Source organism: Hoplias malabaricus, chromosome 13 (assembly GCF_029633855.1).
Source record: "Hoplias malabaricus isolate fHopMal1 chromosome 13, fHopMal1.hap1, whole genome shotgun sequence".
NCBI classification, from domain to species: Eukaryota; Metazoa; Chordata; class Actinopteri; order Characiformes; family Erythrinidae; genus Hoplias; species Hoplias malabaricus.
The window spans coordinates 34,497,554-34,551,744 of NC_089812.1; the positions used below are offsets into that span (position 1 = coordinate 34,497,554).

The 54,191-nt window shown below is 41.3% G+C and overlaps 1 protein-coding gene and 1 long non-coding RNA gene across 3 annotated transcripts; one reads left to right on the plus strand and one right to left on the minus strand.

Annotated features, from left to right (window-relative positions):
- The first annotated feature begins 1,603 nt into the window (after positions 1 to 1,603).
- tbc1d16 (TBC1 domain family, member 16) lies at positions 1,604 to 34,733 on the plus strand. Of its 2 annotated transcripts, none has more exons than XM_066642156.1 (12): positions 1,604 to 1,867; positions 7,748 to 7,951; positions 10,446 to 10,857; positions 20,171 to 20,362; positions 20,523 to 20,676; positions 21,784 to 21,948; positions 22,738 to 22,886; positions 28,953 to 29,087; positions 29,215 to 29,401; positions 29,764 to 29,943; positions 31,465 to 31,611; positions 33,419 to 34,733. In XM_066642156.1, exons 2-12 carry the CDS (start codon positions 7,777 to 7,779, stop codon positions 33,677 to 33,679), a joined length of 2,157 nt encoding a protein of 718 aa, XP_066498253.1. In that variant the 5' UTR covers positions 1,604 to 1,867; positions 7,748 to 7,776; the 3' UTR covers positions 33,680 to 34,733. The 2 variants fall into 2 exon arrangements, with proteins under 2 accessions (XP_066498253.1, XP_066498254.1); XM_066642157.1 differs by having other exon boundaries at positions 20,523 to 20,670.
- LOC136664764 (uncharacterized) lies at positions 6,624 to 12,519 on the minus strand. The gene is made up of 3 exons (XR_010795174.1): positions 12,408 to 12,519; positions 10,504 to 10,840; positions 6,624 to 8,021 (listed from the first exon to the last, which is right to left on the minus strand). It is a non-coding gene; the product is annotated as an uncharacterized lncRNA (long non-coding RNA).
- Positions 34,734 to 54,191: the final 19,458 nt, after the last annotated feature.

A 54,191-nucleotide genomic window follows, 5' to 3' on the forward strand; every position in this document is an offset into this window, starting at 1 on the left:
CTGAACTGGATAAGGGTTACAGATAATGAATGAATGAAATGTGAAATCATGCTTTTCTGGTCATTGTACAACAGTATAATGAAATTTGACCTCTGTATTTAACTTACAATATTTGTTAGGTTTCAGATGCTCATATTTTTAATACACTTGTAAAGCTCTGGCACTGCTGTGAGTAGTCCTCAAGCTGTGACAAAATCAATTTAAGTCCATTCATTAGTATAGTACGTATAGTTTGATAGTACGTGGTTGTGGACCCAGGCCCTGTAATTAATTTCCACTTTATTCTTGGAGGAATGCAGATAACTGAATTTAAAGCAGCCAGAATGTGGATGTGCTGTTACACTGCATTTGAACCTGTAACCCACACTTTGAACAGCTGCCATCAGGCAGATGGTGTAGGAAGCCAAGAGCTACTAGGAATATTTATAGAAAATCATTTTTACCAAATGCTTTGGAGATGATGAATTCTTGAGGATACCCCCCCCCCTACTCTTTTATATATCTGTGTGGATGTTATGTCATTTGTGTTGCTATGCCATGAGTGATTGAAGATGAACTTCCACACTGTGGATAATAAATGTATTCTATTCTAACCGAAGGCATGGAGACCTCGTCTTGGTCATTTTAGAAATACACCACTTGTGTTTAAAAAAAAGAGCAATCAAAATTCTCTCTTGATATCTTGATCTTGATACTTTCACATGGTTAATTCTCACAGTGTATTTTCATCGGAATGCCTTTAACACGTTATATGTGACACTCTCTCTATAAAAAATATTCGTACAAAAATTTTAAAACTTCCCTTGTAGTCAGTTTGAAACTAGAGTAGGTATTTTTGCAAACTTAACCCACTATCTTTAGTGCTCCTTTCAATGCCATTCCCCTAAACACCTGAATCCACATTGCCTGACTATGAAAAGAGCATTAGAGATTAGGCCAACGTATTGTTTTTCTTTTTTCTTTTCTTTGTTTAGCCGTGTAAGGTGTTGTAGGTGCGTAACTTTCTCTTCCATTCTTGTGCAACAAGCTTGGTTGCTTTCAGCAATGTGTGTCTAGTCATATGTAGGACTGTGCAAATTAGTAAACGTGCAGATTGCAGAGTGCTAGCATGTGGGCTAGTTGCAGTGTAGGTGGGTGAAGGGGCTGGTTGTCCAGTTAGTCCAAATTATAATTACTGAAGGTTTTTTTTAGAGTCCTGTGGCTAGCACAGGCCATTATTTTTTATTTTATTATCAGAGCATTTAAAGATTGCTATTGGGATGTAGAGTGTTTCAAAAATAATGATTGAATTATTCTTTAATTCCCATTAATCACAGTGAAATTAATTTCACACCAAACCACTTTCAAGTGAGTTTAAATTTTAACGGTTTAATTCTGCAGCCCTTTTAAACAGTCCTCTTTATACCACTTCATTGAGTGTTGAGACTCTGTTCACGTGGTCTTCGCTCTATGACGCATCCAGTCCGCTCGACCAATCGCATCCAACTAGAAGCCGTGACCTCAGGGACGTCACGGCCAATTAAATGCGAGAGAATAAAATAAGGATTTAATTAAACCTAGTGAATAGTGTTTATTTTTATGTTTTATGTGACGTTCAGGTTTATACTTTACTGTGAATTCAATAGAGTCGGGTTTTTAAAGCAGGGGCTTGACAGGGAAAAGGCGGATATTTTGGGGGTTGGGTTTCAGGATGGTAACGTTAGAGCAGCCACAGCGTGTCCTGTAAAGGCAAAGGGATAAACACACACACAGACACACAAGGAGAGGGACACTTAAAGCGGACTGTTTCCCCAGTGTAGTTTTTATGAAGAGACCCGCCGTTGAGATGGACGAGTGGAAAGCCGTGTAATTTCCTCAGGGACAGAAGGTAAGAATGAACCGTGGCTCTGGGGCTGAAACTCAAACGGCTCCATGCTCCCTACATAGTGCACTACGTAAGTTATGAAATTCTGGCTTCTTCATCCAAACATGGTACCGTTCGCCCAGTACGGGACCGTCTACAGCTGGCTTCATCCCGCATAGCTTTATTGTAGCACTCTTTGCGTGCAGGTGTCAGTATCTTAAGTGCACTACCTAGGGAGAATGAACCCTTCTTTAAACGCAGCCCGTGTTTTTCTGCTCTTCTGCTCCTGTTAAAGGCGTGTGGGCAGCAGCATCCAACAAATGATGTGACCGCTAGAAATGGTAGACGGCTCGTTATGAATCAACCAGGGCTACGGAAATACCCCCTGTGAAGTTGTTGTCCCTCTGGAGGATGTTGGAGGGGTTTGTGTTAAGACGAGATTCAGAGAGAGGGTGAAATGAGTGTGTTTAAAACTACAATTGAGGTGAAAGTCAGTGGAGCAAAGCTCAGTGTCAGAAAGACAGCTTGAGATGGAGACAGGCCCAAACACATACGACCTCCATCCCTCCACTCAGCTCCACTGCAGTCCTGACTGTGGGAATAAAAAAAAGCCACCCAGCTGTGGGTCACTACTGTTCACTTATTAGTGTTCACACTTCATTTTCTTTGTCTTTTACCAACATAACCTTCACTTAGTAAACTCTGTCAGGTTCTGTAGGACTTAAACTGATCTTGAAGTTTGAATAATCCCTGGTGATACATTTACAGAGTGAAATAGTAAAAAAATATTAATAAGAAAGTATCAAAAATTAAGTTATTGTCTACTTTTGACTTAACATTTCATAATTATGATTCGGCATCACATGCCCAGTAAACAAGGAACGTCAATGGACGTTCAGAATGGGTCTAAAAGTAGTCTGTCCGTCATAGACATATGTTAAACGTCAATGGACGTCCAAAATCCATCTTAATAAGTTAGTTAAGTGGTGACCAATCGATAACGTCAGTGGACGTCCAAAACGCGTTTTATACAAGTAATTTATTTCGAGACCAATTAATAACGTCAACGGACGTCCAAAATACGTCTAATAGTCGTCTTTTCAATGTCTGTGTTTGGACGTCTTTTCAACTTTCATTTTCAACCTTAAGAGAACGTTGATTAGACGGCAGTCATTACGTTATTTCAACGTTGAATCAACGGCTAATTGTTTACTGGGATGTCCTACGTTTTCTTCTTATTTCACTTTGTATTATACAATAATTCGCTTATTAGTTGCATTCTGACCTCATTTAAATGAGTTTTTCAAATTGTATTTTTTTTACCAATAAGTAATAATCATCAAACAAGCAGGACATTATAATAAACACTTTGAAAAGGATGTGTGCTTGTTTTCACTTAAACTGCAAAAGATACATTTTGACCCTAGTGCTTTAAGATCTTCCAAATGACTCCTCATTCAGAAGCCACTGTGTTTCTGAGGCAATGCTATGTCAGTCTGAGCAAGTCCCATGAGAGCTTAGTCTGGCAGTGTTGGTGTCGTCCCAGAGGTGCTGACACATTGCAAGCAAAAGGCCACATGCTTAACCCTGAGCCCCTTCTTTAAGTTCTGCATTGACTACATAGTATCAGTGTCCTCATGCATCCTAGCATGTCTACAATAGCTTTGCAAGTTGTTGACTAGTGTTTTTTTCAACTTCACCTGTCATGTAGATGACTGATATTCAGTCTATAAACCAGTAATAAAGACTGCCTAGCAGACCGGTGTTTTTCAGACTTGTAGATCAGTTACATGATGCTTTGACCCGTGAATTTCGGTTTTGACTACATCATTTTCAGATTTGCATTTGTGATATAGCTAGGCGTGACAGGAACAGTGTTTTTCTGGCCTGTAATTGAGACATGAGACATGTAAAAGAGACATGTTATATCAGTGCAGTTCAAACTTGTAAACCAGTCATTTAGACCAGCATGTACATAGTTTTCAAATTTAATTTCTTATATAAGGGCGGCACGGTGGCGCAGCAGGTAGTGTCGCATTCACACAGCTCCAGGGGCTTGGAGGTTGTGGGTTTGATTCACGCACCAGATGACTGTCTGTGAGGAGTGCGGTGTGTTCTCCCTGTGTCTGCGTGGGTTTCCTCCGGGTGACTGTCTGTGAGGAGTGTGGTGTGTTCTCCCTGTGTCTGCGTGGGTTTCCTCCGGGTGACTGTCTGTGAGGAGTGTGGTGTGTTCTCTCTGTGTCTGCGTGGGTTTCCTCTGGGTAACTGTCTGTGAGGAGTGTGGTGTGTTCTCTCTGTGTCTGCGTGGGTTTCCTCCGGGTTGCTGTCTGTGAGGAGTGTGGTGTGTTCTCTCTGTGTCTGCGTGGGTTTCCTCCGGGTGACTGTCTGTGAGAAGTGTGGTGTGTTCTCCCTGTGTCTGTGTGGGTTTCCTCCGGGTGACTGTCTGTGAGGAGTGTGGTGTGTTCTCCCCGTGTCCGAGTGGGTTTCCTCCGGGTGCTCCGATTTCCTCCCACAGTCCAAAAACACCCATTGGTAGGTGGATTGGTGACTCAAAAGTGTCCTTAGGTGTGAGTGTGTGTGTTGCCCTGTGAAGGACTGGCGCCCCCTCCAGGGTGTATTCCCGCCATGCGGCCAATGATTCCAGGTAGGCTCCAGACCCACCGCGACCCTGAACTGGATAAGGGTTACAGACAATGAATGAATGAATTTCTTATCTATACCGCTGTGCACTAATACCTGTAATCCTGATATAGACTGGCATAATGCTTTAAGACTGTGTTAAACTGTCATGGAGACCATTATATTATATTATGTTTGAAAACAGTAAGGCACACAGTGTCATGGCCCTGTCATTTTATTTATTTATTTTTATTTATTTTATAAAACCCTTAGTATTGTATTTTCCAAGCAGTTTTTTTTAAATCCCAGTGTTAGTGTTGTTTTCTCTTGGAAATTATTGTATGTATATGTTCTCAAAGTTAACTTGACAGACTTGTCATTTGCGGTAGGATTTGTTTAATGGCTTCAATAGAGTTTATTTATTTTTTTGCTCTAAAGGCCTGAGGGCATTTTGACCTAAATCTGCGCTCACCCTCAGAAGTTACTTTGACAAAGTCTCATTAAGATTTCCTCAGCATTAGCTGAGTTTTGCAGCTTGGCGACTCTGAAACTGACGTTTTCTCCAGGTGATCAGGTCTTTACTTCTTGCTAACACTGTTGTGTACGTGTTTTTTCCAAAATACAATGCGCATTTGCAGTGAGCTGCAGCACTGTTGCAACTCCCACACTGAACACACAGTTGATTGCATGAAGATACATTTCTTTCATAAGAGCAAAAGTCAGTGGGGCGTTGTCAATCATCACCGCAGCAGATGCTCACGCCTCTAACTGAAGGCATGCTTCATACAATCCCCTTTCTGAAATGTGAATTTGTGCAAAATGCCAATTATAAACAGAAATGAGTGATGTTCAAATCATTAAACTCTATATTTCCGATCACAGATTGGGAAGTCACCCATGCCCATGGATAGGCTTCTTAACTGTGCCCAGATAATAAGCCAAATGTTATGTCCATTATTTAGCCCAAGTTAATTTGTAATTTAAATGAGCTTGCGCCCAGAGAAGGCAGTGTTCCTGTTTATTTATATATGTATATATAGTGTCTTCTTTGCCTGGTAAAGAAATGCAGTGTAAATGCAGTGACAAACTCTGTCCAGAGACAATGTCTTATGAGTCCACGTGTTGATTCCCACTACAGAATCATGTCTGTATTTAATGCACTGCCATCTGAGGGCATGGAGATCATAGGTATCCATTAATGGTTTTCAGACTTGTCCCTTGCATACAGAGATATCCCAGGAGTCTCAGAATCTTTCAATGATGTGTTCTGTAGATGATGAAAGCCCCAATTTCTTTGCAATTTTACATTGGGAGTTAAATAACTGGCTGATCTTTCCCTCAATATATTTGTTAAGCATCATTTAAATTCACCAGTAATTTTTTTGTCCTGTACCAACTTTTTAAAAACTATTATGATTGCATTGTATCCAGAATGGGGCGGCACGGTGGCGCAGCAGGTAGGTGTCGCAGTCACACAGCTCCAGGGACCTGGAGGTTGTGGGTTCGATTCCCGCTCCGGGTGACTGTCTGTGAGGAGTGTGGTGTGTTCTCTGTGTCTGCGTGGGTTTCCTCCGGGTGACTGTCTGTGAGGAGTGTGGTGTGTTCTCCCTGTGTCTGCGTGGGTTTCCTCTGGGTGACTGTCTGTGAGGAGTGTGGTGTGTTCTCCCTGTGTCTGCATGGGTTTCCTCCAGGTGCTCCGGTTTCCTCCCACAGTCCAATAATACACGTTGGTGGTGGATTGGTGACTCAAACGTGTTCGTAGGTGTGAGTGAATGTGTGTGTCTGTGTTGCCCTGTGAAATACTGGCGCCCCCTCCAGGGTGTACCTTGCACCCATTGATTCCAGGTAGGCTCTGGACCCACCACGACCCTGAACTGGATAAGGGTTACAGATAATGAATGAATGAATTAATGTATCCAGAATGACTTGAACTATGGTCAGTGTAATATAGAGTTTAAACGACTTGCCCAAAATTGATTGTAGAGCATCAGTCAGTTATCAGCATGAGATAATTATTATTCATTTAAACAGTTTACCCATTACTACATTGATTAATAAAAATAAAAAGAAGTAAATACAGTATGAGAGCCTTCATTAAATATTACTGAATGAAAGGTTATGTATTGACTCTAGGCTGTTGACTCAGTTCTGTTTAGAGTACAGTTAAACTGTTCTCAGATCAGGACAAAGGGCACTTTGCTCAGATGAGGTTATCTCACTTGAGGAAACAGAAGGCCAGAGTTAATCAAGAAAGGTCAACAAAACAGAGGAAAAGGAGACAGCCACCCGTCGTAAGAGTTCAAAAAACATTTGATTAGAGCATGATTAGGTAGAAAATGGGTCAGAGCAAGCACAGAGACTTTTAATGCAGCAGCTACAGTTGTGATAAAGAGAAGTTGGTCACATGTGCCATTGCATAAATGTTTCAACCCACTAAAATCGAAGTTGTGGGCAGCTGAGACCTGCGTGACGAATGTTTTCCAGACCTTGTGATGCGTTTCAGATTCGATCAGTTTGTGTTGGGTTAAATGTGCGCCGTGCACTAACAGTGGTCGTATGAAATCACCAACAGTTGTGGTTTTCCCACGTAGCAGTGCGAGTGCATGTATGTGTGCACATGAATGTGTGCTCTCCGATGTGTTTGTGGAAGGTGTGACGGTGTATGAGTCAGAGATAACCCTGCTGTTCGGCCTGGAGGTAGACGTGGCACAGAGCTGACGCTCTCATACTGCTTTCTGACCTGTTTTCTGATTAAAGACCTTGCTGGTTACATTTGAATTTATTTTAGATTCTCAGAGATCTAAATATTATGTTTTGAGCAGAAATTCTGTTGAATCAAAAAGAGGAAGCATAAACGGATAACTGCTGATGGTACATTAAATGTATCTAACACCAAATGAGCGTCTCTGACCATGCAATTAAACTGGTCCAGGTCCATTAATGCAGTTTAATATTTCTACACATTACTACAGGTTTTTCATATTCAGAAAAGATGCCTGTTACTGTCCACCATGGGCTTTTCAACTGTGTCTGGGTGTGTGACATTAACCTGATTACACATCCATGTGAGCAATTAAATTAAAGACACATACTGTCAATACGTCTAGACTCACAGTAATATCACTGTACCTTTCCCACAGTGTTCCACTTACATTGGTTTCTGTGTAAGAGACCAGAGAACCAAGACTTTGACCCGAACTACAAATGAGTTCCTTTCATTTCCTCTCTGTAAACCTGCCATCTTTGTTTCAGTGTTTTTGAATCCAAGGTTTCTCTTTTTCTCAGAGGATGGGAGCAGTACCCAGGTGTTGGAGATGTCATTCGGTCGACTCCTGCGACGCGCTTCCTCTAAAGCCTCTGACCTCTTGACCTTTAATGCGGGGTCGGCCGGGTCTCGGTCTGTGCTGGACGGGGAGATCATCTTCTCCAAGAATAATGTTTGCGTGCACCCAGCTGAGCCACTGCCAGGCATGCCCGAACACCACCCAGGTACCGCTACACCTGCACACGACCATTCCGTCATACTCTTCCACCATATTCACAAGTATTCGATCTGAAACTGTATGATTCAATATGACTCAATTTATTATGTCCCTATTCAATATGAAACCATTCAACACAGTGTCATCCAATATAACATGACTGAGTACAAAATTATTTGAAATGGAACAGTATATTTATGCATTAGGAGAACACACCACACTCCTCACAGACAGTCACCCGGAGGAAACCCACGCAGACACAGAGAGCACACACCACACTCCTCACAGACAGTCACCCAGAGGAAACCCACGCAGACACAGGGAGAACACACCACACTCCTCACAGACAGTCACCCGGACGAAACCCACGCAGACACAGAGCGAACACACCACACTCCTCACAGACAGTCACCCGGAGGAAACCCACGCAGACACAGAGCGAACACGCCACACTCCTCACAGACAGTCACCCGGAGGAAACCCACGCAGACACAAAGAGAACACGCCACACTCCTCACAGACAGTCACCCGGAGGAAACCCACGCAGACACAGGGAGAACACGCCACACTCCTCACAGACAGTCACCCGGAGGAAACCCATGCAGACACAGAGAGCACACACCACACTCCTCACAGACAGTCACCCGGAGGAAACCCACGCAGACACAGGGAGAACACACCACACTCCTCACAGACAGTCACCCGGAGGAAACCCACGCAGACACAGAGCGAACACGCCACACTCCTCACAGACAGTCACCCGGAGGAAACCCACGCAGACACAGGGAGAACACACCACACTCCTCACAGACAGTCACCCAGAGGAAACCCACGCAGACACAGAGAGCACACACCACACTCCTCACAGACAGTCACCCGGAGGAAACCCACGCAGACACAGAGAGCACACACCACACTCCTCACAGACAGTCACCCGGAGGAAACCCACGCAGACACAGGGAGAACACACCACACTCCTCACAGACAGTCACCCGGAGGAAACCCACGCAGACACAGAGCGAACACACCACACTCCTCACAGACAGTCACCCGGAGGAAACCCACGCAGACACAGAGCGAACACGCCACACTCCTCACAGACAGTCACCCGGAGGAAACCCACGCAGACACAAAGAGAACACGCCACACTCCTCACAGACAGTCACCCGGAGGAAACCCACGCAGACACAGGGAGAACACGCCACACTCCTCACAGACAGTCACCCGGAGGAAACCCATGCAGACACAGAGAGCACACACCACACTCCTCACAGACAGTCACCCGGAGGAAACCCACGCAGACACAGGGAGAACACACCACATTCCTCACAGACAGTCACCCGGAGGAAACCCACGCAGACACAGAGCGAACACGCCACACTCCTCACAGACAGTCACCCGGAGGAAACCCACGCAGACACAGGGAGAACACGCCACACTCCTCACAGACAGTCACCCGGAGGAAACCCATGCAGACACAGAGAGCACACACCACACTCCTCACAGACAGTCACCCGGAGGAAACCCACGCAGACACAGGGAGAACACACCACACTCCTCACAGACAGTCACCCGGAGGAAACCCACGCAGACACAGAGCGAACACGCCACACTCCTCACAGACAGTCACCCGGAGGAAACCCACGCAGACACAGGGAGAACACGCCACACTCCTCACAGACAGTCACCCGGAGGAAACCCACGCAGACACAAAGAGAACACGCCACACTCCTCACAGACAGTCACCCGGAGGAAACCCACGCAGACACAAAGAGAACACGCCACACTCCTCACAGACAGTCACCCGGAGGAAACCCACGCAGACACAGGGAGAACACACCACACTCCTTACAGACAGTCACCCGGAGGAAACCCACGCAGACACAGGGAGAACACACCACACTCCTCACAGACAGTCACCCGGAGGATCATTTTACCAAGAAACAAACTGGAAAACTACCCGAAACTGAAAGAAAGAATGAGTACAGGCCTCAGTTAGTAGGTAGTATTTAATAAAGGGAACGGAACTCCTGATGATGTCATGACTGATGTCATTCTTTATGTCCCCATCAGGTCATTTTTGATGATGAAAGAAATGTTTTGAAATCTAACTCTCATCAAATATCCAGCTCCTTTAAATATAGCTTTGTTTGTTTTACTCTGTGGGTCATTTTAAAGTGCGCAGATTCAAAGTTTGGCACGCTGTAATTTGTGTGTGTTACTGTAACTGTAAATTTACAAATGGAACACTGCGTAGGTGTGACTACAATACGAGTAAATAATGAACTGCAGATAAGTCTGTTTGTGACTAACACGTTCATGCCTTAGGGCCACGATCAAATGAAACTATTTTAGACATTAACCTAACCTCATACTGGGTTTTTGGCAATATATCCCCAAAATATTATGTTTAAAAATAGCCTGGTATTTATTATTAGAAGTGAATCATCTCATGAAGCTGGAGCTGTCTAGTCACTCACTAACTGATTTGTTATTTTCAGGTTACCTGTGTGTGCACCTGGAGAAGGATGAGACTCTGGGCTCTACCCTCATTCTCACCTGGGTGCCTAACTCTCGCATCCAGCGGCAGGACGAGGAGGCTCTGCGCTACATCACTCCAGAGAGTTCTCCGGTGCGCCGCAACCCGCGGCGCCGGACCCGGCCCCCTCAGCCTCGACCCCCACCTGCCCCGGAAGAAGAGGAAGACGAGGATGCGGGGGTGGAGTCGAACCTGCAGCAGCTGCAGTTGGAAGACGGCGACGAGGGCTCGTGCGAACTGTCTGCAGACGAAGTGAGCCGTGACAGCACGCTGGGCTCTGACTCGGACACGTTCTCCTCACCGTTCTGTCTGTCCCCTGTCAGCGAGGCCCTGGGAGAGAGCAGCAGCTCCGTCTTCCTGGACAATGAGAGCAGGTGAGAGAGGGGTCTAGTCAAGTCTTTATTGTTATTCCTCAGCATCTCTTGTAAAGAATGGAATGAAATGTTGTTCGACAGACGTAGGCACGACCTGTGTCTGTGGAACGGGCCCTGAAAGTTGTCGTTCTTCAGCCACTGGTTGTGTTACTGCAGCGAAGCATGGCAAATTTGAACACATGCTAAAAGTTTTCTCAGATCTGGACCTGACTACAATGGCACGTGACCTTGAGTGGTGGTTGTGAACCTTTCACCTGTCATGTTTTTATGGGTTAAACGTATCTCAAGACTTAGTTTGGTGATAAATAGCAATCACACACTTTTTCTCCCACCACTACCATAACTTCCTCTCGTTGCTCAGGGTCCAAATTATACAATGACAATTGCAAGGGGGTGGGGGGGTCAACTTATTTGTCATAACAGGAAAGCAGCACAGCGCAGGAGCACGCTTCAGTAACTGAAGTCTTACAGTCCTTACAGAGTCTTGCTTGTTTACTGTAATGTCTGCAGTGCATTAATGATGAATCCATTACACCAGCTACTGTGTGACATACCACACAACAACCTTTGTATTCAGGGGTCACCAGCAATATATTACAGAGCTAAATCACACCATGCCATTGGTTACTACAGTACAACATTTAGGCCTGTACCTGACTAATATTAAAGGTAAAGCCCACCCAATGATCAAAATCTGTCAGCAGTTCTCTTGCCCTCAACGTGAAGTTCATATTACACAGAATCTCTTCCACTGAATTCTGAATAAATGGGAATAATGTCACGGAAAGTCACTGTAGCTTAGGCTTTTGTAGTATCTCATTCATTCATGCGGGGACCACTACAGAATCAACAATGTGAAACATTAAAGGGAGAGCTGTGGAATGTCTTTATATAAAAACTTGGCTATTGTTAGGCTCCTTTTAGTAATGAAAGTTTAACGAAACATTCATTCATTCATTCATTATCTCTTATCCAGTGGGTCCAGAGCCTACCTGGAATCATTGGGCGCAAGGCAGGAACACACCCTGGAGGGGGCGCCAGTCCTTCACAGGGCAACACACGCACACATTCACTCACACACTCACACCTACGGACACTTTTGAGTCACCAATCCACCTACCAACGTGTGTTTTTGGAGCGTGGGAGGAAACCGGAGCACCCGGAGGAAACCCACGCAGACACAGGGAGAACACACCACACTCCTCACAGACAGACACCCGGAGGAAACCCACGCAGACACAGGGAGAACACACCACACTCCTCACAGACAGTCACCCGGAGGAAACCCACGCAGACAAAGGGAGAACACACCACACTCCTCACAGACAGTCACCCGGAGGAAACCCACGCAGTTTAATGAAACAAGTAAAAAAAATATATATACAGTATATGGTTTAACCAATTGGCCTCACTCGTGTTCTTCAAGTTTATACATCAGTATATTGATTCACTGCAGTAATATTTGTGTTTACTGTAGAACGACTCACAGCAGCAACTATTACCTACTTACCACAGCCATCACATTATTAAGTTTGTAAAACAATACTCACAAAGGTAACAGACTCTGTAACTTTGAGCAACTACAGACACGTAAAACTACAATCCACAAATGTTGACTGTAGGCTCCAAGGATCAGGAACAGAACCGGTTCAAGAACCGGAGTTCATTTGGTGGAAAAGCGCTACGGCTGACAACAACAAATCAGTGTTCTGATTGGTTAAACAAACCTTGCGATCTGATTGGTCCAGCTAAAGCTTTCCTATTGGTCCATCAATTGCCCGTCAAAACAGGGTCTTAAATCCACAACTGCAAAAAGAGATTCGCACACGCAGCAGAGAAGGCGAATGTGTGGATTTTTTCCACCTCATTCAAAAACTCACACTGTCACATTTGGAACCTTAAAAAGGTCTGCTCTTACACATTTTAAGCCGTTTGTGAAGGTACTGATTCACACATTCACATTTGGGTTTTTTTAGTTATTTTTATTGTTGTTGTTTTAAATTTGTGAATTCCAATACATTTGTGGATTTTAGTTACTTGTCTGTAGTCGCTCAAAGTTACAAAGTCCATTACATTTGTGAGTACTGTTTTACAAACTCAGAATCTTTTTGACCCTATTTTGACTCCATAACAGTCCACATTATAAAAATAAACCTGGCTTCTTCTTTTAATGTTCTGCTCTACTTTTAATGACGACTAAGTTATGTTCAAAGCGCCCAAAACCACATCTTCAGACTGAAACGTGTCCCCACTGCAGCATTTAAGGTGGAACATTAAACTTGAACAATCTAACATCTTCCTGTGAGTTATTTACTGAAGGCAATGCTAATAACACTGAAGCTAGATCGCTACTTACACGTAATGCCTTCTCTGGCTTATGCAGGTGCTTTCCCTCTATGAGAATGCTTTAAACATGTATTCATTTACGTCCCTCCCAAAAAAACCCACAAGGAAATACTATAATTTTTAAATTGTGATTAATCACAGAATGCTGTTGTGATTATTGAGATTACATTATTTAATTGATTGACACCACTACTGAAAAGTGTATTTGAGTGTCATTGCCCTAGGAGAAACATAACGAATCAAAATTTGAATGATTTTAAACTTTCTTTTAAGGGCCTGGTAAAACACTGGGAGTTGTGTGGCACTGTCTTTTTCACACTGAGCTTCACAAAGGACCTTTAAGGTCTATGTGTTGGTCTAAGGTTGGATGGTCTTCAAGTATTACATATTAATTCCCAGTAAAAGCCCATAACACACACAATTTGGGCCTAAAATGAGAGCCCTGACCGCAGAGCTCCTGCACCAGTGGTTTCAGGCTGCGTATTGAAGCGGTGTAGTGGAGCAGGTCAGGTCAGTAGTGCATGCTCTAAGTGTAGTGGCACACAGCTTATCCATAATTCATAAAGGGCTTATGGTGCTCAGCAGGCTACTATGTCGTATATAACCTCTCATTCCTGCCGAACACATAATGTACTGATCTCCTGGTTTAGGCTTGGTAGACATTTGATCGCTGTCATGTATGATTCAATCCTTTCTAGAATGTATATATCACATACAGACGGGTACACAATCAAGGAAGAATGTGGATATGCTACCAGACAGGTATATAATATTTAAACTAAATTAAAAAAAGGCTTGGTAGTGTCACAGTCACACAGCTTCAGGGACCTGGAGGTTGTGGGTTCGATTCCCGCTCCGGGTGACTGTCTGTGAGGAGTGTGGTGTGTTCTCCCTGTGTCTGCGTGGGTTTCCTCCGGGTGACTGTCTGTGAGGAGTGTGGTGTGTTCTCTCCGTGTCTGCGTGGGTTTCCTCCGGGTGACTGTCTGTGAGGAGTGTGGTGTGTTCTCCCTGTGTCTGCGTGGGTTTCCTCCGGGTGACTGTCTGTGAGGAGTGTGGTGTGTTCTCCCTGTCTCCGGGTGACTGTCTGTGAGGAGTGTGGTGTGTTCTCTCTGTGTCCGCGTGGGTTTCCTCCGGGTGCTCCGGTTTCCTCCCACAGTCCAAAAACACACATTGGTAGGATGATTGGCGACTCAAAAGTGACCATAGGTGTGAGTGTGTGTGTGTGTGTTGCCCTATGAAGGACTGGCGACCCCTCCAGGGTGTATTCCTGCCTTGCGCCCAATGATTCCAGGTAGGCTCTGGACCCACCGCGAATTGGATAAGTGGTTACAGATAATGAATGAATGAATGAATAAAAAAGGCTTACAAAAGGACCAAATTTCATAGTGTTTCAGTAGAAAAAAATGAACTAAATTAACCTCTGCGTATAAACTTGTGGGAAACACATCAGTGTGTGGGACTGAAAAGTGTGGTTTAATAACCTTTACTTTCATGTCTTTGTGGCGTATGTAAAGCAGAACAGAAGAGAAACTCGTCCTTTGGTTTTATGCAGGACGTATCAGCAAGAAAATGTACTCTCACAAGTACAAAGACAAGGAGCTCACAGTAGGTTTTCAGGGTGTAAATCCTTTATTAAAAAACAAACGCTTGTTTGAGTTTTCCGTGACACAACAGCATACACTGATCTACAAACGTGTGGGAATGGGATATGGTTTGATGAATTATTCAATCAGCAGTTTCTCTACAAGTCTGACACCATCAGAGTGGTACAGAAACCTGTGCTTAAAGATTGAGAAATACATAGGAGTATGCTATTATATGAGAGTATATATGGTCTGTAGATATCAGTGGATGAATCTGTACTTTTGGATGTCATAGTGCAAGCATATCATGAGTGTGTCTTTCTAATAATGTGCTGTTGTTACATTTGTGTATCTTCCTTTTCTTTTTTTTTTAACACTCTGGGAGTGTTTGACCTGAACTGACCTGAGTGTTAATAAATAACTCTTGTGCCCTCTGTCTTCAGAGAGGGTGTGTTCACCCAGTTGTTTCCGTTTGTCGGGTGGAACCATTATTTACATCTAATGTTATCTAATGCTGTGGTTTCTTGGGGTGATTCCATGGCCTTAATCTTCCACTTGAAACAAGCTTTTAAACAGTGACTTAGCAAAGCATTATTATATACATTTAAAACAAAATTCAGGGTGAACACTAAACATACTAAAATATGTATCATTTTCGTGTTTGGTCCCAACCAAAGGCACCAAAAGCCCCTTTATTGAAAATCTCACATAGTTCAAGAGTTGTGGATTCAATCCTTGCCTCAGGCCACTGCCTGAGAGGAATTTGGTGTGTTTTCTCGGTGTGGTTTTCCCCCAGGTGCCTCGGTTTCTTCCCACAGTCTTAAAACTCTTGTGTGGGTTCATTGGCTGTGGGTGTGAATGTGTGAGAGGGTGTGTGATGCCCAGTAATGGACTAGCACACTGGTGTGTGATTCTGGCTTGGCTCCAGACCCACAGCGGCCCTGAACAGACTGAAGCAGTTACAGAAATTTAGCAAGATCTTAAATATATATTTTTCCCTCTTTATACTAATCCTGAGCTGCTATTCTAGATCTTCAAGACTTTATTTATCACTCCTAAAAATCTGACATAAACCAGTTTATCCTAACAGACAAATATTTGGTGACAGTTGAGATGTTTTTTTAGGTTTTGAGGCTAATGTTGCTAACATGCAATGGACGCTTAAGCCCCGCTAATTGACGTTCATAATCATCACATATCAACCCTATGTTAGTTATTTAAACACACTGGTTTGTTTATGCGATGTCTGTCGCTGTATGACACCGTGTTTTGTAGAAAGACTAACGGCAAAATAGTGGGAAATGTGTTTATTTCACAGATGACTGTTGTAATGGAAGTATGTGACCACATGAGGGAGACACAGAGGACAAGATATCACTAGCCTTCCTGAGGGTATCAGCTCACCACGTTAGCTGAAGGATTTCTGTGTTCTGTATTGGATTCTTGTTCTTTTTCCAAGTGATACTAGGCAAAAAAAATGAGAACTGGACATAAAGCAGAGCATTATTCTCTTCCTGCTTCCTGCTTGGTCCCTTTCTTATAATTAAATTACATAATAAACCATACGATACAATTCTAATTGTATTACTGATGTAGGCTAATTCCCTCAGAAATCTTTAGTAATGTTTACCTGAGCAGGGAATTCAACGCCTGTCTAACATGTAAAAAGCTGCACCAACCACCTCTTGGATAAAGGGATTGTATTCCTTTTCTCAGAAATGTCAGCTAAGAGAAAAAGAGGGCGAGGGAGTCACTGTGAGAGTGGGTTATGTTTGCTGAAGCTCTGATGCTGTAATCCCAGGTAAAATAAAGCAGGGCAGGGCATGTGCTCTTGGCTTTTTCCCCCCTTGTGTGTGTATTCTATGTATTCTCAGTTTTCCTTTCTGTGTCACTGTGTGCCCTTTTGCTCTTTGCTATTAGAATTTTCTTAGGTGTTCTCTCTCATACTTTCTTGCCATTTTTCTTTGATTCTTGCTTCCTTCAGACTTTGTTTCTTTTTTTACCCTACCTACTCTCTCTCGTCCTCTTATTCTCTCTTTAGCTAAATGTCTTTCTTCTTCTTTCACTATCCATTTTCTTTCCATTATGCTCTTTCTCGTTTTCTTCCTCTCTTGTCTCTCTGTTTCTCACTTTGTGCTTCTCTCTCTCTCTCTCTCTCTGAATGATTTATATTGTTTTGTGTGGCTCTGTCTCATCGTGTGAGGATTTGAGAGAGAGAGAGAGAGAGAGAGAGAGAGAGACTGATTGATTGTAGAGGTGAAAAAGGCCATGTTTCTATGAAGGAAGTGTCTGTTCTCTAATTAAACCTGTTGTGAGTTTTTGAGTTCGGTATTGACCAGCTGTTCTGTATAAGAAATGTGACTGTGCTGTAAACCTCTAGAGTCTGTAGGTATTTAGAGCTGTGTACCATAGAAGAAACGGAAACAGTCCCAGAGAGAATTCATCTCAGCAGGCAGGACAAACACTCTTCTCCCCCTGCTGTATGTGTGTGTGTGTTTATGAGAGAGAGTGTGTTAAAACTATAGTTATAGGTTGCAATGACCAAAGTCGAAATACAAGCATTTTATTTCCTCTCCAAACCCTACACATGCTCTCTTGAGTTTGTATTTCCTGAAACCACAGTGTATTTCTCTGTTATGAATGTAAACAAAAAAAACTGGTTTAGGCAGAAACCTTAACTCGGAAACATAATAAATCAACATCTCAGACACCAGGCGGCATGATATTAACTGTTCTTGCAAAAAGTGTAGCTTGGAGAGTCATTAAACTCCTCAGACGTCTGCACCTGTCACCACCACAAAGAATAATGATGTACTTTCCTCTGATATCTGCATTGTTTTTTAAATCTTAATCTTTTCTTAATGCAGAAATTCTAAGACTATGGGTCCTTCACAATTTAATATCACAGACCACCACAGCTGACAGGTCGTTTTGACCGACTGGTGGGTGTTCTAGGGTGGGGGGGGCTGGTGGAGGGTGGTGCCTCACACACATGATTAACCCTTAAATATATATAATTTATTTTTCTTTGTGAAGGAATGCTGTCTCTAAACAGTCAAGTAAATGGTTGACTTAATAGAATTATTCAGTTCATTTATTGTCTGCAATTAACAAGGACGTGTCATTTTAGCATCTCTGCTAATGATGAAACAGCATTTTACTGTATGTAGGTACATCTTAGACTGACACTGACGTTTTAGACTTGGTAGTGATGTCGACCCCTGCCTGATGTTTGTTTGGAGCACAGGTGGAGCACCCCCCCCCCCCCCTCAGGCCTGGTGTGGCACATGCACTGTTTTTTTTTTTTCTCTCTCTCTCCTCTAAGCTAAGAGAACAATTCTTCTTAAGAGGAAATCTTCCCCACCACCCTTCCATGCTCTGTGGTTAACAGATGTGACGTTCTTTCTTAACTTGGAGAAGGTAAAATTAGTTAAAGAGGTGTCGCAGACATGTTTGATTTGGTCTGAGATCCATTTGTCACTGCTTTAAACAGTTGTCCAATTTAAGTGAATAAAAGCAGAATAGTAAAAATACTATTTCCTCTTAATGGATGTATGCATATGATTTACATATGATTTATTTTAATGTTATCATCCAGTATTATTGTTACTCCTATTATTATATATATTATATTAATAATATTTATTTATTCATTTATTTAATGGTTTACGTATTCGTTCATATGTTGGAGACCGTGGGGTGGGGAATGTTGGCATTTAAAGTTTGGGGAACGTATATTATTTTGATAATAAAAATGATAAGTTAAAAAAATATATATATATTATGACATTATTTACAAATGTTGTACAGAGGCTACAGTAAAAATACACACGTTTATTTTGCTATTAGCTCCTTTGAGTTCATGGATTGGAGTCCAGATGTAAACACAAGGCCATATCGAGATTTGTGAGCATTTTAAATGCAAGAATTCATCTTTAAATAAATTTATTTAATTAAAATAAAATTAAAGTATTGAAGCGTTAAGGCTAATGTTCCCCACAATAAACCGCTGCAGTGGTACATTTCGTTAGTAACGAATGGTCCACAGCCCTTTGATCACAGGGAGTTCCCCTAAAAAAAAAAGAGGTTTACGTTTGAGTAAATCATTATATTCATAACAACCTTTTATCTCCAAAACTGTACCTTCTCAGGTGAAAGAAGTGGATTTATAACCGTTCTAAAAAATCGATTCTTTTTGTACTGTGTCCTGAGTACAGCACTGTTTCATACAGAGGATACAGCAGTGTTTTAGTGGAGGGAGGATAAAGAGGAAAAAAAAATACATGTGCAAAATGATGTAATCAAAACTCAAAAGAAGTTTCATAGAAGTATTAAAAAAAACATGTTTAATTTTTTTTAAATTAATGTGAAATAATGAAACCCAATGTAAACAGCTAAATATTTATTGCCACCCTCACATCTCCAAATAAGGAGCTGTACTTTTCAGTGAGGACCTGTTTTATTTTGATATGAAATATTCTTGGTATTTCCTCCAAAGGTTCTTCTCGGATGTGTCTGAAATTTAGTAGCGAACATGGCCCACTGATACACACCATGGAGCACACACTGGGTTCTTTTTCTCACCATCCATCTCATTGATTATTACACACACATAAAATGTTTGCTACTTTCTGGGGGTGAGGATGACCACAGCTTTGATCATTTATGGCAATGACAACTGCACCTTTTTTTTAAAACACAGGTCTGTGTTGTTAGGACAGTTAGGTGAGCCGATAGGAAAGTACAGCGGTGTCACGTTTCTCCCTCCAGAGCGCCATATGGTTCTGAGTGCAAGCTTGTTTTGGTTTGCGCTGTGAATGTCCTCTCAAATACCACATAACCATTAAACACAGGCACGCTGGTTTGGTTCTGTGACAAGGACGTGTCTAGAGGTGCACTGGGCCTGTTAGCTACGCTCAGTTAGAGAGAGCGAGAGAGGGGCGGCTCAGATTACGGCTCTGAGAAAAACAAGGAGAGAGAGAGAGGTGGGGAGGCGAGAGAGATGTAGATGACAGGGGAAACTGGCTGGCAGGGTGGCTGATTTGTGTCTCCGCTTTGCTCTTGCCAGCACAGTAACTTCCCCACATTCTTCTCATTCTCTGTCCTCTCCAATCACCCTGTGTCCACACACACACAGGCTCGCTCACTCACTCAGAAACTCTAAGACCCCCCCCCCCCCCCCTCTCTCTCGACTGACACTGTGAACCCAGCTGTGGAATACATTAATCTCTGCCAATTTCTCCTGTATTGAGATATGAACAGACTGAGAACAGTGACAGTTCAGTTATTTTTGGATATTACCGTTGCCTCCAGTTTTGCCTTTCACACCTAATTTACTAATTATGACTGATTGCTTAGAAGATGCATATTTGGCTCTTTTCCAGGGAGTTGTGTGAGGAGTCCATGACCCACTCTGCAAGCTCCGCCTCCAGCTTGGACAGCCACGCCCCCTCCGAAAGTAGCCAATCCCAGTGCAGCCGGTGGGAGGAACAGCAGAAGGTCCTGGCCCTGGAGCAGCTGTGTGGAGTGTTTAGAGTGGACCTCGGTCACATGAGGTCACTACGTCTGTTCTTCAGGTACGATTGTCCAGTAAGGCTTCAAGATCGAGTTTCATATCTCCTGTATATTGCTCTTATCACTGTCTGAACACAACCTTGTGTCCCTAAATGTGTCCCTTTACAGTAGAAGTTAAATTAATCAAGGTTTTTGATTATTCGTTAATTCCTCTGTGGTCAGTGATGAGGCGTGCACCTGTGGTCAGCTGGTGATCGCCAGCAGAGAGAGCCAGTATAAGATCCTGCACTTCCACCATGCCGGCCTGGACAAGCTCGCCGAAGTCTTTCAGCAGTGGAAGTGCTGCAGAGAGACGCAGCTCAAAGACCAGGTGAAGGTGCAAAGAGTTTAATTCAATGCTAATTTCATACATGGGTATTTTATGTTGAAGTATATCCAGCTTTTTGAGATTTTTTTAAAAGTAAGTTATGTGAAGGTGATGCCAAACTACAGGGTGGGTCATTTATATGGATACACCTTAATAAAATGGGAATGATATGGTGATATTAACTTCCTGTTTGTGGCACATTAGTATATGGGAGGGGGGAAACTTTTCAAGATGGGTGGTGACCGTGACGGCCATTTTGAAGTCGGCCATTTTGGATCCAACTTTTGTCTTTACAATGGGAAGAGGGTCATGTGACACATCAAACTTATTGGGAATTTCACAAGAAAAACAATGGTGTGCTTGGTTTTAACGTAACTTTATTCTTTCATGAGTTATTTAAAAGTTTCTGACCCCACTTATAAAATGTGTTCAAAGTGCTGCCCATTGTGTTGGATTGTCAATGCAACCCTCTTCTCCCACTCTTGACACACTGATAGCAACACCGCAGGAGAAAAGAATATAGATATAGCATTGCATTCATTAGCATTGGCAAGAAAAACTGTCTATAAAATAAGAGGACAAGAATGTAACACTGAAATAAAATGATTGAGGAAATGTGATGTCCTTATGGCCCCAGAGAACTGCAAATGTTCAGTTTCTGCACTCAGTTCGATTCTACACACATAGTTGGTATAATCTTCATTTACAAAGATGAATTGAAGTGGGTCAATACCCATAACCCAGTGCCATGCATCAGCTAAAGAGAGACAATGCCCTTTGGCTGATATATGTGCATTGTATTATGAAGCAGTAAAACTGCATTCTCTGGATTGAGAGAATTCCATTTAATACATTTAGAGTGATTCAAAGTCATTCAAAATTAGTATGTGACTTCCCTAATGCACTTTTGACATAGAGAAAAACATAGAGTGATAATCTGGCATTGTATTGTATTTTATCTTTTGTAGTATACAACAAATTCACATTCATGTCTGATCTCCCACACAATTGCCATATTAGATTTCTATTAGTGCTGTTTATTAGACTGTATATCTTCTATCTGGTGAATGAGAGCGATGGGCTGAATCCTCACTGAGATATTTCTTTGTGGTTTAGGTGGCAGATGAGAAGTCGTGTATGCAGTTCTCTATCCGCAGACCAACGCTGCCCTCCACCGAGACCCACCCTGAGGAACGGCTGTACCGCAGACTGGACGTCAGCTCTTGGCTCCGACATCTTAACCACAACGGCCAAGTGGAGGAGGAGTACAAACTCAGGAAGGTCAGACATTCTCAGGGAGGACACGGAATAGAGCAATATTTCATAATGAGAATGCCCTCTACTTTTAATACTTGATACTCTAAATGTGCAAAAGCTTGTAGTAGTTACTCCTCATGATTTGTTAGCTTTGCTACTGTGAGGAGCACCTGTGCTTACGGTAATGCTCTAACATCCAACGAATAAGACATTTAGGAGCAGCAGGTGCAAGTAAATCCCTCTGTTTATCCCCCATGATTTTGACTGATCTTTTAAAAGTAATATATTACGTAAATATATTTTTTAAACATTAGAAATATATAATTGTATTGTTTGCTCACATTTTATTGGGTTATTAACCTTTCATTATTAACTCAAGCTATGCCCCACAATAAAAAGAAGTATGTGTTACTAAATCTGATGTACCCTACAGGAAATTTATTTTCAGTTAGCCATGCCCTTAGAAAAGGTCTTTGCAGTTTCCTGTTTATCATGTGACTTACTGGTTTTCCTCTTCCTTTGGCGCGGTAAATGAGTCTCAGTTAAGATTTAATAGGGTTCAGTTGTCACTTATTCTGGGACATATCTTTATAAATGTACATTATATATGTTTTTATTAATATGTAAACATCATTATTTAATTGTAATAATATTGGCTGTATGTATGAAAGCATGGGTTTCCTCCAGTCACAGTGTAAATGATTTAATCTACTAAAGAAAATCAGACTGTAATCCTCAGCGCCTCAGACGTCTGTTGTATCTGCAGCATACGAGTTCCAGAACCATCCTTCAGAACACTCTTTGTTCTCTCAGGCGATCTTTTTCGGAGGCATTGACCCGTCAATACGGGGCGAGGTGTGGCCTTTCCTGCTGCACTACTACAGCTACGACTCCACCTCAGAGGAGCGAGAGGCCTGGAGGCTGCAGAAACGCACCGAGTACCAGGAGATCCAGCAGAGGAGGTGAGACACTGTAGCACTGACTAAGGATAAGCTGTTAAAGGGGGCTTCCCATTCCCAGCCCGTGTGTTATTTTACACAGTGCAAGTGCTTTGTTCTTTCCCTCTTTGGCCACAACTGATTAAATTGGTGAAGAAAGGTCTCCTACGTAGGTAGAGACTGAAAAAACCCAAAAATGTGCAAAGCGTGAGTCATCACTGGGGTGGTCCCCTTATGGGAGGGGGAGGTACCCTCAAATCAAATTTTATTGGTTTAGCACTTTTTAAAAATGATATTGTCAGAAGGCAGCTTTACAGAATTCCAGTAAACAGAACAAACAAAACAACAGCCTGCAAATCAAAAAGCCCCAAAAGAGCAAGTCAGTAGTGACAGTGGCAGGGGGAAAAACTCCCTCAAGGCCGGAGGAAGAAATCTTGGGAGGAACCAAGGCTCACAAGGGAGACCCGTCCTGTTCTAATCGAACTATTATTTTAGCTCAGATTTTAGTGCATGAACGAACACAGGTGTAACCTGTCAGAGTCTAGGGCCTGTATGTACAGATACATATTCTGCACTTCTGTCCTCATTCCGTGTACAACAATTCATTAAGCAACACTCGATTCTACCAGTCCTCAACAAACAAGCACCAAGCAGCTCAGGTCTCTGTCTGTAACGGAGGCACACAGGCTGAATTTAAAAGAACAGATGCTGGTTTACCCAGGGTGACCAGACGTCCTCTTTCACCCGGACATGTCCTCTTTTTTTTAGACTTAAAAAATGTCCGGGCGGAATTTCACAAACGTCCGGCATTTTGTTTTTCTAGCGCTTACATAGAACTTCTAGAAGTTTCGTTCACAAACTAGTCCCGCCCTCCCCTACTCCGATTGGTTCGCTTGAGAGAGAAGGGGGCGTGGTGAAGTAGCCTAAAATCTTCTGATTGGACGGTCTGAGTGTAGCGCTACCGTTATTGGTCGATAACCTTCTCTGTAAACATTTAATTGGTCAGTCTGTACGTCAGTAGTCCTTGTTTACGTCAGGCAAAGCTCATGTACCCACCCTCATCTCGAGCAGCTGTGCCAAAACGTAAATGTAAGTTCTCAGATGAATTAAAAAAGAAATTCCTATGTTTTGTGTAGCAAATAAAGGACCTAAAAGCACACATAGGTTCAGCTAAGAATACAACGGCAGCGAGGGACGAGAGCTCATCTCACTCAATGTAATTACACCATATTCTATTACAGTTGTGGATTTGTAAGTTGCACTCATTTGATTGTTTGTTGTTTGTCTATTAAACAAAGGTTTAAAAAACTCTACAAATGCCTGTAGAGTGTGAATGTAGAGAGACCATGCACAGCTCTGTTTACAGGCTTAACAGCGCCCTCTATAGGACGTATAATTCCAAACACTTCCTGCAAACACAACCGCAGATTGTTTTGTTCTGAACCAAATATGGCCTGCGCTATAAAGCTGCCAGTCACATCTTACCAAGACCAACTAAAGCTTCAGTGTGTATCCTGTTAGAAACCTAAACTGGGACATCACCAAGTTTAAAACCTCTACATTAGCTTAGTGTCTTTAACTTTGAAACCGAATGTAAAACCCTTATTAGATTTATTTATTGTTTTCATTTTATTACATAATTTTAAAGGAAGTTACATAATTCCATAATTAGTCACGTACTACATTACATAAGTCATTACACGTATACATAATTACTGCGTGGTTTAAATGCCTCAACTGGTTCTGCTTATGACTTCTTTCCCTTTTTTTTCAGTGACAAAACCTTGAGGTGACTCACACACATCAGCACATTTACATACAGTCTTACAGAAATGTGCTGAAGTAATTTAAGTTGGAATAAAAATGTGAAAAACAAGACCTGAGCAACTTTGAGTTCTTAGTCTGTTACAGATGAAGTTAAGAGCCTTTCCCAAGAACTCTTATTGCTATAGAAAGGGCTGTTTCTATAAAAAAAATCCCCTCGTTGTCTGTGTAGAAAGCAGTAGCTTTTTTTTCCACAGCACTACACAACACCATTACAACTTTACCTAACGTAAGGTGATAGAGCGGGTAATTTTGTAACAATTTCAAAATCCAGAAAGTCAGTTCTTGTGAATCCCTGGTAGTTTTCTGGTGAATTACTCCTGTGAGCTGCCTGCTTCTATTATTAGTGCATGAAGTGCTGCTGGTGGAACACACAGCCCTTGTCGGCCTTGCAGCCATTTGACAGCGCTTTGATCAGTCATTACTGTGTGTGTGTGTGTGTGTGTGTGTGTTAAGGAGGCGCATTAAAGAATCACAGTCCGCCTTAACACCCACCGCGAACCTCAGTGGACCCTCCAGCACAGACAGTGAGAAGCAAGCCACTACCAATCAATAAACATGTGTGCGGATACGAGCACGGTGTGAATTAATGCGTCCCTGAGGAAATGAGCGTGTCATAACTGATTAGGGCATTGTCTGCCCATCGATGGGACAGCATTACAAACGCAGAACGTGTGTTGGCTTTGATCGTTTCTAGAGCTCATTTGTTTTTTTACTCTGTTTATTAGATTTTAGCCATATCCTATGTATTATAAACTATTTTTTAAAACTCACGTTTGCTCCAGCTGTAGTCGTGTAGTTAACAGTGAAAACCTCAGTTTATTCACGAATTGGCTGTGACCTCTGTGTCGCCATGCTCTTATTGATCAGTCTGTAATGCTATCAAACTGAATCAATGCTGAACCACTGTAACTGCATTCTTCCAGCTGATTAGAAATGCATCTAAAACAATGGTAGAACATCTAACAGAACGTTGAGTTTCCTGGAATTAAGACTGGGTTAAGAATAAATCGAGATGTCAGTTCCGTACTTGATTCCTAACAGGATTTGTAACACACTAATTATGGTCAGGACGACCACAGAAGTGGTTATGATTTGGCACCACTGACGCGGTGGTGGTGTCTTATTGTGGGCTGTGCTGGTGCGAGTGGATCAGACACGGCAGTGCTGTTGGAGTTTGATGGTGTAAAGGCTGACGTACACAATCTGTGCAGCGACAGATGAGCAACACTCTCAGACTTAACATCTACGAGGTGAACTAGTTAAGTAGGTGTGGCTTAGAGAATGGACAGAGTGTTTTAAAACTGTTAAGTTATGGTCTATTTTAAAGCAGGCTTGGTTTAGTGCTCTGTTTCCATGTATGGACTGTAGGGTTAACAATACTCTTTGTGCATTCAGTTATTAACCTAATTCAAATACATTTTCTGTACAAACCCATTAATTCAGCGTTCTCTTTTGTGTTCTAGGTGAAGCCTAATCAGGGGGCTTGGAAAACTCTAGGTGCTTAACCAGAGCAGTAGATAAATTTAATTGGTTACTTTGTTTGACAGTTAAAACTATTATTCGCATTTATATATTGGTTTTATTTCTTTTGCATTTTTTTTTTTGGACACAGAAAATTTCATATAACTCCAACACACATTAATAATAATGTAAATGTTTAATTTATTACCACTGTGAACAGTTGTCTGTACTTGATCTCAATGATAACACAAATATGTCTTGGATCCAGCGCTCATTAGCTATAAAACACCAGGCCACAGCACGGCTGCTTCTTTGTATAGATGATGCACATTAATATCATTTCAATTAATTACTTTTATTAGACCTTATGTGTAATTTGTGTTATTGTTACTGTGTCTTCAGTGCTTATAAATAATCGTGTGAAAATGTCTGTACAAAGAGAGTAGAGTATATTGGGTTAAATGTCTAATACGGACTGGAACAGGGCTTTAATGTGTCACACGGCGCCAAACAAAATCACTGAAATTACTGCACTGTTTTTTTAAGAATTGTATTAAACCTTCGTAGAATTCTCTGTTCAATCTCAGACAGTGAAAACACAGTGATACTTATTGATTATAAATCATTTTTATAAGTCTATTATTCCCATATCGCACACAAACACCCATTATTTACAAAGCTCTTACGTCAGTATTGACATATAATGCTAATTAGGTATTTTTCTTTCACCATTTAAGCTTTTATTTAGCATTTTTTTAGGTTTGGCGTCAGAAACCTGATTTAAAACCCTAATGAACCCTTTCTTTAAGTTAAAATCCTGCATCTGATTCTGAGACTGAGACTGAGTCAGAAGAGGAACATGGCGTGAGCTTTGGGTGAATGTAAATTTGGGAGAGCTCTATTCCTGGAATTTAGCTTATGTCAGCAATCCCTGTTCTATTCATTTCTCCTCTGGGACAGTTTGTCCTGTCACGCCTTTTAATTCGGATCAATAAAGGTTTCCGCGACAATGCGGTTGTGTCTTGATCGTGAAAATCACTGACGCTGTTGGAGCTGTTGGCGAGCTCAGGTTCGGTGGCGTGTGGGTTAAAATACTCTACAGTAACACTGACGTGTGTCATTTTGATCAGTGTTTTTCAGTCATGCAACCAAATCCTCAGAGGGGAAAGCAGAAAAGAGCGAGAGAGGGAGGGAGAGAGGGAGGGAGGGAGAGAGGGCGGGGGCACTGCCGGGGGAATAGTTTGCACAAACACAGGCTCTGAAACAGTTGTGTGAAGTTGCGTCAGGTCTGGTGTTGCTTCTTGCAAAACAAACAGTGTTAATTAAATCCCACCTGCTCGGTTTAAGAGCGTCTAAGGCCTTTAACACAAACGCGTCCTGAACCTAAAACCATAACTCTGAGATTGCTTTTTGTCCCTGTGTGACTTTAATAAATTACTGAATCACAGTGAACCAAACAGATTTAGACTGATCCCTTGTGTCACAAAGAACTTGATGGAAGATAATGTACCACTCGCCGAGAGCAGCGTTACACACAGTATTTTAACAACAGGCATCACACCCAACCATGACTTAGGCTTTTTCTTTAAAAAATACATTTATTTGTGTTTTTATAGACTACAATATTTTAGAATTGTTTTGCATTTTGAATCTTTCTGTCAAAAATATGAGTACGATTTCTAAATAGTAATAAAATTTTTTTGGCCACTTTAAGTTTACTGCATCTTTTCAACAAAGAAGCTGTTCTTCACATTTTTTGTGAAAATTTCATGATGAACGGACCAATAGAAATGCCTCAGAATCACTTGGAAATAAATCTTTTTATGTAGACTTCCATTGAAAGTTGTAAAATTACTATTTTGGTAATACATCATTCATTATCTGTAACCCTTATCCAGTTCAGGGTCGCGGTGGGTCCAGAGCCTACCTGGAACACACCCTGGAGAGGGCGCCAGTCCTTCACAGGGCAACACAGACACACACACACATTCACTCACACACTCACACCTACGGACACTTTTGAGTCGCCAATCCACCTACCAACGTGTGTTTTTGGACTGTGGGAGGAAACCGGAGCACCCGGAGGAAACCCACACAGACACAGAAAGAACACACCACACTCCTCACAGACAGTCACCCAGAGGAAACCCACGCAGACACAGAGAGAACACACCACACTCCTCACAGACAGTCACCCGGAGGAAACCCACGCAGACACAGAGAGAACACACCACACTCCTCACAGACAGTCACCCGGAGCGGGAATCGAACCCACAACCTCCAGGCCCCTGGAGCTGTGTGACTGCAACACTAACCTGCTGCACCACCGTGCCACCCCGTGCTAGTACATTCTCTTAAACCTTTATTTTAAAATAAAATTAAAAAGGTATACAGTGATGCACTTGAAAAGCTGCCAAAGCTGAAACACTCCTTATAACTTCAGTGTGAATGAGCAGAGCTACATCACAAAGAACAGTGTTAAAACAGGTTTTCCATCTTTGTTTCCATATGAGGCTTTTATTTTTTTAACAAAATGGAACAATGTTTACGCACCACAGCAAACATTTTTAAAGAGATACATATTTTTTTAATTTACACGAGCTCTTTATCAGAGTAACTATTTTAAACCTCTTTAATATTCATAGACTGAGATTCCCACAGCACTGGCCTAGATTTAATGAGTTTAAAGAGATCAGCTTCTCTTTTAATGTTACATTCCTCTGTTCAGATATTCGGTATGTGTTGTAGTAGAGTAAATATTTTTAGGCATTAATTATAAGTCTCACCCCCCCCCCCCCTCAGGTTGTCTATGAGTCCCGAAGAGCACAGTGAGTTCTGGAGGAAGGTGCAGTTTACAGTAGATAAGGACGTGGTGAGGACCGACCGGAGCAACATGTTCTTCAGAGGAGAGAACAACCCCAATGTGGAGATCATGAGGTCTTTTCTCTTTTCCTTCTGCCACCTTCCATTACATCACAGAACGTTTTTGCCTTATCTCTCCAGCACGTAATAACCTTTGAATGGTAGTGTAGATGATGTGAAAGATTTCTCTCTTTCCCTCCAGGCGAATCTTGTTGAATTATGCAGTGTTTAATCCAGAGATGGGCTACTGTCAGGGTATGTCTGACCTGGTGGCTCCTCTGCTGACAGAGGTCCAGGATGAAAGCGACACGTTCTGGTGCTTTGTGGGCTTGATGGAGAACACAATCTTCATCAGCTCCCCCAGAGACGAGGACATGGAGAGACAGCTGGTGAGACCTACAGCTCTCACTCAGTAACTCGCTGAAACTTTTATGAGGGATTATTTTAGATAGATCTGTGTAGAGACATTTAGAACTCAGTACTGTTTTAAGCTTCATGGCAAAACCTAAAGAAGCCAATCGTGGACAGTTGGCTTTGGGATGAGGAGGAGATCAGATTTAACCATGGACCATTCTTTGAACCCAGTGGCTTTAGTGGATTAGACCTTTAACTGGTATTCTCATGACTCAGAACTGGGATTTTTGCAGTGTTTTGGTTGTAAAACTTCTTAAAACTTATGTAAAACTAGAGAATGGAACCCAAGGATTTGAGGCTATGTCATAAAATGTACAACCTCTCTCTCTCTCTCTAGATGTATCTGAGGGAGCTCTTGAGGCTGATGTTGCCAAAGTTCCACCAACATTTGATGCGTTTGGGGGAGGACGGTCTGCAGCTGCTGTTCTGTCACCGCTGGGTTCTGCTCTGTTTTAAGCGAGAATTCCCTGACACTGAGGCTCTGCGAATGTGGGAGGCCTGCTGGGCTCACTACCAGGTACAGAGCTGAGATTATTTATGATGTAGTCATTGACTACAAAGTCTCAGTTCAATACATTTTTCAATAAAGCCAAAATAAAAGGTGCCCCAGTATAGTGCCCCCTAGTTATGAAGTTTCCATTTCATTCTGAGGTAATGTGATATTATTTAGTTTGTCTATTATGCTTTATACAATCCAGTCATGTAGTAAATAGAGAAGGAGGAGACCTATCCCTGAGTGTATAGCGCATCTTGTGTGGAGATGGAGTGGTTAAAAAATGAATCACATTCATATATTTGAGGCTGTAAGTCTGTCAGACCTGAGCTCAGTACCTGGTTGTTATTTTCCTAGGTCAGAAAAAGACATGCTGTAAATATGAAACTGTAAATTCAGTCTTTGTAATGGACAGTCAAGTGACTCTTTGAGGTCAACGTAAAGTAAAAGCAGACTCATTTGATGAAATTCAACATCTAACTGTAATGACAACATGGGTGCGGTGCTTAAAAACTGTACTTCCCTCTGTACACTGGATTTTTTTTTTCTTACTTCCTCTAATCTAGTTTCCATGTAAATGATGAGTATTATTAACTACTGGAAAGGCTCATTGGGTGAGTGGTCAGATGATAATAAGCAGAAGAAGAAGATGATGAGCGGATATACAGTTGTATTGCTGACACTGTTTACAGAAACACTGCTGTTTTGTATTTTAGTTTTATTTGAACTAGCATTGTGTATTTTAACAGTAATTCTATTGGGATTAAAGACTCAGGGCCCAGTGATCTAAGCATTTGGATTTGGTTTCAGGCCAAATTTGACTGCTGTACAAGCATAAATGAGCACTTTGTGAGCTGTGTACACGGACAAGCACAGAACACTTCCTTATGCAGGCAGAAAAAAGATATATCATTCACAGCAGTCATCATGGTCAGATACACAAGGTATGAACACGTGAGGAAAGAATGTTTTGTCATGAAAAGAGCACTGTTGATACGCGTGAGAATTTGCAGTGAAACTTACTTCTGTTTGATCTTGAGCTTGTTGCCAGCTTCGTTATTTAACAGTGTCTTTAAAACCCAGCACTTCATAAAGTAGAAGATAAGAGAGTGGAGCTACACAACGTCTCCTCAGTTAGCTTTAGCTGTAGTAAATCGATTGAGGATTTCAGGTCCATTTGGCGCTGTCCCTCTGCTTGTTTGTGCACCTAGCGTCCTGTGTTTAAACACACACGGCTAAAGTAGCCTAGCATCAGCAGGTTGGTGCATCAGTCTTACTTTAACAGTTGTCTTGGCTGAAACTCTAATGAAGATTAAATGCTAATTGCAAAGCTAACACACACTGCCATTAGCATATATCGATGTAGTAATAATCAGGTGACCCCGGAGAGCACTTAGCCTCCTCCTGAATGTCTATTTACTCAGCAGCTTTTCCTAGTTTGAGGTGACTGTCTGTGTTTGTAGCTGCTCACTGATTGGCTGTTGAGAATCGAGGTGTTTATTATTGATTGGTAAATGTTTGAGTGTGTGTGTGTGTGTGAGACAGACAGACTACTTCCACCTGTTTCTGTGTGTGGCCATCATCATGCTGTACGGCGATGACGTGACGGAACAGCAGTTAGCAACCGATCAGATGCTGCTGCATTTTAGCAACCTCTCCATGCACATGAATGGAGAACTGGTGCTGAGGAAGGTATAGTAAAAACACACACAAACACACACACACACTTTTTCATACAGCTCTGTGACTCCTTTGTTAACTGGCAGGATTTCCTGTTGGGCGGTTAAAATCCAGGGTTATTACTGTCATTACGGTCATTTTGTGCACAATTTACAATCCACGACTCTCTGTGAGGGGTTTGGTGTGTTTTCCGTGTCTACATGGGTTTCCTCCAGGTGCTTGGATGTCCTCCCATAAACACATGGTGGTAGGTGTGTAAGAACCAAAGATTCCGGGTAGGCTCCAGACCCACTGTAAACTTGATCACTCAAGCACTTGAATCTTGATTGACAGCATGCTTATGTATAAATAATAACGTTGTGTATTGTGTACCTCATGATTGACAGAAATTGTCCTAGTTGCTCAAATCTTACTCTAAGAAAACGCTTCCATTTAAACAGCAGCATGTTGTTAGTACATATATATTTATTGAGAAACATCAGAAGAACTTGCCATTTAACAGCTGTCTTTCCACAAGAGATCTACACGCTATCGTTAAAAACAAACAGCGTACAGCACACAAGCAGCTGGGCTGTCAGCCAGGACTACGGATGATTTATAGCGTCAAACTAGGAAGATTAGTTATTAGCATGTTATCTTTGAAAGCACTAATATTTACAGCTAATAATGTTGATGTGGAAGTACTTACACATGAAATAATGAGTTAATTTACGTTTAGTATTCACATACTTGAGTTCTATAACTGTTTTGATGAAGAAATAAACAAAAAACATACAAAAGAATGTGTGCACAGCGTTTTAAAAGTTTATTTATTTCACACAAATGTAAATCTGCACATTTCTGCTGTAGTAAGTGAGTTGCGATTTCAGCCGATTAAACTGATGTAAGGAGGCTTTTCTATTGATCTTTTCTGCTTTACAATGCAAATCTTTAGCATTGAATAACCAAATCAGTCACATGTTCTAACGTTAACACAGAGCCATGCTCATTGGTGTAAACAAGTTTTATTGATTCAGTAGTTTGTATCTGGATCCCTTTGTTTCTTCAGTGTTTTGCATCTTTAAGAATCATGAGCCAATCAGGTTTGAACGTAAATATAGAGCTGTGATTGGTCGGTGGGTGAATACTCATCCCGTATTTTATGAAACGGTCTTAAAAATGTTTATCTGTAAAGTCTCTCTCCAAATGTGACGCATTTCTTGGGGGTCCCGGGTGGCCCAGGGATCTAATATTGTCATCTGGAGATTACTGATTCAATCCCTAGTGATGCTTCCATCATTCAAGGACAGGGGTCCTAAGAGAGCACAAATGGCTTCATTCTCTGGGTGTGGGTGGGATGGCCGTCACATGGCACGGCGTCTGTCAGTCATTGGCATCAGTAAGAAAAGAGACACTGGTTGACGTCACGTGTTTTGGTGGAAACCCATTAGAATTGTGTATATTTCTAAGCTTAACCTAAATGTTGTATATCATATAAAAAAGGCTATTTGTATTCATGCAACTTTATTTAAAACTGCTTCTTTCAGCTTTGTATCACCTCTTTTTTTCCCTATATTTGGTTTAGTATATTTACTGTAGGCCTATCATAATTAAATTGCAGTTCAATTTAGACGTTGCTGAAGGTGAATATTGTATAATGACTGCAGGTTACTAATAAAGTTGTGCTGTTATTAAATCAAGCTAATTTACTGCCCTCTATCCTCTGTTATATATACCATCCTTGCAACTGAAGAGTTCTGCTTTAGCCATCTGTTAGATCACTGCCCTGTTCACACAATACTCATTCCTCTTTGCTCATCTATCAATGTTGTTCTGCCAGGCACGAAGCCTCCTCTATCAATTCCGCCTGCTTCCCCGGATCCCCTGCAGTCTACATGACCTGTGTAAGCTGTGTGGGCCAGGTATGTGGGACAGCCGCTACATACCCGCTGTAGAATGTTCAGGAGAGCACCCGGACCCTCAGAGCTGCCCCTATGGAGGCACGGCCACCCCTCAACCCCCACCCTCCCCCAGCCTGCCCAACGAGAGCAAGCGCAGCTCTAAACCGCGGGACATCTTCAACTTCCGCAAGCAATCCTGACTGCGGCCGGGCTGAAGGACTACACTACCAATAAGGCCCAGCTCCAGAGGTACCGTTGGTCAGGTACAGGGTTGAATGCTGGGAGACACGGTCCTAAGCATATTTAATAGCTTACTAGAAGATATTTGCTATGTTAGATGACATGGAACACTGCCTAATCCAAAAACATGTTTAAAAGCCCTGTCAGCAATTGACAGGAAAGCTTTGCTTTCTCTTTGCTGAATGTGAAGGGAAACGGGCAATCAGCGCTGTGTTCGGCTTCCGTTTATTAAATTTCAGGCTTCTGAAAGGGACTGGCAACCCATATGGAAGCACAGAAGGACTGGATTATCGTATGCCGTCAGTAACACACAAGTACAGGCCTCGCATACAAACACGGTCCTATTGGAAAACCCAGTTTATTGATACTTTAATATTATCTTATTTGTTTTCTATTTAATTGAACAGTATGCATGTTTTATGTGTGAGAGAGACAGCAAACCTTACAGTAGATATAGTGCTAAATTTAAATACTTCTGCCATCAGTAGTGGGCTTGGATTGTCCAATCAAACTATAGCTGAAACACAAAGGAAATGGCTGCTTGGTGCATTGCATCAGTCAGTCGTCACATTGGGGAGATGTCATTCCTAAAGCCAGATCTCATTTATATATTGGACGGCTAGAGAAAATGAAACCGTTGGCTGCATAGAGCCACATGTCATTTGCTTCTAATCAAGTAATATATATTGGAGATTTATTTTTTTATCTAACAAAGAACATACAGTGTAAACAAAATGTCTTATGGGTCTCTATTACTAACAAATCCAACAACAATCATTACTGGAATATATATGTGAAGGGAAACTGGAGCAATACCACAGAGTATTTCCAGCACTATCAGTTCCTACCATTTGCACTGTGTGTGTTAAAGTCATGATTATGGCAGAAGGTCTTAATCCTCCTCATAATGCCTCTCAGCACCACAGGGGAGTAAAGAGTTCCAGTCCAAACCCAAGTGGGAGTTTGCCTATAATTAGTTAATCTGGGGACCAGCCGTTAGATGAATGGGAGATGCTGGATAGTGTTTGGAAAGCTTTGGTCTGGAAGACGAATAGTGAGGTTAGGGGAGAGGGAGAGTGGGCTTTACAGAGCGAGCTGAAGATGCCCTGTGTCTTAAAGGTTCCCCAGAGCCTGTTTGAGAGCAGCCGGGAGAGCAGCTATCCGCAAATTGCCGTTAAAAGGTAGCATTAGTCTGCGGGACGCTCCACATGCGGCCTCTGAAAACGACATGCATTACAGAGCCTTTTTTCTTAACCATTAGACATGCAGCCGGCTTCCTCGTCTATCCAGCGAGCGCTGCAAGAGGATGCTCGCGTAATTGGAAGATGAGCAATGAGGGCACATATAATCACTGTCATAACAAACCAATACACAAATCTGTCTGAAACAGTAGCTCTGTAGGAGAAAGAAATGACTCGGGAAAAGGGAGATGCGTTGAATTTACTTGAAACAATCGTGACCCCACTATATCATATTTGAATCAGGAGCGTATGTGGATTGAATACATTCAGTGAATCACTTTCAGCATATACTTGCTTTTACAATGAGGTTATAAACATAGCTAAAGGTTTTCTTGAGACCACAACAATACGATTCCATTGAAAAGACCATTAATTAATTGATATTTCAGCATCGGAACACAAAGAAACCTCCAAATTTCAGTCGTAGGTGTTGCTTCCAACAATCCAACTGTGACCAAATATTTTGAATTCTCATATGTGCAGCCCACTGTTTTGAGAACAGTTGTTTGCCAGATATTTTGTCTACTTCCTACTCTCAGTAGTGGCTTCCTAACAGCTCCACATTATTTTAGAGCCATAGCCATGTGTTTCTTTTCAGAAATGGGTGACCCTATGGGTTTTACTTCAGTTCTGTCCCCTAGAGGCTTGACATATTGCGTAATCAGAAGTTTCTTGTCTTAGGTTTATCTTCTAACCTTCAGGATAGTGTTCTACAAATGACATTTATTTTTCATTACACATCTTTAACCTAAAGCCTTGATTCTTATCATATCTTGTTTGTAGTGCTGACTGCAGACTAGATGCTTAATCAAAACCATCAAGTCAAGCCAGATATGCAACTTTTCCTGCTGGTCTGACACGTACAGTGGAATGGTAGTCAGATATGCTTCTAATGTGCTGTGAGCTTACCTGCATTGTTTGGCCAGCAGTGGTGATGAATGGGTGTGTGGTCATCTGTTTGTGGTTAAACCTGACAGCTTCTTGTTTTTAAGGTAAACCTTTAGATGGACATTCCCTTTAATTTCATGCATGCGTACACACAGTTAAAACATGCCCACTTACACGGGTCCACTTTAACTGCCAGCCTGGCACGCCTGTGGTGAAATGTCATCTAGATATGTGGCCATCAGAGCTACAACACAAGCCCTCTTTTCTTTTAGCTTTTAGCATTGACCTGTGTGGACAAAGCTAAGCCTTTCAGTGGATGCTTGTGTAAAAGAACCTCCACATAATTAAAAGATATTGGGAAGAAAGCCTTAAATTCTAGAGGTTTTGTAGAGCAGAGTTACACAAATATGAATCTTAGAGATCCATTTACCCAATATTCACAGAGCTGAAGGTCCAGAGAGTTCAAATGAAGGTTTATTATTAGTCCACTCCTCTTTAAACAAGCTGTTCTTCTCTCTGCTTATTGGGTGACCACTCTATAAAATGTATAAAACATACATAAAAAAACAGATGAAGTAGAAGGTCTGTAACCCTTAAATGGTGCCTCCCACGTGAACATGAAAAAATGGTTCTTTTACAGATACAAAAAAAGAAAAGAAAACCCACCAATTCACAACACTGTTTTAAGTGTATTTTTAATCAGAGAGAAGGGTCTTTTCTCTCTTAAATTAAAGAGTTTCCACAAAACTTTTTATGAGCATCACCCCAAAAGAATCCCTTTTGTTTCCCTACAAAATTTAGAAAATTGACTAAAATCCAAAGGGGAAGTGATTTTACGAAACCAGAAGTCATTTATCAGTGGCATTACTCCATAGAACCATTTTGGGACGTGTTGGTTGCAAAAGCAATGGTTGTAAAAGTAACGGGTTTGAAAATGGTTCTTGGTTTTGGACGTTTTTCTTTAGGAATAAATTAATATTCCATTCGAAAACCCTATTTATCAAATTTAGATTAAGGTTTGTTGAGATATTGAAGGAGGTTAATGGCACTTCCACGTCCCTTTTACCGATATTTAAGGAACCGTATGTTAAAAGGAACATCAGGGGATTTAAAGGGATTTTTTTTAGTGGAAACACTGCAAAGAACAATTTTGCCACCATTTATCTTTAAGAACAGAGCTGGAATGTGCTCTTACCTGTATTTGACGGTGAATCAAAACTCATGCTTCAAGCATGTGATCGATTTCTGCATCAGAGCCCGCTGCTTTCCGCAGAAGCAAATTGCATTATTACACAATGAAATGGATGTAACCATCTAAAAGAATAACACGCCACTTCAGATCCACCGTCTCTGTTTGTCCTGAGGACATCACTCCCTTCATCTGCTTCAGTAAGGACAAGAGAGAGAATTATTTTATTTTGTAGCTGAGCAATTATCTGTGCTTTGTGCGGAGAGTGGAACGGGAATAGAACAGAGGAACGGAGAATAGCTGCTCATGGAGTGTGTGTATTTTGTATAATTTTGATTAAATATGTGGTTTAGCTGCGAGGCCTGTACCTCCAGAAAACTGCTATCTCCACACCACCCGGAATGAAATTAAAAACCGTCTGTGTGTGTGTGTGTGTGTGTGTGTGTGTGTACGAATGAATAAAAGAATGTAAAATGTGTGTTAATTGCTGTCATAACAAAATTGTATCTACAAAAAGTGACTATGAAAGGATAGAAATAATCTGTTAACGTGACAAACTGCATGTGAAAATATGTGCATCACTTATACAAGTAGTAGAGAGAGAGAGAGAGAGAGAGAGAGGTTGTCTTCCTTGTGTAAATCATGGCATTTTAAGGTGAAGACATGTTTTAATGTTATGGTTAGTGTAAGGGTTAGTCTTAAGCAAGCAGTAATTGTGGTCTCTGTCATGTCCCCACATTGCATGTGTGTTTGATTGAATATGTCAGAAACATCTGGTTTGACAAACCCAGGGTGTAGGGCTGTAGCACTATAATGTTTTGTTTTGTTTTTTTTACAAATACCCCATTATTATTATTATTATTATTAGCAGTAGGAGGAGGAGTCTACCACATTAGTGCGTACAGAGAATGTGGGAGTAAAATGATGAATCACGTATCCAGGTTTTCTGAATAAGAGAATTCTGTTACAGACTTGAGCCGAACTCAGAGTGCTACTGTGTGTGTGTGTATCTGTGTATTTTTTAGTGCATACATCTGTCGAAATGTCTGAACTGCAGTGGAAACATTGCAGTGTAAGTATGTTTGCGACACTGTGTGTGTGTGTGTGTGTGTGTGTGTAGGGTGGGAATATCTAGGCAACTCATGATTGGATTGGATTTCACATTGCGGTGCCAAATTCATAAAACACTGTCTTGATTCACTGTTATTTTGAGGTCTCCAGCTTTGAATCTATTTCAGTTCGTTTTGAAAATCACTGCAGATCCACATTTGTAGGTTTTTTTTTTTTTTTTTTTTGCTTTAAATGATGCACAAAATGCAAGTTTATACCACCACATGTGCTTTGCATGGGTCACTAAGGTCCACATTTTTAATACATTCTTTTTTTCAGAGACGTCGCGTGGCACTCTGTGTTATGCCCATATTAGGAACTCCTGGTCGACACGGATTTTCTCTATGAGAAACATATATGACATTTTTGATACTCTTGAAGTACCATAGGAGGTTTTTTTCCTGATATCCAGCCGTGTGTGTGTGTGTGTGAGCGTGTGCATTTATGATTGCAAATAGAATATTTCATTATATTTGCACCCCCATATCATCTCTTTGTTTTTCACAGAACATCGCTCTCTCTCTCTCTCTCTCTCTCTCTTTCTCATTCTGTTTTTCTGTCTGCCTCCTCCCTCTCTTTGAGTGGCAGTGTGAGGCCTGTGTGGACCCCCTGCCGGTCAGATCACATCTACTGCTGTGCTATTGGCCCTAATTATCAATTACGGGGGCCAGACGGCCCCACCTGGAGCTGGCCGAGGTGCTAATGAGCCCGGGCCATTTTGACCAGCCCCGTGGTGCGTGTCAGCAGGACTGGACGGGCCTCTCTGCTGAGCTGCTAATGGATCCTGTGCTGTCACTGTCAGAGACTGTAATCACTCAGAGTTGGGACAGGCCATGCCTTCCTCATTTACAGCCTCCTCTCCGCCTCTCGCTCACTAACACTGCCGTACTCCATCATTATGTTTCTTATGGTTTGCTATTTGTAAATGGGGAGGGGGAGGTGGAGCGAGTGATGCCCGGTGCCTTCACTCTCGCTCGAGCTGGCTCATTAGATACAGGTCCAAAAGGCTGTTGTAAAGCCGTTCATGAGTGATTTTGACAGAATGTATACTTCCTTAAAGCTGGGGATGGGTCTGGACTCTGATCGCTTCTGATCACCGACGCTCATCTCTTTAGATTACAGTTCTTTGGCATTTCTCCACAACTGGATTTAATTGAGTTATTTTTGAGAAATTATAAATATATTTACAGGCAATGAATGCACAAATGTGAATTACACAGCAGTGGATTAGAGACCATTTTAATATACGATCACTGTCCAAAACAAATGCATTTCTAAAGGAAAAAGCAAAAACGTAAAAATGTAAAATTCCAATATTCAAAGTAATTGTGGAGCCACTTTTTACAACATTTAAAGTATAAAAATGTTGTTTAAATTAAAAGAAATCTTTTGGACGGTGATAATATATTTATATTTTTATTTTTATATATTTAAAATATAGCCTTTTATTAACTAAAGCTAATACAGGTTTTCCTTTGACCAATAAAATATAAGCATATTGTAAAATATATACTATTCAAATATATTGTACTTATGATAAAAGTCAGCTGCAAATCAACACTTTAATCGGATCCATAAATTGATGAATTCCGTGCCCCCGTATGATCCCTGGACAATTAAGATACAGATGGCTTTAAAGGGTTATTAATAATATTATTAATAAAAATAAAACAGTAAGGGTTCCATGGCACATTACAGTGCCTTAAATTCTGGTTCCAGGTTTTGGAGCTTGCAAAATATACAGAGTGTGTGATTTCCCCAAACCCAAGGCATTCCTCACCAGCCACATAAATTGCCTTGGTTATGATTCCTAGCTCGTGACAACTTGCTAGAATGGAGGTGGGAGGGGTGGTGGTGGTGGTGGTGGTGTGAGGGAAGAGAGAAACATCAGTCACATGCCCTCGCCAGGTCTCCTCCAATGGCAAAACAAAACAAAAAAAAAACCCAACCTCAACCACTCCCTTGCTTTATCTGTACAAACAGTTATGGGAATGTAGATTGCCTGTATTTAGACTCAACAAAGATAATTGGGTGTTGGGGCAGTGCTTTGATTACCATTCTTACAAGCAGCCACAGCACACTGGCTCTTCTTCCACGGGCCTCAAAGTCTTGCGGACACTTTTCAATAATCAGGGTCTGAGATTAAAACGGAATGTGTGTTGAAATGTTTCACAAGCACAGCTTTAAATACTCCTCGTAACCACTGAAATGTAGCTTTTTCTCTCTCTCCTCAGGACAAGGAGAACCACTGTCTGCACAGAGTGTACAAAATACATAAGAAAGCTTTATAATTTTGTAAGTTGTGATATGACATGATACCGATTATATTTAATGGATCCATGTACTAACCGTGTATTTTCAGAAGCATATTTATCAAGTCCTTTCTTTACAAGATGGCCGCCTGTCGATGAAAAAGGCGGTGTCCCCAACATGACCACCATTTTGTTGACTGAAATATAACATCACTGGCAACTGTACTGCTCAGTGAAGTGCCCTTTATTTCTGTTTTTTGTTGACGTTCAAGGCGTATATCAAACAGAGATGCACTGATACTGGCCTCATTGTTGGAATGTGTTATCTGTCAAACCCAATCAATCCATTTAATATTGTTTTTCAGACATAACTATAAAATGGAAGAATGTAATTCCAGAATAGAACTTACATTTCCACTTAAAATATTATGTAGACTTAATTAATAGCAATAAATATTAGTGTATTTACTTTGATTTTGTAAAATACAATATAGTCAGTAGCTATAATTTGAGAGTGTAATGTGGTGGTTAAAATGCCTACGGTAATCAGTAAAGTCCAAAAATAATAAGTTGAAAAAATATGGTCGAATATGAAATATTTGTAAAATGCCTCATACTTTTGATTTGAAATTATTAATTGGTTTTAAGAATTTAAAAAATCAGACTTACACAGGATCCGCTAATATCCAGAGTTCAGCTATCAGTGTCCTCTTATCGAGACTGGAAACATCATTCTGTCAACCACTATAACCTCATTTAAATACGAGTTACAAATGTATACAATGCATGTTTGAACACAGAGAACTTGTACTGCACAGTGCTGCACTTATGCTAAATGAATGTTCTTAAATGGTTTGTATATGCAGTTCTAAGAAGGCTCATGTGGAGCCATTCACTAAAAGGGAGCTAAACTGGCATCATTTCAAAGAACAGTTTGGGTGTATTTTAATTTGAATTGTTTTAATCAATCTAAGTTTCCTAGGCAAAACAATTAAATAACTTAGAATTTACATTGGCAACCACTAACCAGGGCTTCATCTGTCACTGGAAACCTGGACCCAAGTTTCTGAATCTGAATGTCCTGAGTGGGTGAAATATGTTGAATGCAAACGAACAGGCACAAGTCTCACATTACGTGAAGGAACTGTATGAAGACGGGATATTACTATTTATGTTTTTAAGATTCATTCAAATGGTTCTAGAAGTTGTCACAAACCTCTGCATTATTTTGTCTCATCCATTGTGTGAAGTGAAGGGTTTTCTAACGGTTTTATTGTTTTTCTTATTTAGGACATCAGCCATTCTTCTGTCTCATGTGATTTTCTTGTTTTATGGTATGCTTGATGTGTAGAAATCACAGTGGGAAATCCAGTGTAGACTGCGTTAGAATGGCAATCTTTCACACTCCTAACCCAAAGTGTAATCTTTCATGTTTACATTGACCACTTAGAATGATGCACGACAATATAGTTGTAATTGTCTGTACTGTATTACACCATGGGCCAATGTTGGATTGTGACTCAACAAAGGCCTATTTCTCTGTCATTGTTTCAATGACAGCCACAAATGATTGTTGAAAGTTTTACACCTTTCTTTGAACCGTATCCTGTAAAATATTATTATGATTTTGCAAATAAAATGAATAATTATACACGTCTGTGCCTCGGCTAAGCATATGACAGTCATTAACCTGTGGATTAATTGCCTGTTTCCAGATCCAAATTAATGCTCTCCATAAAGCGTAACCCCATTACAGGGCAGAGTGGTGTTAAATGGCCCCTGAGGGTAAAATGCCCCGAGGGTCCTTTCTTCAACAAACCACCAAATGTCATCACATCACTTTCCACTTTCTATAGAATGGTCTAGGATTAGTCAGTTAAAAATATTTGCTGACCTTATTAAAGGGGAACTCAAACAGTCCTAGAAATTTCTGTTGAATTCAATGATTAAGATGTAAACAGGCAATTTGGGGTGGGGGTTGGGTGGATTTGTCATGATAACTGCTAAGATGACTGGACAAATGAGCTAGCCATCTAGATCATTGGCCTATTGCACTGTACAAATAACCCCAGGAATCTAACTTCACAGTGTCATCTAATGTTGAAGAGTTTTATTTCTGTGGTCACCTCATGTAGAAATACCACCAGATTCATAAAGCATTCTCTTTATCTACATATTCCACAGTATTTGTAGTCAGCTTTATCCAGGAGTTCATTATAAAGGTCTTCTGTAATAAAGTTACGTGGCCTCTACAGCTAATCAACAATCAACTGATAAACAAATAAATTGCCATTGAGTCGCCCTCACAGATATTTACTAGAGACAAGCTTTATCACGACTCATATATAATTTTAAACATTTTTCAGTCTTAAGATATTTTATTTTAGGTGCAGGAATTCCAGGATAAAGAGCATTGTGAAGTTTACAGAAGTCGTACTGACCAGATCGCTAGCTGCTCCCTCTACATGGCTCTGGCTGCTCCGGGTATCTGTACAAGATTCTACTCAAAATTAATCAGTGCCCTATTCACTATATACTTCACTACATAGTGAGCAACGTAGGGAATAGAGTAGGGGCCCATTTGAAACATGCCTCACCTTGTATATGACACTGAGAATGTATTAAAGGCTAAAAGTAAGGCTTAACATATGAGAATATATGAAAAGAGCCTGGGCTAATTTTCCACCATCTTAAAATTGCCCAAAAAAGAGGCAAAACTGTACGGAACAAAACCTAACGCTGATTAAACCGTGTTACTTATAGGCAGGACAAACCATCTGACAGAGCTTGGTTAATACAGAGCCATGGGTTTTTACTGTAGTAGAATGAAAGAAAAATATTTTTCCTCCCTTTACCTTTTGGTGGTGCGTCGCCCCATTGCCCTAAGGAACAAACTTAGGAACACAGATTCTTAAGGAACAAACACCCCTGGTGTAATGTATACTTCTTGATTAACATTTTATTTAAAAATCTTCACAATATTTATAACAGCTTAGAAGTTTAAAAGGATTGTGAAAGCTACCTCACAGAGAGCTTTTACAAATGCATGGTTTGGTCATTGAGAAATTGGTTTACAATTGTTTGGCCATAATGCCTTAGCCAAGATGTTATGTTTTTAAAAGGCATTCATTGTAGAGACATGCAGCATATTGTTGGAACTACAATTTTGCCCAGAGTTGGCCAACTGTGGTCCGCTGTCTTCCTGCTATCAGGGAGAGCACACACTGAGATGAATATATTGCTCTGTTTCTGCTCCACAGGTGAGTAATATTGACTTATTTTTGTTGCTTTGGATTACTTAAAAACTAAACTTGAGTTACACACAAGCATCTGTGTTAATTAAAACAGTGAAACAAGTTCAATTTTAGCCTCATAAAAACAACAGTCAGGTTTTTATCCTCAAACATACAGTTCCATCTTAAAAGACGCTGAGCTTCTGAACATAAACAAAAAAGAGAGAACAGCGTTTCCTTACAACCGTAGATGTCCCCTTCAAGTTCTAAATTACAGAGAAGTGTATTATTTGTCATTCCAACATTTTACATTTGATTTAGTTTGACACTGAAGAACTTCCTAAAGTTTCCTAAGCCTGCAAAGTCAGATTGAATAATTCACATGGTACTAGGAAACAAAATGTAGCTGAAAAAACGACAATCATAAACAGTAGGATTAAAACTCTGCTACACTGGGGGACTTTTTGGAGCTAATTAATGTTAGTGACCATTATTCTTTTAGATTCCATATAGGCCCATAACTCCATGTTTAGTGCTGCTGTAAATAGTAATTGTGAAATTTTAGCAAAAATTGTAACCCTGTGAGAACAGCATAATATAGGCGTCCTGTTCACAAGCTAGCCTTGCTAATGTAAGCTTTAAGCTAATTTGGTGCACTTTAACACACCATTTAACAGTGGGTTTGGTCAGAAAGGGGCCATTAGCTTCCTCTGGACATGATTTGTTAAGGTAAGGTGAGAATGAGATGTACATGATCTTTCAATGAAGGTTTGGAGGCTTTCTACTAAATAGCGATGGGTGCTAATATTTAGTAAAATATATATATATTTTAATTTAGCAACAAATATCTAGAAAAATGTTAACACAATTTAATTTCCTGAGTTTATTTCTAAGTTTTATTTTAAGCAAGTACACTGGGGAAAAAGGAACATCTTAGGCCACGTTCTTACACTTTCAAATGTGTTTTACAGCTACCTTTTCTTTTCTTTCCATAAAATTGAAACCCAAATCAACCTAAATGCGTTAAACACAGAAACACTGCCACACAAGAATCTGTGGTTTTGTTGGTTGAAACGCGCCTCAAATATACTGCTTCGTGTTTACCTCAGGAGACCAAAAGGCACCATTTTACACAACGATACCTCCACCCTCCTGTGTGTTGTGTCGGAAAGTTGACGTTAATGTCCGTGTCTTGTCGGAGCGGGTGTCACGAGGCGTTAATAAGCGCTGTGTTCTGCTGCTTCTCCCCTCAGAGGATTCAGCCCAGAGAGAGAAAGAGCGGGAACGAGAGAGAAACAACGCCTCGATACTTAGCTTCAGTTTGGACAAGATCCTTGAAAACTATATAAAGATTCTGTTTTTAGTTTTCTTATTGCTTTAGATCAGAAACGTACCATTTTAATATCACAACAAAGGGCCGCAAGTATGTTAATTATATCACAGCAACTGAGCTGTAAACAATCCAAAAATAGACTAGTTTCACTCAGACCAGTTCAGACAAATGACTGAGGTAACGGCTAACATACCAGTGACGGTTTGAAATCTCATTATTGTGTTTAATGCTCATTTTCCAGTCAAAGAAAGAGGATTTAGATGCTGTGAACTTTCACAGCAGCAACAGAATTTTTTATTTTTATTTATTTATTTATTTTGTGTTGAAATAAATTGGATGTATTTGGAAAATAATATCCCTGCAATATAAGAAGGTATAATCAAGACAAATGGTGGACATGTTACATACTGATAAAAAAACAACAACAACAGGATATTATACTTCATATAGCAGCCCGGTTCTACAGCAAGTCTCTAAATATAAACTCCACACATCCACTGAGACAGTCCACCTGGTTATTGTTAATAGCAAATATACCAACCCACCTAGAGTCCATGCTAACCCAAGTTTAGCCTGTGTAAGTTCCACCATGCCTGGAATTGCAGAGGTTTATCTGTAATCTGTTAAAATTTTTGCTTTCCTCTCTTTCTTTGGAACAAAAAAATGAATATTTTGCCATTTTCACTGGAAATTGTAAAACAAAAGTGGTGTCTTCATTTTGCAGAATACTGTTTCTTCAGATTTTTTTGGTTAACTGCTTCTTCTGTATTTGTCCATTTTATTACTGCATTTAATCCCTACATATATCTTTGCTTGCATGGCTGCTGCTGAACAACTGAAATGTCTTGTGTGTCTCCAGGATTCCTTTGAACTACCCCAGAATTTTGTATTTTGCTCATGTGGTGATTAATCACTTTGATGCTTTTCCGAGAAAAACATTCTGTTTGGTCAAAGGCATTTCACAGGCAGATGTGTTGAATGCTAATCATTGCAGCCTTGCAATTCTACAACATTACTTATCCCCTCCGAACTCACAGGAATCTCTGCAAGGCTTTTGTGCCGCCGAAGGTGGTATTGGCATCTTCTCATGTTTTGCCCGTGACTGGCATTACGCATCAGTGACATACAGATGAATCTCCTCACCACACAACACCCTACCCACATAATGAGGACTATTATCATCCCATGGGGGGATTTTGGCTTGAATGGCTACAGCAAATAACAGATGTTTTATAGGTGTCACTCATATTTGAATCATTGCGCTTTAGATCACTACTTGGGTAAAGGAACTAGTAGTAGTTTCTGTAGAATGATATGAAGTGAGGTGGTTGGTCTCTTGGAATTCATCTGAGTGCAATAAACCTTGTGATTCATTCTCTAAAATTTCAGAAGCTATGCCTTGCGTAATATTCAGCTTTACCTTGATTAAGGTCAGTGTTTTAAATAAACCCTTTGTGTCTTCTGACCATAGGATTATAGCAGAGGTGGGTGGGTGATGACTACTTCTCTTTTATCTTAGCTCTGTAAACCAAATTGGGAACAGGGTCTATGAATATTGAGAAATCTTTAAAAAAAACATCTTGTAAATGATGTGGTACAGAAAGGGCTTCCAGCAAAGGGGTTTATGAACAAGGATGGTTTGAGACTCAACAATTTGCCAGTGAAAAAACCCAACAGTTCAAGGACAACTGAAGCTACTCAGTGAGTAATGGTTAGAATTTTAGGCATTTCACCCCCTACAATTAAATATATTATCAGAACGATGTGGAAATGTGGAAAAATGTAGGTGTTTTGTTAAGGACAAGGCCACAAATGAATACTGCCATGTCATGACATTCAGCCCCTCAGATGCCAGCCATGGCTGCACTAACATATGCAAGTTAAGGCTGCATTATATACAATGGAATACATATTTCATATAATCTATAAACAGCAAAATACATATGCGGTGGTTTGATGAGTCAAATGTGATATGTTTATGGAAACAGGTGGTTCCCTGGGAGAAAAAAAACTGTGTGTTTGACATTTGAGGTCAGGCAGCAATGAATAAGAAACTACATGCTGCTGTGACAAATGTAGCTGCATGAGCTCAGGTGTACTTTAGAAAAAAGTCACTCCACACAGTCAATGACTGCATAAAGACACCCTGTTATGCACAAACAAATCTATTCATCAATTCTATGCACAAATGCAGCCACATTCTTATGGTTCAAGCTCAACTGGTCCCAAAGATGGCTGAAACGTATGCTGTAGTCAGATGAGTCCATTTCAGTTTGGATCACATGGATATCAAATTCTTTGTGATAAAGACAAAAAGTGTAAAAGCCATCACCATGGTGTGGGGAAGGAGCATGAGTGCCCACAACATGGTGTGTATGGAGGTGTTTATTGGGATTTTACCAAGCCATATGCTCCGATCAATACAAAGTCAATTCCTGGGACGTACATGGTTATTTCAGCAAGACAATACCAGGCCTCATTTTGGATGGACTACAGTAGAATGGCTTCATACTCACAGAACGTTGGTGCTGTCGTCTATGGCAAGTCATGAAGAGGAGAATAAGATAGTGGGAACACTGGACTGCTAAGTCTTGTATTGAGGAAAGCGGGTAAAAAATTCGACTTGCAAAAGAATTAGTCTCTTCAGTTCCCAAATGATTATAAAGTAAATAAAAGAAATGGTGATGTAACACAGTGTTGTTTGGAGTGTTGCAGGATTCTTATTGTAAATTTGTCTTCATTTACAAAATAGGCTCTGGTTTATCAGTACAATTTTTGAAAATCTTTAATATTTATTTTGCAAAGATTACAGATTCTTGTTTTAGTTTGTTTTTATTTTCGCTCGTTAAAAAACCCAGACTTTTGTATATTATGTGTAATATTTTTTGGGGGGAATGAACGTTAGTAGATGCTGGAAATACTAAGATGTTCCACTGTGGTGCAATAAGGAAAAACGGTAGTTATACCCAAGCTTTTTTTTTTTTACCCGCGTCATTATTTTCCTGAAGTAACATTTCTTTAATAATGGGTTCAGGCTACGCTACCCATCTCTGACCGTAACCCAAACTCCCCCAGATGGCTTGAACTGATCTGAGGCCAGACGAGGATATTTGGTGTCACTTCATTAAATCAGCGCTGGCTGTGTGTTCTTGGCTCAGAGTCAGATGGAGCCGGAGCACACTGCTGTCCTGAGCAGCAGCTGTGTGAGATCAGGCGGGCCGGAATGGTGGGCTCTCCCCCTGAAAGGCGCTCTTTATCCTGGATTATTCTCAAGCCTTGCAGGCCTGGATTACAGGCTGAAAGCGCACACTCAGCTCTCTTTCTATAGCTCCTGAGATTAGAGCAGCAAACTTCAGCCTAGAGGAGCTCACCAGAGGAGCCGGCGCATCCAGCTGAGACACAGATACACATTCGGTCTGCCTGCTGTGTGCAGATATATAGATGTCAGATTGATGCTGAGAAGAACGACAGCTGAGAGCTTAGTGAATTCCCCTATATCTGTTTTATCGGGTTGAGACGGTAGGCTTCTTTTCCAGGTGAAATGGACAATGTACAGCAAAATGTACCATTTCACAGAAGCATCAACAACAAATTAAAATATTTAAAAATAATTTACAGTAGGCCTTCATTAGCACTTCCACTGTGTTTGGAAGACTTGTTCTTTTCCACATATCTAAAGTTCAGTGTAGGGAATTGGTTGGACGTTGTGTTTCTAAAAAACACCTGACAAACTCCAAGAGATTCTTAGTATGATTCATAATGTTTTATCTGTTACTTTTACTCACTAACGGTGATTCTGACAGCAACATAATGGCATTAAATGACCTTTTAACTGTGGAATGACCAGAAATCTTGTACAATGGGGTTTTCTTTCAGTCTTGAAGAGAGGGTGGAGTGTCCTGTAGCTCTAAGATAAAACTATTGCTTAATTAATAGCGATAACCAGGTCTTGCATGGATTAAATATTAATATAAACATTCCCATTGTATCTATAAATGTATACCTTTGTTTTTTTCACTTCTAATTTGATGTAGCACAGTACTGCACAAGCAGAAGAACACAGGGAATCATTTCACTGGTTAATATCTGTGATGGAGAACCTGAGACATCGGAAAATAGTTCAAACCCAAATGATAATACTATTGTAAAAAAAATTCAACTCTTTTTTTTTTGGATTACATTTGTAAAGGCCTTAGGTTTTTTTTTTAATATAAATACTCTCCAGCCAGGGAGCTGTGGGCCTGCAGTGTAATTCATGAATAGCCATTCAAATTAAAAAGCACACTGACAAATCTATCTGCTTCATCTCACTGTGCTTAGACCGAGACCCAGTGGATTGTATTTAGGCGAATAATTGCAGAGAAGACCGACCTCTTAGGGTTATCGTGGGCTACTGTATGTTTAATTAAAAAATACATTACCAGACACTTTTACCAGCGGTAAAGAATGGCTCATGGAGGGACATAATAAAGCAAAAAATAAAGCACAGCTAGTGAATGAGCTAATGAAGCCTGCGAGCTTGGGAAATTTCCCAGCGGTCCTGCTATGCAACTACCAGCAGGCCATTTCCTTGGCGATGGTTACCAGGGAGTCCGTCCTGCGAGTCCCCGGCCAAGTCTCACATCAGGTCCGAAAACAAGTAAACACTCCTGCAGTTAGGGGATCACACAAGTCAGGAAAATGGAGAAAAGATCTCACGGCGCCTGGTAGTCTGCGAGTCCTTACGACACTGAGCCTGGCGTTGCTCCTGGTAGAGCCACCTCTGCCAGTTTTGCTTGTTGCTACTGAAGAGCTGCATGGCTTCAGAAACAAAATGGAGGGTTAGGGTTAGGGGGGATATTCTTATTTTTTTTAAAATGACAAATAAAACTGACCGGCCCCTACTTTCTGACCTTGTTTATCTCGTTATTTGGTTCGGTGTCTATTCAATGCCCCAAAAATGTACAATTATCCTCGATGGACGTAGTGCAACCTGTAACTCGTTTTGTGTTCATTGCAAATACGTTTACGTATGTGATCGTTGTGTGCAAAAGATTTCCAGTCAAAAATGGCCAGGTTTTTCAATTGTAGGTGAATGTCTAAAGAGATTACGAACACAAGGTATTTCCACGAAACCATTTCACCAAAAAACGATGAATGATTAAAATGATTAAAAGATAATGCATGCGTTAATGGGACTCCTAACAACGTGGTATACCTCCCAAAATGTCACCATCTGTTAAGCATCGTGGAGAAACTGGAGAAAATCAAGCTCCACTCGTTTCAGATCTGAGAAAATTGGAGAAAAAGAAAATAAACAAGAAAAAAAGAAATTTTTTTATTGATTTTGAATAAAACTGGTTTAGTAAACGTAAGGTGTCATACATTCTTAAAAAATAAAGGTGCTATGAAAGATTCTTTGAGCCGTGTCATAGAAGAAGAACCACTTCTGGGTCCATAAAGAACATTTTTGCTAATAACCTTCAAATGGGTAATGAACCTTCAGATCGAGTGATGGATTTTTAAACGTTTAAAAGGGTCCTTATTTAATCAAAATTTGTTCTTTTCCTATTTTCTCAGCCTTTGTTTATCGTCCTATGTCTGTTTTACGTTGTGTTGTGGTTTGCACTCATCTTTGTGTTTCCATTAAAACCATCTCAGGCTTTCCATCCTCCGTGAATCTACAAATAAAACAATGAAATAAACGAAAATGATAAAATACGCTCAGTTACTAGGATATCACTGATGCCGAGATCAGGCAGATCATTAGAGGATCAAATAAACCGAACAGTTTTGGCAGCGACTGCCTGTGCCACTCATAATAAGCTGCAACCCACATCACTCAGCATTAAGAAGAAGAAGAGGCTGACATTGTCAGACTGAACTAGTGAGACCTAATGTGGCGTGACTTTTTTTTTTTTTTGCCATAAAGCCACATTGTTCCGGCTCTTGACTCATAACCACTCTGCCTCTGTGACTGCTACGAATGAGGTCATGACCATATATGGTCATCCATTAAAACCGCAGCTTGTGATTTGCAAGAAAAAATTTAAGTCTACTTTCAGTTCCTTTAGACTGAAAAGTAAGGGTTCTGTCCCCTGTTTGAATCTGATGTTGAAGCTCTAGTGTACTTCAGATTATCTGCTGTTTCTTTGTGCTACAGCTGAGAGGGAGGTGTACATCTCTCTCTCTCGCTTTCTCTCTCTCTCTCTCTTTCTCTCTCTCTCTCACTCACTCTCTCTCTCTCACTCACTCTCTCTCTCTCTCCTCTCTCTCTCTCACTCTCTCTCTCACTCTCATCACTCTCTCTCTCACTCACTCTCTCTCTCTCTTCTCACTCTCTCTTCACTCTCTCTCTTCTTCTCCTCTCTTTCACTCACTCTCTCTCTCTATCTTTCACTCACTCTCTCTCTCACTCACTTTCTTCTCATCTCTCTCTCTCTCATCTTCTCTCAATCTTCTTCACTCTCTCTCTCTTCTCTCACTTCTCTCTCTCTCATCTCTCTCACTCTCTCACTCTCTCTCACTTCACTTCTCTCTCTCCCTCACTTCTCTTTCTCTACTCTCTCTCTCATCTCTCTCTCTTCTCTCACTTCTCTCACTCTCATCTCTCTCTTTCACTCACTCTCTCTCTTCCTCTCTCATCTCACTCTCTTCTCTCATCACTCTCACGTCACTCATCTCTCTCTTTCTTCTCTCTTCACTCTCTCTCTTCTCTCTCTCGTCTCTCTCTCTCATCTCTCTCTCTCACTCACTCTCCCTCTCCTCTTCTCACCTTCTCTCTCTCTTCTCATCTACTCTCTTCTATCACACTGTGATCTCACTCTCTTTTCTCTCTATCTCTCTCTCTTTCACTCACAGCCTCTCCCTCTCATCTCTCTCACTCACTCACTCACTCACTCTCTCTCTCTCTCCGCTATCTCTCTTACTCACTACTCACTCTCTACTTCTATCTCATCATTTCACATATCATCTACTAACTCACTCTCTCTCTCTTTCTCTTCAACTCTCTCTCTTCACTCACTTCACTCACTCTCTTTCTCCGCTCACTCTCTATTCACTCAGCTCTCACTCACTCTCTCTCTCTCTCTCTCTTTTCCACTCACTTACTCACTCACTCTCTTCTCTTCGCTCCTCTTCTCTCTCTATCACTCACTACTCACTCTCTCTCTCCTTCTCTCTCCTCTCTCTCTCTCTCTCTCACTCTCTCTCTCTCACTCTCTTACTCAGACTCGCTCTTCTCTCTTTCACTTCATCACTAGCTTTCTCTCTTCTATCTCATCATTCACCTCAAGCTCAGTCTCTCTCTTCTCTTCATCTACACTACTCACTCACTCCTTTCTCTCTCTCTCTTCCTCTCTTCACTCACTCACTCACTCTCTCTTTCTTCTCTCTTTCACTCACTCTCTCGCTCTCTCTTTTCTCTTTTCACTCACTCTCTCTCTCTCTCTCACAACACATGCAGTCTTCTTTTCTTTGTGTACCTATTTCTCTTCCTATATTATCTCAATCTACTCACTCTTCAGATCTTTCTCTTCACTCGTACTTCCTTTTTGTTCTGATCCTCCCTGCTTTCTTCTGTCCTCTACTCTCACACTATCTCATCTCTCTCTCACGTCACTCACACACACACAAATACACACTACTTCCCAGCAAGATGTGTTTGTATCTCTGGCTGATAGAAAAAAAGACCTATTAAAAGTCTATTCCAAAATGACATGAAACATAGACCTGTGGCTTTTTGGTCAAAACACACAGATGGATCCACGCTGGAGCAGCAGCAGAGGCAGCACAATACGGAGAGTGGAGACTCTTCAAAAACAAAATCATGGGTATCGTGTAGTGTTTCAGAATTGTGAAAGTCAAGTGGGACTTACAGTACTAGGCCAAAGAGCCTTCGTTAGCAATCAAAGATCCTCGTTAATTCCAAGCAGTTTCTCGTCCAATAAACAATTACAAACATCTCTCTTATAGTGAGAGGAGAAATCAAGCTGTAGTCTTGCCTCAAACCTAAAGAAACGTTGCTGATTGAGGCAAGTAGGTGCTGGTGCTCTCAGATCTACTGATTGCCAACAACCCAAGTTGGGATTGTGAGAAGAAGAAGATGCCATCATTCTTAGACTGAATTTTGAAGGTGTGGCCACCTGTAGATTTCATCAAAGAACCGTAAGAATTCTCAAAGATCAGCAAGCTGAAAGAACCGAATCTATAGAACTACAGAGTGAACTTATGGAAAGTAGAGATAATAAAAATGGACAATACGTGTAGAAACGAAGGTGGTTTTAATGTTATGTCTAATCTGTGGAATGTGAATAGTTTCACTAGTGCAAGACCTGTGTCCTAAAATAATACAAAATTATTTATTACACTGTATATCTAGTGGGCGGAGCACGGTGGAGCAGCAGGTAGGTGTCGCAGTCACACGCTCCAGGGACCTGGAAGTTGTGGGTTAGATTCCTGCTCATAGGTGACTGTCTGTGAGGAGTGTGGTGTGTTTCTCTCTGTGTCTGCGTGGGTTACCTCCGGTGACTGTCTGTGAGGAGTGTAAGGTGTGTTTTCCCTGTGTCTGTGTGGTTTCCTCCTGGGTGACTGTCTGTGGGAGTGTGGTGTGTTCTCCCCTGTTGTGCTGCGTGGGTTTCCTCGCGGTGACTGTCTGTGAGGAGTGTGGTGTGTTCTCTCCTGTGTCTGTGTGGGTATCCTCTGGGTGACTGTCTGTGAGGAGGTGTGGTGTGTTCTCTCTGTGTCTGTGTGGTTTCCTCCGGGTGGACTGTCTGTGAGGAGTGTGGTGTGTTCTCCCTGTGTCTGTGTGGGTATCCTCCGGGTGACTGTCTGTGAGGAGTGTGGTGTGTTCTCCCTGTGTCTGCGTGGTTTCACTCCAGGTGACTGTCTGTGAGGAGATGTGGTGTGCTTCTCCCTGTGTCTGCGTGGGTTTCCCTCCAGGTGACTGTCTGTGAGGACTGTGGTGTGTTCTCTCTGTGTCTGCGTGGTTTCCTCTGGTGACTGTCTGTGAGGGAGTGTGGTGTGTTCTCTCTGTGTCTGCGTGGGTTTCCTCCGGGTGACTGTCTGTGAGGAGTGTGGTGTGGTCTCCCTGTGTCTGCGTGGGTTTCCTCCGGGTGACTGTCTGTGAGGAGTGTGGTGTGTTCTCCCTGTGTCTGCGTGGGTTTCCTCCGGGTGACTGTCTGTGAGGAAGTGTGTGTGTTTCTCCTGCTGTCTGCGTGGGTTTCCTCCGGGTGCTCCAGTTTCCTCC

What these genes read in the sequence shown, in the direction of transcription:
- tbc1d16 (XM_066642156.1), top strand. Translation starts at nt 7,777, where the DNA reads ATGTCATTCGGTCGACTCCTGCGACGCGCTTCCTCTAAAGCCTCTGAC. An exon ending in AGGAGTACAAACTCAGGAAG is followed by an intron (nt 21,949 to 22,737) that starts GTCAGACATTCT and finishes TTGTTCTCTCAG; the next exon opens with GCGATCTTTTTCGGAGGCAT. An exon ending in AGGACATGGAGAGACAGCTG is followed by an intron (nt 29,402 to 29,763) that starts GTGAGACCTACA and finishes CTCTCTCTCTAG; the next exon opens with ATGTATCTGAGGGAGCTCTT.